At 43.1% G+C, this 60,862-nt stretch overlaps 4 protein-coding genes and 1 long non-coding RNA gene across 6 annotated transcripts in view; 2 read left to right on the top strand and 3 right to left on the bottom strand.

Annotated features, from left to right (window-relative positions):
• Positions 1-14,052: 14,052 nt before the first annotated feature.
• Positions 14,053-36,215, bottom strand: LOC115162973 (cleft lip and palate transmembrane protein 1 homolog). Its single transcript, XM_029714523.1, has 15 exons — positions 36,114-36,215; positions 27,955-28,082; positions 25,776-25,896; positions 25,303-25,461; positions 25,105-25,222; positions 24,926-25,011; positions 24,697-24,817; positions 24,269-24,513; positions 24,002-24,095; positions 23,732-23,859; positions 23,501-23,563; positions 23,322-23,417; positions 23,081-23,216; positions 22,508-22,675; positions 14,053-15,023 (listed from the first exon to the last, which is right to left on the bottom strand). Exons 1-15 carry the CDS (start codon positions 36,156-36,158, stop codon positions 14,824-14,826), a joined length of 1,908 nt encoding a protein of 635 aa, XP_029570383.1. The 5' UTR covers positions 36,159-36,215; the 3' UTR covers positions 14,053-14,823.
• A 1,682-nt stretch (positions 36,216-37,897) lies between these two features.
• Positions 37,898-39,134, bottom strand: LOC115162972 (uncharacterized). 2 transcript variants are annotated; one of them, XR_003869671.1, is made up of 3 exons: positions 39,059-39,134; positions 38,700-38,893; positions 37,898-38,035 (listed from the first exon to the last, which is right to left on the bottom strand). It is a non-coding gene; the product is annotated as an uncharacterized LOC115162972 (long non-coding RNA). The 2 variants fall into 2 exon arrangements; XR_003869670.1 differs by having other exon boundaries at positions 37,949-37,989.
• Positions 39,135-46,347: 7,213 nt separating this feature from the next.
• On the top strand, positions 46,348-56,239 carry LOC115162970 (homeobox protein SIX5). The gene is made up of 3 exons (XM_029714522.1): positions 46,348-47,328; positions 48,563-50,040; positions 53,666-56,239. The coding sequence occupies exons 1-3, from the start codon at positions 46,637-46,639 to the stop codon at positions 54,355-54,357; spliced, it is 2,862 nt and encodes a 953-aa protein (XP_029570382.1). The 5' UTR covers positions 46,348-46,636; the 3' UTR covers positions 54,358-56,239.
• Positions 56,240-58,762: 2,523 nt separating this feature from the next.
• LOC115162969 (homeobox protein six1a-like) lies at positions 58,763-59,843 on the top strand. Its single transcript, XM_029714521.1, has 2 exons — positions 58,763-59,167; positions 59,639-59,843. The coding sequence occupies exons 1-2, from the start codon at positions 58,763-58,765 to the stop codon at positions 59,804-59,806; spliced, it is 573 nt and encodes a 190-aa protein (XP_029570381.1). The 3' UTR covers positions 59,807-59,843.
• Positions 59,844-60,379: 536 nt separating this feature from the next.
• qpctla (glutaminyl-peptide cyclotransferase-like a) overlaps positions 60,380-60,862 on the bottom strand; it is a 6,361-nt gene continuing 5,878 nt past the window's right edge. Inside the window, exon 7 of the mRNA XM_029714520.1 lies at positions 60,380-60,862. This exon is cut by the window's right edge and continues 775 nt beyond it. The gene's annotated coding sequence lies outside the window, so the exon portion shown is untranslated.

The following is a 60,862-nucleotide window of genomic DNA, read 5'->3' as shown; positions in this document are numbered from 1 at the left end:
TTAACCCGGGTAGCAAAGATTATAGCAAACACCACTGAAACTGAATTGGTGCTCGCTAGCTTTGCAAATTCAGCTATTGTTGGAAGCCAGCCAATATGAAACAAACTATTAAAATTACAAAAGGTTGCAGCATATGTTGTGTAAATGGTGAACTCATACAGCTGTCAACTCTTGTCATTTTAATCAGTTTCACATTTGCTAGTTACCTTTTAGATCGAAGCCCAAATAGAATGATTGAAGATGATAGAAGCCCATCTCCTACTGTAAATAACCTACACACTGTGTGTGTAGCCAGCCAGCCAGCCAGGTAGAAAAATGGCAGAAAAATAAAAGACGGACATCAGAGTATTTTTCTGTACACCAAAACGCATAGTAAGAACCCTAGTAGCCTAATATCTCAAAGACTAGTTGATAAAATGTTCATAAGAAAGAAATTAAATTATAATGGAAATGTTTCACAATGATGTCATTAGGCAGAGCAGGCAACAGATGGCACACAGACAGCAGAGTTGGGGACAGATATGCAGGGACAGACTGGCAGAGACAGGGAGTCTCAGGTAAGTTTGTTGAGTCTTTGTTTGGCAACATTATGAAAGGTTTTCAATTTTTTTGACTTGTAAAATAGGAACATAATTGGAAAATGCCATGGATACCCCCACTCTCAACTTAAACTGGTGACTGAACTAAGATTTGTTAAAGGCAATGGTATTGCTGTTGTGTAGTTTTGGGTACCGGTAGTTAGGAGTACGGCAAACACGTTATTTCTTTGGTTCCTCAATATACATTTACCATATTACAATGTAGGCTATGTGTTACAGCACTACTTTTGGTGTCCCCCTCAGGAATTGCTCTTGAGAAAATTTCATGTAATTGTCCCCTCCAAAGTTGATAGCAGATTTTCGCCCCTGGGTGATTCTACAACTTCGGGCACTTTCAGAAGTTAAAATGTATTGATACACAATTTTACCAGTATTATAATTGTCTTTGATTTGTCTAGAAACTATATCTGATAGTGGCTGTGATCGTACTATTCAGGAATGTATATATTCTTGTATTTTTTCCCCGGACAGCCATAGACAAATGTCATTTCCATCACGTCATTAAACATCCATTTTAGTAGAATTTTTATTTATCACATTTCTTATACATTTGTACATGAACTTTTTTTTAAACATTCTTTTAAGTGATTAAGGTTTTCCTAATATTAATAATTCAACACCACACCTGAATGTATAAAGTTGCATTGGTGACAGCTGAAACCAACATATATTTATCATGATAAATATGTTACTTCCACCCAAACTTGTGAGATGATAACAACCATATGATTTCCCTATCTAAAACAAATCAATGTAATTTATACATAATATACTCATTTACCTATGGGTTGTGGTGGAAATGTTAAACATTTCATTAATATAAGACAAAGATTTCAAAATACTGGGACTAGTATCTTTTCAACATAAGAACAATGTTTTGTCATTGACTGCACTTAGATGCAACAACTAGAACTTCTAGCACCTATTGTCATGGTTTCACCTGTCACCAGAGGGCGTCAGAGACTGTCCTAGAGACGATGGCGCAAAGTTGTTTTCTATGACTAATTATGATTCCCTTGTAAGAGGTGTGTTTCTGTTACCCTTTGCAGAAGCTTGATTCATTTGCGCTTGTCTCCTAATTTAAGTCCTGGTGTTAATTTTTTTTCCCCCAGTGTTACTTTGTACCTTCTGTTTAACCGTTTCCTAGTAAAGTATTTACGTTTATCCTATACTACTGATTCATCGTCTGGTTCTCTTCTGCTGCTGGGTCCGACCTCATGTCACACCTATATATTGAGGGAAGAGTTCAATGAGAGATGCCTATGTTCTATTTAATGTTTGATTTTATGTCCTGCTTTGTATGTATTGTATAGTGAGTTTCCAAGGGTATTTAAGGCTTAGAAAGAGAGCAAAGTTCCTCCTAGAACAAGGCATCCAGCCCCATGTGCCTTTTGGTCACTGGATGGGCCTCAGGGAAAAGTCTAACCACATGCTGTGGACTGTATCATATGATGTAGTCCTCCCCCCCCCCAAAAAAAACCGGTTGGGGCCAACACAACTCATGGCTTTCACGAGCACCACTGCACGTACGCCTTGACGATTCCAGGGTAAACGTCCTGTTTATACTATACCACTTTGCAATCAATCCATCTTGATCTGCCTGTTGTTTCAACCAGTCAGTCTGTGGGTTGAAACCGCTGCAGTGAGGTGGAAAGTAACATAAGCAACCAAGTATTCTCCTCCTCTGAGACATATACAGTGGGGAGAACAAGTATTTGATAACCTGCAAAATTGGCAGTGTTTCCTACTTACAAAGCATGTAAAGGTCTGTAATTATTATCATAGGTACACTTCAACTGTGAGAGACGGAATCTAAAACAAAAATCCAGAAAATCACATTGTATGATTTTTAAGTAATTAATTTGCATTTTATTGCATTACATAAGTATTTGATACATCAGAGAAGCAGAACTTAATATTTGGTACAGAAACCTTTGTTTGCAATTACAGAGATCATACGTTTCCTGTAGTTCTTGACCAGGTTTGCACACACTGTAGCAGGGATTTTGGCCCACTCCTCCATACAGACCTTCTCCAGATCCTTCAGGTTTCGGGGCTGTCGCTGGGCAATACGGACTTTCAGCTCCCTCCAAAGATTTTCTATTGGGTTCAGGTCTGGAGACTGGCTAGGCCAATCCAGGACCTTGAGATGCCCTGGCTGTGTGTTTTGGGTCGTTGTCATGCTGGAAGACCCAGCCACGACCCATCTTCAATGCTCTTACTGAGGGAAGGAGGTTGTTGGCCAAGATCTTGCGATACATGGCCCCATCCATCCTCCCCTCAATACAGTGCAGTCATCCTGTCCCCTTTGCAGAAAAGCATCCCCAAAGAATGATGTTTCCATCTCCATGCTTCACGGTTGGGATGGTGTTCTTGGGGTTGTACTCATCCTTCTTCTTCCTCCAAACGCGGCGAGTGGAGTTTAGACCAAAAAGCTATTTTTGTCTCATCAGACCACATGACCTTCTCCCATTCCTCCTCTGGATCATCCAGATGGTCATTGGCAAACTTCAGACGGGCCTGGAAATGCGCTGGCTTGAGCAGGGGGACCTTGCGTGCGCTGCAGGATTTTAATCCATGACGGCGTAGTGTGTTACTAATGGTTTTCTTTGAGACTGTGGTCCCAGCTCTCTTCAGGTCATTGACCAGGTCCTGCCGTGTAGTTCTGGGCTGATCCCTCACCTTCCTCATGATCATTGATGCCCCATGAGGTGAGATCTTGCATGGAGCCCCAGACCAAGGGTGATTGACCGTCATCTTGATCTTCTTCCATGTTCTAATAATTGCGCCAACAGTTGTTGCCTTCTCACCAAGCTGCTTGCCTATTGTCCTGTAGCCCATCCCAGCCTTGTGCAGGTCTCCAATTTTATCCCTGATGTCCTTACACAGCTCTCTGGTCTTGGCCATTGTGGAGAGGTTGGAGTCTGTTTGATTGAGTGTGTGGACAGGTGTCTTTTATTCAGGTAACGAGTTCAAACAGGTGCAGTTAATACAGGTAATGAGTGGAGCGTGTGGGCGCTTGTACTATAACTAACTGGAAAGTATTTTCAGAACATAATTGAAAATAATAATATTATTGATATTTGTATTATTTTATAAATCCTTAGCCTTTCTCTGAAAGTGTAGAAGGCCCTCATTGTTCCCCATTATGTTTGGGTTAGTACAAATTTGTAGAGTGGCTCTATTTGCCCACAGCAAGCATCTTTCACCATTCTGAATGATGAAAAAATTAATATGTTCTTCTGGAATATGAACACAGAAATTCTGGACATTTTGAACTCTTATTATGGTGACGGAAAAATTACAGTCATGGTCTTGAATTGGAATCTCATTTTTCTGGTCTCGTCTTAACTCGGTCTCTGACTTCTCGTACCCCTCCTAGTCTCGGTCTTGACTCAGTCTTGTCCCCCCTCCGGTCTTGGTCTTGACTCGGACTGGATTCTCTCCGGACTTGGTCTTGAATCGGTCTCGCTTTAGGTGGAAAGTCCTTTACTCAAGGCCAATTTTGTAGAGTGCTGCTTGATCTAAAAGTCTATCCGGGACAAAATCAATGGCTATTTATAGTGGTATTTGCTTTACTTCAGCTATTTATTATGTCATTTTCAGCTGCACAGTTAGAACTGTACGCCCCACCCTGCAACCAGTTAACAGTGGAGTAGCTCCTCTTTTGTGTGAGTGTGGGTCAGACGACGGACAACTAGAGCTCTCTTTCGGTGTCTTTTCTATCGCTTGGCACTCTGTTGGTAGAGGATGTGTGCACAGGTCCCCTGGTAAGACTCTCTTTTCTAGCATGTGAACTTTCTTGTGTAATTGTGTATACATTTTGTGTATGTGCATGCTAAGGTTTGTGAGTGCATAAAAGTTGTCGATATGTCTGTTATTCATGCTGTGTGTGTGTTGACACCCTGCTGACTGGTGTGTGTCTCTCTCCGTATGGCAGGGATCATCAACTAGATTCAACCGCGGGCTGATTTTGTTCTTGAGTGGATGGTCGGGGGGCCAGAACATAATTGCAAATCGTTTGTAGACTGAAAATTGGCTGCAAGAAGCCCAAACAGATATAATATTTGATTAAAACATAAAAATGTCAAACCTTGCTTTTGTATATGATCACGTGTCTCTCTATTATGCGTGGAAATACTTGGGAACAGATATCCCAAATGAAAATCACTTGTGGCTGATATACTGGTGTTCCTCAATGTCCAACAATGAAAACAAAAAAAACATGGGGGCCAAATAAAACCACCCGGAGGCCAAATTCAGCCCGCAGGCCACCAGTTAGGGAACCCTGCCGTATGGTGTAGAGGACCGAGGGGTGCTGTGCTGTAACCAGACCTTGCACCGTGTGGTGGAGGATGGGTACCAGTGCTCCCCAGGTGGCCACTTGTATCTGCCATCCCGTGACATGGTGTGTGGCTCACACGTTCATCTCAACAATCCAGTCAATTACTGCTATTTTTATTTTTTTTTACCTTTATTTAACTAGGCAAGTCAGTTCAGAACAAATTCTTATTTTCAATGATGGCCTAGAAACAGTGGGTTAACTGCCTTGTTCAGGGGCAGAATGACAGATTTTTACCTTGTCAGCTCAGGGATTCGATCTAGCGACCTTTCGGTTACTAGTCCAATGCTCTAACCACTAGGCTACCTGCCGCTGTGGAGAGGAGACATATGGCCCTTAGGATGAAATCTGCCGCAACGGACACAAGTGAGTTGCTCTGTAGGGTGGAAACTATAGGTAGTTTATCCCGAAGACGTGAGGTTATCACTGTCTGGAAGCACAGTTCAGAGTGCCTAAGGGCTAATGATTAGATCACTTCATCTTCAGCAGAATGTATCCACTCTCCTTGTCTGTTGAAGAGTTGATGAAATGTCTTGGTGTGTGTGTGTGTGTGTGTGTGGGTGTGTGTGGGTGTGTGGGTGGGTGGGTGGGGGGGGGGGGGTGGGGGGGGTGGGCGCTTGTACTATTACTAACTGGAAAGTATTTTCCCACACACTGTCTGAGACTGGGTGGACATATTTGTTTGCTTATGCATGAGAGACATAGATGGCTTTAATTGTGATTCAAAAGAACATGCCCACGTCCCCAATACCTCAGGATGTGGGAGAATTCTGTGGGCGATCACAAAATAAATATGGAGTAGCTCCTCTTTTGTGTGAGTGTGGGTCAGACGACGGACAACTAGAGCTCTCTTTCGGTGTCTTTTCCCACACACTGTCTGAGACTGGTTGGCCAAAGGTCTAAGAGTCTCCTACTGTTCTGTACTTAATGACCCTTTTTCCAGTCAGAGGCATTCAGCCAGGTATGTCTGCTTTTGGGTCTCCAGGAAATGGGTCAGACAGCAGGTAGTTGTTTTTGTGTACTTTCTCCTGTTGTATGACTTGTGCTTGACCTCGGTGTCTGACTCTAGGAGGAGGCTGGTTGATTCTTGTTTGGGATTTGAGGAATGTTACTAATGTACAATTTTCTAGAGTGCTGCTTGATCTAAAAGTCTATCCGGGACAAAATCTGCCCTGTGATTTACCAGTAACAATGGCTATTTATAGTGGTATTTGCTTTACTTCAGCTATATACTGTATTGTGTCATTTTCAGCTGCACAGTTAGAACTGTAAGCCCCACCCTGCAACCAGTTAGAGTAGAGCAGCTCCTCTTTTGTGTGAGAGTGTGTCAGACGACGGACAACTAGAGCTCTCTTTCGGTGTCTTTTCCCACACATTGTCTGAGACTTGGTGGACATATTTGTTTTCTTATGCATGAGAGACATAGATGGCTTTAATTGTGATTCAAAAGAACATTCCCAATACCTCAGGATGTGGGAGAATTCTGTTGGCGACCACAGACTAAATATTTAAAAATGGCATCTTCCACTGCAGCCAAAGGTCTAAGAGTCTCCTACTGTTCTGTACTTAATGACCCTTTTTCAAGTCAGAGGCATTCAGCCAGGTATGTCTGCTTTTGGGTCTCCAGGAAATGGGTCAGACAGCGGGTAGTTGTTTTTGTATACTTTGTCCTGTTGTATGACTTGTGCTTGGCCTCGGTGTCTGACTCTAGGAGGAAACTGGTTGATTCTTGTTTGGGATTTGAGGAATGTTACTAATGTACAGTTGAAGTCAGAAGTTTACATAAACCTTAGCCAAATACATTTAAACTCAGTTTTTCACAATTCCTGACATTTAATCGTAGTAAAAATTTCCTGTCTTAGGTCAGTTAGGATCACCACTTTATTTTAAGAATGTGAAATGTCAGAATAATAGTAGAGAGGATGATTTATTTCAGCTTTTATTTCTTTCATCACATTCCCAGTGGGTCAGAAGTTTACATACACTCAATTAGTAGTTGGTAGCATTGCCTTTAAATTGTTTAACTTGGGTCAAACGTTTCGGGTAGCCTTCCAGAAGCTTCCCACAATAAGTTGGGTGAATTTTGGCCCATTCCTCCTGACAGAGCTGGTGTAACTGAGTCAGGTTTGTAGGCCTCTTTGCTCACACACGTTTTTTCAGTTCTGCTCACAAATTTTCTATGGGATTGAGGTCAGGTCTTTGTGATGGCCACTCCAATACCTTGACTTTGTTGTCCTTAAGCCATTTTGCCACAACTTTGGAAGTATGCATGGGGTCATTGTCCATTTGGAAGACCCATTTGCGACCAAGCTTTAACTTCCTGACTGATGTCTTGAGATGTTGCTTCAAAAAAAACACATAGTTTTCCTTCCTCTTGATGCCATCTATTTTGTGAAGTGCACCAGTCCCTCCTGCAGCAAAGCACCCCCACAACATGATGCTGCCACCCCCGTGCTTCACGGTTGGGATGGTGTTCTTCGGCTTGCAAGCCTCCCCCTTTTTCCTCCAAATGTAACGATGGTCATTATGGCCAAACAGTTCTATTTTTGTTTCTTCAGACCAGAGGACATTTCTCCAAAAAGTACGATCTTTGTCCCCACTTGCAGTTGCAAACCGCAGTCTGGCTTTTTTATGGGGGTTTTGGAGCAGTGGCTTCTTCCTTGCTGAGTGGCCTTTCAGGTTACGTCGATATAGGACTCGTTTTACTGTGGATATAGATACTTTTGTACCTGTTTCCTCCAGCATCTTCGCAAGGTCCTTTGCTGTTGTTCTGGGATGGATTTGCACTTTTCGCACCAAAGTACGTTCTTCTCTAGGAGACAGAACGGGTCTCCTTCCTGAGCAGTATGACGGCTCCGTGGTCCCATGGTGTTTATACTATTATACTATTGTTTGTACAGATGAACGTGGTACCTTCAGGCGTTTGGAAATTGCTCCCAAGGATGAACCAGACTTGTGCAAGTCTTGGCTGATTTTTTTTGATTTTCCCATGATGTCAAGCAAAGAGGCACTGAGTTTGAAGGTAGGCCTTGAAATACATCTACATGTACACCTCCAATTGACTCAAATTATGTCAATTAGCCTATCAGAAGCTTCTAAAGCCATGACGTAATTTTCTGGAATTTTCCAAGCTGTTTAAAGGCACAGTCAACTTAGTGCATGTAAACTTCTGACCCACTTGAATTGTGATACAGTGAATTATAAGTGAAATAATCTGTCTGTAAACAATTGTTGGAAATATTACTTGTGTCATGCACAAAGTAGATGTCCTAACCGACTTGCCAAACCTATAGTTTAACAAGAAATTTGTGGAGTGGTTGAAAAACGAGTTTTAATGACTCCAACCTAAGTGTTTTTAAACTTCCGACTTCAACTGTGTGTTCCCAGTAAATGTTGTTCATTATTGACTGAAATAAGCGGGAAGTCTGTGAGAACAGTGCTGTTGAGACCGACACACTTGAATGTACTTTAGTTTTGACTCTGTGGCTGAATCCAAAATCATTCCCTTGTCCTCACACCTCCATTTGCGCGTTCACACACACCTCAGCCATATGCAGAGGGGGTGAACATTATCGAGGGTGTAGGGGCTAATTAGACTCTCATATAGCCACTTTGACCGAGCCAGCAAGGCTGCCAGCTCCAGAGCCAAGTGACATCCCAACATGCGCTGCGTTATGTTTGGAGTTTTCGTACAAAATAATGAAGAGGTGTGTCTAATTATGAGCCCTGTTTATTATGTTTGTGTCTGATTGAGGCATGACACATGAAACAAAATACATTCCAAATGAAATGTTTAACTGTTACTGAAGTGTAAATAGTGTAAAAACGACAGGGGGAATTCGTTCATTTGAATTTCGAGCTTGTTCTATTATTTAAATGTGGAAAATGAATTGCATCATTCAAGTCACGGGTGTGGCCTGAAGTTGAGGGGTTTATTGATCCTCTCGCCACTCTTGAAGTCACCCTCGTCAGCAACACGTGACAACGGAGGGCACCTCCGAGCGAGTTGGTAAGAGCGAGGGGCTGATTTGGGATCAGTGGTTGAAAAAGTACCCAATTGTCATAAATATAAATAGTAAAGTACAGATACCCCCCAAAAACTACTTAAGTAGTACTTTCAAGTATTTTTACATAAGTACTTTACACCACTGTTTGGGATTCACTGAATGATGTACAGTGGCTTCAAGACACTGACCTAAAGTAAACATTTGAATAAACTGCCCTAACCAAAAAAAAGGATATAAAATTAATTGATTAGCTAAATGGATGGCCTCCCCTCTTGAGTACTGCAGTGCCTGTTGGTTTTGGTAATCTCTCTTCAGCCCTCAATCTGTTGATTCAAGCAGTCAATGGGCTAAAACTAATCATTCTTATAGCTAGACTCTCCAGATTACATTTCCTTGAGTGCTATATCCATCAAAGTATAATGGGTAAAATCCATTAAATTATAAATAATCTGTACAATATGGCTCTGAGTTCACCCAACATGACAGCTCTCTTTCTATTGGGAGGTCAAATGTTTTTTTCTCTGCACAGACACCACCATGCTGAGGAGTATTTCTGCCTGTAAAAAAAAACCTCATTCTGATTGATTGGGACTAGCTCCCCAGTGGGTGGGCCTATGTCCTCCCAGGCCCACCCATGGCTGCACCCTTGCCCAGTCTTGTGAAATCCATAGATTAGGGCCTAATGAATTCATTTCAATTGACTTATTTATATTTCCTTGTATGAACTGTAACTCAGTAAAATATTTAATTGTTGCATTTCTATTTTTGTTCAGTATACTTTCGTTTTGACACTGATGCACAGTGGCTTCACAACACTGATCAGAAGCATGTGTGTGTGTGTCCAGTTCTGCTAGGGACAGTGGAGTGTCTATGTTAACTGACGATAAGCTTAAAACTAGCATCTTTATGATCTCTCATGAGCCATATCTTAGGATAAGTCATATTTTGTCTGTCTCGGTAGTGGTTTTCTGTAATATCACAAAAGACTGACTACATGTTTTGTTGCAATCTGTAATTGGTGCATCTTTTTTGGACTTTTAACTTAATTATAAATAAACTCAGCAAAAAACTCAGAAACATCCTCTCACTGTCAAAAGCATTTATTTTCAGCAAACTTAACATATGTAAATATTTGTATGAACATAAGATTCAACAACTGAGACATAAACTGTTCCACAGACATGTGACTAACAGAAATGGAATAATGTGTCCCTGAAAAAAGGGGAGGTCAAAATCAAAATAACAGTCAGTATCTGGTGTGGCCACCAGCTGCATTAAGTACTGCAGTGCATCTCCTCCTCATGGACTACACCAGATTTGCCAGTTCTTGCTGTGAGATGTTACCCCACTCTTCCACCAAGGCACCTGCAAGTTCCCGGACATTTCTGGGGGGGAATGGCCCTAATCCTCACCCTCCGATCCAACAGGTTCCAGACGTGCTCAATGGGATTGAGATCTGGGCTCTTCGCTGGCCATGGCAGAACACTGACAATCCTGTCTTGCAGGAAATCACGCACAGAACGAGCAGTATGGCTGGTGGCATTGTCATGCTGGAGGGTCATGTCAGGATGAGCCTGCAGGAAGGGTACCACATGACGGAGGAGGATGTCTTCCCTGTAACACACAGTCCTGTCTGGTCCAGCGACGGTGGGTTTGTGCCCGTAGGCGACGTTGTTGCCAGTGATGTCTGGTGAGGACCTGCCTTACAACAGGCCTACAGTCCAACCTCTCTCAGCCTAATACGGACAGTCTGAGCACTGATGGAGGGATTGTGCGTTCCTGGTGTAACTCGGGCAGTTGTTGTTGCCATCCTGTACCTGTTCCGCAGGTGTGATGTTCGGATGTACCAATCCTGTGCAGGTGTTGTTACACGTGGTCTGCCACTGCGAGGACGATCAGCTGTCCGTCCTGTCTCCCTGTCTTAGGCGTCTCACAGTACGGACATTGCAATTTATTGCCCTGGCCACATCTGCAGTCCTCATGCCTCCTTGCAGCATGCCTACGGCACGTTCACTTAGATGAGCAGGGACACTGGGCATCTTTCTTTCTGTGTTTTTCAGTCAGTAGAAAGGCCTCTTTAGTGTCCTAAGTTTTCATAACTGTGACCTTAATTGCCTACCGTCTGTAAGCTGTTAGTGTCTTTAACAACCGTTCCACAGGTGGATGTTCATTAATTGTTTATGGTTCATTGAACAAGCATGGGAAACAGTGTTTAAACCCTTTACAATGAAGAGCTGTGAAGTTATTTAGGATTTTTACAAATTATCTTGGAAAGACAGGGTCCTGAAAAAGGGACGTTTCTTTTTTTGCTAAGTTTATATACCCATTGATTCTTGAAGAATATAATTAGTCTCATGGGTTTAGTTTAACTGTCATGCACCATCAGAACCCAAAATAAGCGTGTTTTACGATGTAAACAATGTACTTGTAAACAAACTCTGTATAGCCTCAAAACATGGTTAAAACCATCATTTTAAGCTCATGGAGTCTGCATCCATAGCCCTGTCTATGAATTTGAGTGGTTACATTTCTCCAGCCCCATCCCTCAGCTGTTTACCAAAGACAGTGGCCCTGCATATTTGTTGCCTGGAGATTGCCCCTTTAATGGTGCTAGGTTAATGAAAAAAATTCTTAAATAGAGTATCACAGTTTGAGCCATAATACCCATAAAACCTGGCGGGTAAACAGGGAAATGGTTCCAATTGTTTTTCCACCATTCATTTTTCCCATAGGGGATTTTAGAAACACTTAAAATAAGGGTTGTGTGGCCTCCCGAGTGGCGCAGCGGTCTAAGGCACTGCATAGCGGTGCTTGAGGCATCACTACAGACCCGGGTTAGATCCCAGGCTGTCACAACTGTCCGTGACCATGAGTCCCACAGGGCGGCGCACAATTAGCCCAGCGCTGTCCGGGTTAGGCCTAGAGGTCGACCGATTATGATTTTTCACCGCCGATACCGATTATTGGAGGACCAGAAAAAGCAGATTCCGATTAATAGTCCGATTTTTATGTAATTATGACAATTACAACAATATTGAATGAACAATTAACACTTATTTTAACACAAATAAAATCAATTTAGTCTCAAATAAATAATGAAACATGTTCAATTTGGTTTAAATAATGCAAAAACAGTGTTGGAGAAGAAAGTAAGTGAAATATGTGCCATGTAAAAAAAAGTTAACGTTTAAGTTCCTTTCTCTGAACGAGACCATATGAAAGCTGGTGGTTCCTTTTAACATGAGTCTTCAATATTCCCAGTTAAGACGTTTTAGGTTGTAGTTATTATAGGAATTATGCCGCGTCGACTATTTCTCTCTATACCATTTGAATTTCATATACCTTTGACTATTGGATGTTCTTATAGGCACTTTAGTATTGCCAGCCAAATCTCGGGAGTTAATAGGCTTGAAGTCATAAATAGCACTGTGCTTCAAGCATTGCTAAGAGCTGCTGGCAAATGCAGTAAAGTGCTGTTTGAATTGATGCTTACGAGCCTGCTGCTGCCTACCACTGCTCAGTCAGACTGCTCTATCAAATCATAGACTTAATTGTAATATAATAAACACACAGAAATACGAGCCTTTGGTCATTAATATGGTCAAATCCGGAAACTATCATTTCGAAAACAAAACGTTTATTATTTCAGTGAAATACGGAACCGTCAGTATTTTATCGAACGGGTGGCAATCCTAAGTCTAAATATTGCTGTTACATTGCACAACCTTCAATGTTACGTCAAAATTATGTAAAATTCAGGCAAATTATTTACGGTCTTTGTTAGGAAGAGATGGTCTTCACACAGTTCGCAACGAGCCAGGCGGCCCAAACTGCTGCATATACCCCGACTCTGCTTGCACTGAACGCGAGAAGTGACAATTTCTCTAGTTAATATCGCCTGCTAACATGCATTTCTTTTAACTAAATATGCAGGTTTAAAAAATGCATACTTCTGTGTATTGATTTTAAGAAAGGCATTGATGTCTATGGTTAGGTACATTTGTGCAACGATTGTGTCATCACCTGTTTGGCGAAGTTGAAGTAGGCTGTGATTCGATAAATTAACAGGCACCGCATTGATTATATGCAACGCAGGACAAGCTAGTTAACCTAGTAATATCATCAACCATGTGTAGTTAACTAGTGATTATGTTAAGATTGATTGTTTTTCATAATATAAGTTTAATGCTAGCTAGCAACTTACCTTGGCTCCTTGCAGCCACAGGTCCTTTTGACGCTGCACTCGCATAACAGGTGGTCAGCCTGCCACGCATTCTCCTCATGAATGGCAATGTATTCGGCCATAATCGGTGTCCAAAAAGGCCGATTACCGATTGTTATGAAAACTTGAAATCGGCCCCTAATTAATCCACCATGCCTCTAATTATCGGTCAACCTCTAGTTTGGCGGGGGCTTTACTTGGCTCATTGTGCTCTAGCGACTCCTTGTGGTGGGCCGGGCGCCTGCAGGCTGACACTGGTCGTCAGTTGAACAGTGTTTCCTCCAACACATCGGTGCGGGTGTTAAGTGCGGTTTGGCGGGTCTTATTCCGGAGGACGCATGACTCGACCTTCGCCTCTACCGAGTTGCAACGATGAGACAAGATCGAAATTGGGGCGAAAAGGGGCTGATGTATAGCGTAGGCTTACCCTGGCATGACGTTTTGATAACCGTTAAAGGATTTTTAAGCCTTGCCATGGATTGCGTATGTGTGCCATTCAGAAGGTAAAGGGGCAAGACAAAAAGTTAAGTGCCTTTGAACGGGTTATGGTAGCATGTGCCAGCCGCATCAGTTTGTGTCAAGAACTGCAACGCTGCTGGGTTTTTCACGCTCAACAGTTTTCCGTGTGTATCAAGAATGGTCCACAACCCAAAGGACATCCAGCCAACTTGACAACTGTGGGATGCATTGGAGTCAGCATTGGCCAGCACCCCTGGTGAATGCTTTCGATACCTTGTAGTATCCATGCCCAGACGAATTGAGGCTATTCTGAGGGCGTTAATGTCTTAGGTGTTCTTAATGTTTTGTAGACTCAAGTGTATGTCAAGGTAGTCCTGCTTGGAGTGTGAATGTAATAGAACAATTAAAAAGTCCAGGCAAAAATACTTAAATCAGCTATTACTAGACATTTTGACATCAGTATTATTAACATTACAACCCGAGATTGTAGTTTCAGAACATACAAAATAAATTCAAGTGACTGAAAAACAGAAATCAAGCCATCATTAATAATATTAATATATTTCTATTAATACCTACAAGGCTGTTTTTTGTTGCTGTTCAAGTTTGGAACATCGACCATTTGTTTAAAATGGAGGGTAGACTGTCTTTCGTGGGTAGTGTTGGACAGGTTGTGCATCTTGGTTCCCTTCACGTCACACTTGGCTCTGGACCCTTCCAGTTTCCTCCAGCACTACTCACCAATTTCCAATTACCCCACCATGAGACATTGCGTTCACACATGGAATGATTAAAAAAAAAAAAGAAATCACAAGAAATCCACAGTCGGAGCAAAGATATGAAAATACGGAGATGTGTACTGCAACCTTCCACCGTCAACTGGACCTCCCACATTCACAACCTGGCCTCCAAATCATTACTGTTACCCAAAATATAAAGAATACAGTACATCACATTTGTTTTACTTCACTTGAACTAAAAAAGAAAAAAAAATACGAAGTCCACATTAATTACGATTCGCTGCAGATCCCCCACACAAAGAAGAGGGAGAGTTAGACAGAAATTTGTAGCGGTGTCCATGACAGAATACAATGACTCCTTTTCTCTGGCAAATTACATTTCACTCTGCCTGGTTTCCACAGGTCCTCTTCGCCCCAGGAGCGAGGGCGAGAAAGGCGGATAAGTTGGTCACGGTTAATCGTTCTTCTTCTCATCCTTTGCTTTTTCTGTTATGGCTGCGACCTCCCCTGCGGCTGCGACCTCCCCTGCGGCTGTGCTGTCCTTGTTAGGGTCCACTCCAGTGGGTTCCGCTCCGCTGGTGCCAAATTCGTTCATCCGGTTGGGATCCACCCTGTAGATCCAGCGCTGGTACAGGTATACAAAGAATACTACGTCTGTGGGAGGGAAACAGAGTTATTACAGTTAACTAACGTTCACCAAGACCCACGGTTTGGTACATATCGCTGTTTCGGGGGTCACGGTTCCGTTTCGGTACAGCGGAAAATGAAATGCTAACAATTACTGTAGTATTGTATGATCATGAATCATATAATACCTGAAGAGAGCACCATCATGAGTACCAACATGTTGCATTTTCATAAATTAAAACAACTACTCAACAACACTAAAATTAAGTGCAATATGCATGTGATATCAATATGTAAACATGGCTCAGACATTGTGCGCTGAGTGTACAAAACATTAAGGACACCTTCCTAATATTGAGTTGCACCCCACCTTTTGCCCTCAGAACAGCCTTAATTCGTCAGGGCATGAACTCTACAAGGTGTCGAAAGCTTTCCACAGAGATGCTGGCCCATGTTGACGCCAATGCTTCCCACAGTTGTGTCAAGTTGGCTGGATGTCCTTTGGGTGGTGGACATTTCTTGATACACACAGGAAACTGTTGAGCATGACAAACCCAGCGGCGCTGCAGTTCTTGATACCGCTACCATAACCTGTTCAAAGGCACTTCAATCTTTATCTTGCCCTCTGAATGGCACAGCTACACAATCCATGTCTCAAGGCTTGAAAATCCTTCTTTAACCTGTCTTCTCCCCTTCATGTAAACCAGGGATGGCCTGCAGACCATTTTGTAGACCCGTGGACCAACTCAGTCTGGGTCTCAACTTACTGTTGAGAGGTAGAATAATAGAATACACAAGGTGCAATTTCCAAATGTGGTTGTGCAACTTAAGTTAGTCTAGCGGCCGGCTAACTAAACTTGTAGTAAGCATGGTCGAATTACTGACCGGGGTGAGGCCCATTGATCATCAGTTAGCATATTAAAACCTCCAAACATTTGCCTCAACCCTATGGCAAAATGTGTAGAACGGCAGGAAATTAGCTGTAAAACTGCCATTTTCTCTCCGCCGCATGGCAAAATTACTAGAATAGCATGAAATGAGTTATAAAAATGGCTAAATCTTCTTTCCACCCCATGGCAAAATGTGTAGAATTGCAGGAAATTAACTTTAAAACGTAATTTCTCTCTTCGCTGTCACGAGGGAGGCAAACGCATCATACCGGCTGTATTTTGAAAGTTGTATCTTAAACGTGATTGCTAACATGCAAAAAAATGTGGGACTATATCAACAATAGACTAACGAAACAAATACCAATAGATGTTTTTGGGGTGAAATGTTTCTTTAAGTAGCTCTCTGTAGGTTTGGAGGTCCATCTGTAGCAGTGATGGGTAACTCCAGTCCTCTGGGCCTGATTGGCGTCACACTTTTACCCCAGCTAACACACCCGACTCCAATAATCAACTAATCATGATCTTCAGTTTAGAATGCAATTAGTTTAATCAGCTGTGTTTGATAGAGATGGAGGAAAGTGTGACACCGGTCCTCGAGGAATGGGGTTGCCCATCCCTGATCTGTAGTAAGCGCAATACATGGTGCATATCCGCGGCTATAAACATACCGCGGCTATAAACATACCGCTCGTTCTTGGAATTTCTTCGGCCCGATCAGAATCCGGTGTAAAGGGCTGCATGAATGCAGAGGGGAGACCAAGTTGTGTTGACGTTTTTTGTGTTTGAGGTGTTGGCAGCTGCATAGGTTATTCTCATCGAGTAGTGGCGATACACTCCTTCTGTCCATTGCTGTTATAATCTACTAGGAAGCCAAAATGTTCCCAAATTGGAGATTAGAATTTTGTTTACAACGTGTGCATAGGCTCTACAGTGGTTGCTCAATTAAAAGTTGAGCGACACTTTGTGGTAGATCATAGATGGTGGCAGATTGTGGTAAATTGCGTCATTCCGTCACACAGTCACAAGGGGGAGTTAGAACGCAATTATGCTTTTGGTTTCTCTCCCGTGAAAAACCTACCAGAAGAATTCTCCGATTACAAACGGGCTTTATTTACCACAGTGTGGAAAGACTGCCAGCCCCGCTATATAAAAGTGAGTTTCTCAAACATGGAGTCCTTCTTTGCTGATGTGAACAACAAACTGAATGAGTCCAGCAATGATATGGACAAAAAAAGGTTTAAGACCTGAGCAATTAAAAAATATATTTTTATGTAATGTTTTTTTTATTTAGGCAATTTTTTATAACCATTTTTTTTTTTTAAACCTTTATTTTAGGCAAGTCAGTTAAGAACAAATTCTTATTTACAATGACGGTGGTGTTGGGGCTGTGCTTTGGCAAAGTGGGTGGGGTTATATCCTGCCTGTTTGGCCCTGTCCTGGGGTATTGTTAGATGGGGCCACAGTGTCTCCTGACCCCTCCTGTCTCAGCCTCCAGTATTTATGCTGCAGTAGTTTATGTCGGGGGGCTAGGGTCAGTCTGTTATATCTGGAGTATTTCTTCTGTCTTATCCGGTGTCCTGTGTGAATTTAAGTATGCTCTCTCTAATTCTCTCTTTCTTTCTCTCTCTCGGAGGACCTGAGCCCTAGGACCATGCCTCAGGACTACCTGGCATGACGACTCCTTGTTGTCCCCAGTTCACCTGGCCGTGCTGCTGCTCCTCCAGTTTCAACTGTTCTGCCTACGGCTATGGAACCCTGACCTGTTCACTGTGATTACTATTATTTGACCATACTGGTCATCTATGAACATTTGAACATCTTGGCCATGTTCTGTTATAATCTCCACCCGGTACAGCCAGAAGAGGACTGGCCACCCCTCATAGCCTGGTTCCTCTCTAGGTTTCGGCCTTTCTAGGGAGTTTTTCCTAGCCACCACGCTACTACACCTGCATTGCTTGCCGTTTGGGGTTTTAGGCTGGGTTTCTGTACAGCACTTTGATATATCAGCTGATGTAAGAAGGGCTATATAAATACATTTGATTTGATATCAATTTCACCTACTGTAGTTGAAAAAAGCTTGCCAAGTTTTCCAATTGTTTTTACTGGTTCCACTTCTGTATTTCATCACTAGGTGGAGACATTGACCATAGTACACCACACCCTGAGTACCAACCTGTATGGTCTACCACACATCTCTCATTAGCACCACCAGCTATCCCTAACTGTCTTCCCCATGACACATTTTTCCATTGTTCCCCTCCAATCAGGGACTGATTTTGAACCTGGAACACCAGGTGTGTGCAATTAATTAATTATCAGGTAGAACAGAAAACCAGCAGGCTCCGAACCTCGTAAGGTAAGAGTTGAGCACCCCTGCCTGTTCACTTTGTGATTATCCACTGGAGGCAGAAACGTCAACATTTTAAACTTTCTTAATAAAACTAATCATTTTTCATCGTCAGTGAGCGTTGCGCCTTTTCCTTTCCAATGATGTTCACACATGTTTAGGTTACACCTCGACTCACGTTGGTTAAGCAATCTCTACTTCTTTCCATAGAATTATCTACCCATAAATAATCTACACCTACATGCATAATTCTCTCTTGACAATGATTTTACATCAGGCCTAATTGACATGGTATGCCTAAAATACCACTAGGCTAATGATCACGTTTTGCTTTTGATTATGTATATCAACCTATGTTATTTCAAGTTATCCATTTGGGGCGCATACAAAAGCGATTTAGAAAGTTGTTGAACGGGAGTTAGGAGTGTGTTGATATAACGGTAATATGATCAAAATTCCTCTTTCAACCGGCATAATACTGTACGATTCATTGAAATGCCTATCAACATATCAGAATAGGTTAAATAAGGTTATGCATGCCAACATATAAAAGTCAAGAATTAAGAGTAGGCAAAGTGATCGTGTCAGGCGAAAATTGTAGTTATCAAATGTTTCACCATTGCAACATTTGATGTACATTCACCTGGGTTGTCTGAAGCATGCTGTAGAGTTCACAGCTGGCAATGCCTCATCTGCGGACCAGGTGTAAATCGTTCGGCAGCCTAACCTATTATTGGGATAGAAAAGAAGCCATCCAAACCTGATGGGCCATCAGCAGGACAATAGGCTTGCTGAGTTGAGTTCTATTTTTAGGGACTTCAAACGTTTGTATAGCCAGGCCTGGAATTTCATGATTTTAGGGTCATGGCCATTCGGCCTTCAATAGCTGCCCAATCTGCCAGGGCACCAACGCCATTAACCAAAATCACCAATTAAATTGATTTGAAAACCAAAGGGGAAAAAAACAGCTATTCTTATGAAAAACACAAGTGTTTGTAAATGTACATAAATAATGAGCGTACATATTAAAGTGTAGATGATAGCCTATGCTTATTGGCTACAACCTGTCCAGACCGATGCTGACATAAGGCGCCTGAGAATGTAGCCAAACTTTAATGAGACTTTTAATTACATATATATAGTGTGGCGTACAGCAGGTCAGCCACCACGGGGACAGAGTCCACACCACGAGGCGATGGCTCCCTCTGCTGGACGTGCCAGTTCTCGACGGGCTCTCCAGCCAGGACTAATTGGGGCTGAATGTGTTTGGTGAGTAATCAAGGACTGATTGCTCACCAGCTGTACGAGTCCCATAAAGCTGCCAGAAGGGCACAAAGAGAGGGACTGGGGGATGAAAGGTGACTTCCGTATAGTTGGAGACGGTGACTGAGGTAAAAGGAGGGAGTTCAGTTTTTGTGCCCGACAGGATACAGCAAGACCCCCGAGCCCAGAAGACGGTATCCCGGAGGGGGAGACCTATCCTTTTCTTTTGATTTATTATTTAAATAAACACCCCTGAAACCGAGCTAATCCTACTCTGTCCGTGTCTGATCTGTGTAAACGTCTTGACCAAACCCCCTGGTCTGCCACAATAGGCTAAACGCCAGTCATGTTTGACAAATATAATGTAGGAACATTATTATCTAATGGCTTGATTCTGTCGACATACTTGAGTCACTGTTCATTCTGATAGAGAAAGGGCCAGTGCCTGTCGCACACTGCAAAACCCACCTTGCCATCGGAGAGGAGGCAGTCAACATGTTAGCCGTCTTCGAATAATCATACCACCGCACTATTTGTGACGTGAATTGAGTATATAGTATGCTTATTGGTCATAGTATGGATATAGTTAGTATGCCCAGATGTCGAGACAAAACCGCGACTCGTCAGTGAAGAGCACTTTTTGCCAGTCCTGTCTGGTCCAGCGACGGTGGGTTTGTGCCCATAGGCGACGTTGTTGCCGGTGATGTCTGGTGAGGACCTGCCTTACAACAGGCCTACAGGCCCTCAGTCCAGCCTCTCTCAGCCTATTGTGGACAATCTGAGCACTGATGGAGGGATTGTGCGTTCCTGGTGTAACTCGGGCAGTTGTTGTTGCCATCCTGTACCTGTACCGCAGGTGTGATGTTCAGATGTACCGATCTTTGCAGCATGCCTAAGGCACGTTCACGCAGATGAGCAGGGACCCTGGGCATCTTTCTTTTGGTGTTTTTCAGAGTCAGTAGAAAGGCCTCTTTAGTGTCCTAAGTTCATAACTGTGACCTTAATTGCCTACCGTCTGTAAGCTGTTAGTGTCTTAACGACCGTCCCACAGGTGCATGTTCATTAATTGTTTATGGTTCATTGAACAAGCATGGGAAACAGTGTTTAAACCCTTTACAATTGAAGATCTGTGAAGTTATTTGGATTTTTACAAATTATCTTTGAAAGACACGGTCCTGAAAAGGGACGTTTATTTTTTTGCTGAGTTTAGTACGTAGTATATTAGTATGGGTATTCGAACACAGCTTTAGACTATTTATGAGGCATGTCTAGCCACGTTCTGACCATAGGAATGTTAAGGGGATTCTTTTATAAACACTTCCTCATATGCAATTGAAACCAGTATTTATTTCTCTCATGTTCTGAACTTTCTTTTGTTGTCCAGCAGCCAAAGACAATTGTTCTAATATTAAACAACCCATGCTTGTTGATGAGTCTGTCTTCCCTATTTCTGAAGGATATTTTCATCCCTGTCATATTTGCGGTGCACTTTTGAGAAGGGTGTTTTCCCGCCAATTGCATTTTGGGACATTTGCGATTATAGCCTACTGCAGTGTGCGCATTGCTGGACTTAAGTGAAGAAATAGTTGATCAAAACTTTAAGCAAACATTGTGATCTGTTGCATCAGCCTAATTGCTTTTAAAACGTTAAAAAAAATAATGTATGTACAGTGGTTGTGTTCATTTGGGATCTATTGCGTCCCACAACTGTCTCAGAGTATGTTTGGAATATTTCTCTCGCACAGAAGGACAAGCTGATCAATAGAGGTCAACTTGTCTACTATAGATTGAGATACGCTAGTGTTTTTTTTGCTGTTCGTTAGGCCTACTCATCTTGTTGGCTGACGAAAAGTAAATGTGGACAGCGTTAACATTTTCAATATGAGCCTCCAAATTAAATAAGGATGCGCTCCGATGCATCCGTCTGTCTTGTGGCCTCACTCAAAGCTTCGATGCCTGTGAGAAGGACCCCAATCACGTGATGGGCATTGGCTAATAAGAATTAAGATATCTGGCGATTGGTAGCAGGGAATTCATGAACTTAAATTCAGACCATTTGGAACACAACAAATACAATAGTAGTACAGCCCAGATTACAAACAGTCCCATTCCACCGTGATTGCAATTGCTTTAGCCAACATGTTGCAGTTCATTTATTGTTTAATTATTCAAGGCTCCTTTTTAAACTTATTTTTATAAATAAAATGCTTGAACGAAATTATCAGACCAAAAGATAACAGTTCACCTGACAAAACTAAAGTTTGAAATGTCTAACTCAATATCACAGACCTGATTTTCCCTAATAAAAATGCATCAACCCCCATACAAAATGTAAATGTATTATAATCCACATCATAATCAAAGCCACCTTATAATAGGGCATGATGTACAGTATATACTGTATATCCAATGGAAAGTAGTATACAGTATTTGTTCATCAGCGTCTCTGTTTTCGTTAATGAAATAATGACAAAGACTAGACGGCGTAGATATGCTCAGACGCCCTCTGGTGGTTCAAATGAGCATTAACGGCCAACACTGCGACTCACTGACACGTTTCCCAGCATACCGTTTACTGTAATGCAACTTTTTAAATGATGAACCACTGTAGTCGTTATAACGGAACAGCCTGAAATTAGTTTGTTTTTTTCCAGCGCCGGTGTACTCAAGAGGCATACAACGCCGCGTATGCATAGCCTACAGCCGATGACGTGGATGTCGATGAAGGCAGCCCCCCCCTGCACCTCTCTGATTCAGAGGGGTTGGGTAAAATGCGGTAGACACATTTCAGTTGAATGCATTCAGTTGTACAACTGACTAGGTATCCCCCTTTCCCTACAAGCCTAGTGTTTTTATTTTGTAATTAATTTTTTTTATACATTCTTTTGGGCCCACAGTGCGGCCCGTGTACCGTTAAAACACCTAAGGGAACTAGGGTTTTTTAATATCAACGAGATAGTCATTGCAGTGAGTGAGTGAGTGGTGAGTGATAACAGTGAGTGATAACGTACCGTCTCTGAGACATCCTATCCTGTACATCATGGGCATCTTGATGACAAAGGCGAACAGGTCGTCGATGAAGGTGTTCAGTGCCTTGTAGGTGAGCATCCTCCATGGGAGGTGGGCCACAGACTTCATCTTATAGTTGATGAACAGCTGTGGCGTCATCGTGATGAAACCTGAGCCAACCACAAAGCAGACGCATCAGATCATAGAAACAATAATGAGCAGCGTCACTTAGTCCGTCTCCGACATCGTCATTTAGGGTCGAATATCGCTTAGAATGTCAATGAATTTTAAAAAGTCATTTTAGGAGAGAATGACAAGGACAGACTATCAATAAAGCTAGACTGGCTGCTAGGACAGACTGTCAAAAAGGATTAGACTATGTAAATGAGGATTAAGACGGAATAGACTGCCACTTGTCCTGGACTGCCCAACAGATATTTAGCGATGTGATCATCACAGCATAAAAAACCAGGGAGGAAAGGATGATTTTCCAAGACCAGAAAACTAGGAATTCCTGATAAAAATCAGACAATAAAATATATCACACTTCTGAACAATGACCACCAGTGACTCACCAAAGGTTAACAAGAAGCCATAGAGCATGCCCAGTACGAACGAGTACCAGCCTTTGTGCTCTTGGTACAACACACTGTAGACGGCGTAGCACCCGAACAGAGGGTACAGCAGCCATGACAGGTACTTGAAGGCCATCTGCGCAGAGGGAAGAGGACAGGACAAAAAAACATCAGTACGAGATTTTCCATGCGAGCGGTAAATGAAGATAGTATGTGGTGCCGCGTTGACACGTTTCCTTACGTCGTCGAAGACTTTGGTGGAGGACTGCACGTACGTTGACTTGTCTTTTATTGATAAGCGTGGGAGGATCCCAAACAATTTGTTCTCTCTGTCCAACTGGGGAGAGACCCATCTGGATTAGTTAACGGGGATTCATTTTTGCAACCAAAACGCATTGAAATACCCGTCCTCCATCTCACCTTGACGTCCATGACCTTGGTGATCTTCCAGAAGTCGATGAGCAGGCCGATGAACACGCTGACCTGGATGTTATGGAACACAAGATAGGGATTAGTAAAGGGACCACTCTGCTATAGTACAATGGTCATGAATGACATGCATACAGAACCTGCCGTGATGAGTGACATTACAAAGGGTCCGGTGACAAGTCTTTATTTAATCCTTTTTGAAATAAATGAAATCCCACTGACCTGCACCACGAAGTTGGTCTCATTGTCCAGGATGTAGAGCAGCACCACCAGGGACTGGAACACCCCAAAGATGATGGAGCGCACAGAGAGACCCTCCATAGACTGCCTGCTGTTCCAGAACTGGATGTCTGACACACACACACACACAGACAGACCGAGAGAGCGACGAGTATAGAAACAACATTCTTCCACACCGTAGAATACATACAATCCAAAAGTGGTCTGCTAATAGGCAGTTAAGCTGTGGAAACAGAAGCACGGTGAGCTCACCATTCTTAAATGCCAGGAACTCGAAGATGCTGTGTACAATGGAGACTACGATAGTCACGCCCAGGAGGTACGGATTGGTTTCCAGCAGGGCCACCTACAGAGACAACACAGTTCCTTAGCAATTGTTACCAGGGAAACAACATGGAGTCTAGACTCCGGGACCAGTCTGATTCTAAGATGTGCTACATTGGAGGAGCAAAAGCAAAACCGAGATCTATATCTCCTCTATTTACACCCTGCCCCGGCCTATGACCTCTAACCCCTGACCTTGACAGAGTCCTGGTCCTCATCAGACTGCTCGTAGGTGTCCTCTGGCAGGAAGTTCCATGGTGAGCGGGCGTTCTGGGCAGCGTAGAGCTGCCAGCGCCACAGGGACAGCGGGCAGTAGGACAGGCGCAGAGGCAGCGACTGCAGGGTCTCATTGATGGGGTAGTAGTCTTTCTGTAGGTTCCAGTAGTCGTTGAAGTAGACAATAGGATAGTAATCGCCGCTCACCGCGTCAAACTTCACATCTGTAGGGTTGGGAAGGGTAAAAATAATGGGTTGAGAAAATGAGATAGCCAGAATAGAGCAGTAACTAAAAGGTATTTCACCTTTAGTTTGATTTTTGTAAAGAAGCAGTAGATCTCAACCCTCCTAGTACATGCTCTGGTATAACCCGCTGAGAAGTGTGAGAATAGGTGGGTAGAGCTTACGTTGGTCCAGTGGAGGGGGGACCGAGCCCTTGACCCAGGCTGTATGGTCGTCCACCATGTTGATGGTGAGGTTGGGGTGCCAGTGGGAGATGATCTCCACTGGGCCGTGACTCTCCGCTCGCTGGGGGGGAATGGGAGAAGAGGAACGGCAGTCAATCAATACTGTGTGGACTGGGTCTACTGACTGAAAAAGGAATGGGGTCTATGAATCATGGTAAACACAGCTGACCTTGATCATCTCCGGGTCGGTCTCGGTCTCCCCCGTCAGCAGGTTCTTAGTCTTCACGAACTTCCTGCGCTTGAACTTGTTCAGCACTGAAAGAGTCAAAGAGGAAAACATGAGTCAAACCACTTAAATACTAGTTTGAAAAGGTGCACCAGAGTAGGGGGTGTGTGTCAGTTACTTACTTCGCGTGGCATGGACTGTCGCTAGCCGACGATACTGGCCCTTGCGTTTGGGGTCTGGGTGGAATCCGGTCTTCGTGAAATACACGTGGATGTAGAGAGAACCATTCATTTGAACCTTCTGTAGCACATAGAATCAGAGAGAGATTAGAAAATGGAAATCCACCTCTTACATCCCCCTCCCCAGTCTCCCCCCCTCACCTCTTGGATGTCCAGATCCAGTGAGTGCTCATAGCAGCCGTCCCCCTCTTCTCCAGTGTTCCAGTCTCCGTAGACCAGGTCTCTATGGAACCAGAACAGGGACTGTGTGTCGTTGAAGTCAGAGAACACCTCGTCCTGGGAGATGTACACATACAGGTCCTGAGGACAGAAGGAAAAACAGGTTAACATTTATTTCCATTTTCCTTCATGTTCTCCTATTGATTTTCCCATATGGTACTACTTTGGGTGGTTGTTTGCTGTGGCACTGCTCCTTTGTCCGGCAGTGTGCACTAAATTACTGAGCGCAAGTCAACAAGCGAGCCAGGACCAAGCTTGTCAACGGACACCAGTTGTTCACCCAGAGAACCTACACTGAGCAGCAGGCACAGACCAAAGGTCAACCAGGAAGTCAATACAGTCACATGACCTGGGGTTAATTGCTTATGCAGAACGGTGCGAAAAGGCTGGCGTACCATGAGGCTTTCCTTGGGGAAAAGGTTTCTGCTGGGTAAAAGCGGTGCCCCTGCTGGGGTACTGGGGTCTGGCGTAGAGGACCTGCGGAACCAGCTGCTGATGGCCCAGATGACAAAGATCCTGCAGAGGATGAGGACAAGGGAAGAGAAAGTCAGCATTGTCTAATAGAAACCAATTCAACATTTAGAAAAATCCCTGTACACTACACATTTTACTAAGTGGGATGCTTGGGATAGAAAGATAATTATACTTCTATGATTGAGACCACCCAACTGACATTACCCCATCGATGTTTAAATTTAAACCAGTTAAGGAAAGGGTTAATGTTAGGTAAAAGTTAGAGTAGTACCGACGATCACAGTTAGCATCTACCGTAAAGTATGTATGTATGTATGTATGTATGTATGTATGTATGTATGTATGTATGTATGTATGGTCTTGTATCCCATCGAGCTACCACTGTCAGGCTCACAACAACGGGGACTTCTTCCAAGTTTGACATCTTGTTTTGAGCTTCAAGTATCAGTTGACTGAAATACTCTAGGGGAATGTGTTGCAACAATACGAAACTCTCACACCGTACTGCTTCTATGATAGGACCCAACTCTCCTGATACTCATTAATGCGCCTTAATGTCGTTCTAATCCCTCGCTGGCCCAAGCACTCTGTTTCTGTCTCCACTCACGAGAATACCAGCAGAGTGTAGAGGGATTCCAATAAGTTGAGAACATTTATTATCATCTAGTAAATACTGAAAGTTAAACAAAATCACACCTTTAAGACAAGACTCCTCCGAGATTAATTTACTTAAATGCTGCTGGTGTGCATGACTTGAATGAAGGTCTTTAGTCATTGTATCAACAACCAAGGTTGCCTCCCTATCCCTTTAAACCCTGTGTCTTGAAGTGTGAACTGGTTTCCCTCTAATGAGTGCAATTTGTCTCTGGCAACAATCCCCTGATATGACACCACAATACAAAGCCTGCATTTGAATCTATTAGGCACTGTAAATTAATTGACTGCGGGTCAGTAGAGCTGTAATGGGACTGAGCTCCACCCTGATTCTAACAGACCTAAAGTAGCAGACCACTCTAGGTGAATGTGGCAGTTTGGAGTGGGAGAAGGCCATTATCCCAGTCAAATTAGGGCATACTACTTAACCTCACTTGGGTAGGGGGCAGCATTCGGAATTTTTGATGAAAAGTGTGCCCAAAGTAAACTGCCTGCTACTCAGGCCCAGAAGCTAGGATATGCATATAATTGGTAGATTTGGATAGAAAACACTAAAGTTTCCAAAACTGTTAAAATAATGTCTGTGAGTATAACAGAACTGATATGGCAGGCGAAAACCTGAGGAAAATACATCCAGGAAGTGCTATTATTTTGAAACAGCTGTTTTTCCATTGAAAGCCTATCCACCATACAAAGACTTATGACGCAGTTCACGATCCCTATGGCTTCCACAACATGTGGCCAGTCTTTAGGCATTGTTTCAGGCTTTTACTCTGAAAAATGAGGGAGAAACACCACTTTCAATGAGAGGACAGTGGAAATTTCCAGACATGAGTCCTGCGCGTGACCGGGAGCGTGCCTTTCTTGTTTTTCCTTTTCTATTGATGAAGCTATTGTCCGGTTGAAATATGATCGATTATTTATGACAAAAACAACCCGAGGATTGATTATAAACATTGTTTGACATGTTTCTATGAACTTTTATAGTACTTTTTTGATTTTTCGTCTGTCTGCTGTGACCGCGCTTTGTTCCAATGGATAACTGAACAAAACATAATACATTATACATTTTATCGCTATTTCTGACTTTTGTTACTCCTCTACTTGGCTGGTTACTGTTTGTAATGATTTGTCAGCTGGGCGCTGTTCTCAGATAATCGCATGGTTTGCTTTCGCCATAAAGCCTTTTTGAAATCTGACACCGTGGTTGGATTAACAAGAAGTTAATCTTTAAACCGATGTATAACACTTGTATGTTTCATGAATTTCTATAATGGGTATTTCTGTTTTTGAATTTGGCGCTCTGCAATTTCACTGGATGTTGGCCAGGTGGGACGGTAAGCGTCCCACACCCCGTAGAGAGGTTAAAAACACATCCCACATTCAAGTAAACAGGGGCTGTCTATTGTTTTCATATCAGTGTGCGTGTGTACATCTCTCACCCACCTGAAGAGGACTCCTTTTATGACCGACCATGCATTGGGTGGTGGAGCCGGCTGTTGCTGTGCAGGGTCCCCAGCAGCAGTCTGTACAGCCTGGCCATCCACGGCTGCAACAGCTCCATTGCTGCTCACCTACACACACACAAATAGATCAATCAGGGAATCCTAAAATAGGTTGCCTTCCACTAGCTAATTATAGACTAAAAAGATACAGGTTTTTCCATCAAACTGGCTTGTTACGGAGGAAAAGCTGTGCCTGATGACATAGCATAGTGCAAATAAATAGCACATTTTCCGCATAAGTTTCCATGTACTGAATAAAAAAACTGAAGTTCAATGGGATTCCATTGCATTTCCATTGGTTGTCACAAAAACTGTTGCTATTAATAGCAAACTTGCCCAATCTTGTCTTGGTGGATGCCCTCTAGACAACAGTTCACTGATAAAGGAGAGTGTAGGTTGCAAAAAATTAATAAAAAAAATAAAAAACACAATCCATTTCACTAGCTAGGTGACAGATTTTCATGCGAATATTCTAAACTCTGCCTCAACAAAATATGTGCATTTCCCCACCAGCGACATTTCCATCAAACTGACTAGTTTTGGACAAAAGTCTGTGCGTGATGACATAGTACACATGACTTTTGCTGTTCAATTCCCATGTACTGTCTAAAAAAATACAAGTTAAATGAGTTTCCATCACGTTTTCAACTAAATGTTGTTATATAGTGAATGTGCCCAATCTGGTATTGGCAGGTGTGCTCTAGCCAACCGCTCACAGATACAGTGTGTGTATAGCCTACATAGCGAGATTTCAAAAATATCAAAACGGCAGCCAAGCATCAACCATCATGTCACCAGAATAAGACCCTCGATATTTATCGAAAAGGAGCATCAAGCTTATCACCTTGCACTTTCACCACCCTGTGAAGTTCATCAATTGATTTAATCTGTAGCTGAATAAAATGCATGGTTTTCCGAGTCGTAGTGGAACGACCACATCATTGCGTGACTCCAAGTTTACTTTGATATCCACCTCCATTTATTGCATAAAACATTTTACCGACACAAAAAGATCCCACAATGTTGAACGAACAAATTGCCTGTTGTAGGGATGCAAAATGTCGGTCAATTTTGCTGCCGACTAACTGATCCTCATTAACCGGTCAACATTTTTTCCAAACAGTAAAATGACGTGACCGACATAAAATAATAACAGAGATCTTCATATAATGACAAGACGCTTAGTCTCAGCCCTAACAAAGGAAGTCGTCCCAAGGTGGGAAGCCAGGCGACAAGCAAAATAAGCACATAGATACGTATTGGGAAACCTATTGCGTAGCCTCTTCCTCTCAGATACCATGCATGCATACAAGGACTGGACATTTTTCATCAACAATAGCATGCCTGTCGTCTTAGTCAAAAGGCTATAGCCTATTCCTGAACATGCAACTCCTGTAACGAAGCCAGCTAATAAAACGTCATTTTAAAAACATTTGCCAAAAAACAAGTCGCGGGAATTGGGAAAACACTGTTCTAAACAGCACACCTAAAGCCAGTAGTTCCATGTGACATAGATGACATTTAAGTGTGTTAACCCTCACAAGGTAGCCAGCCCAGACATCCCTAGCCGTGTCCTCAGAGCATGCGCAGACCAGCTGGCTGGAGTGTTTACAGACATATTCAATCTCTCCCTATCCCAGTCTGCTGTCCCCACATACTTCAAAATGTCCACCATTGCCTTCTTGGGTACAGGAACAAAGGTAACTGAACTAAATGACAATCGGCCCGTAGTACTCACTTTTGTCATCATGAAGTGCTTTGAGAGACTAGTCAAGGATCATATCACCTCTAGCTTACCTGACACCCTAGATCCACTTCAATTTGCTTACCGCCCCAATAGATCTACAGATGATCCAATCGCCATCGCACTGCCCTATCCCATCTGGACAAGAGGAATACCTACGTAAGAATATTGTTCATTGACTATAGCTCAGCTTTCAACACCATAGTACCCTCCAAGCTCATCACTAAGCTTGGGGCCTTGGGTCTGAACCAAACACTGTGAAACAGGGTCCTGAACTTCCACTTCGCTGATCCTCAACACAGGGGCCCCACAAGGGTGTGTTCAGCCCCCTCCTTTACTCCCTGTTCACTTATGACTGCGTGGCCACGCACGCCTCCATCTCAATCATCAAGTTTGCTGACGACACAACAGTGGTAGGCCTGATTACCAACAATGACGAGACAGCCTTCCATGGAGGAGGTGAGGGTCCTGGGAGGGTGGTGCCAGTAAAATAACATCTCATCCAACTTCAACAAAACAAAGAAGCTGATCATGGACTTAATGAAACAGCAGAGGAAGGACACCCCTATCCACATCGACGGGACCACAGTGGAGAAGGTGGAAAGCTTCCAGGTCCTTGGCACACACATCACTGACAAACTGAAATGGTCCACCCAGACAGAGAGTGTTGTGAAGGTGCAACAGCGCCAAAAGTTGGCTTAACAACTAAAACCCTCAAACTTTTACAGATGCACAATTGAGAGCATCCTGTCATGTTGTATCACTGCCTGGTATGGCAACTGCACCGCCCTCAACCGCAGGGCTCTCCAGAAGGTGGTGCGGTCTGCCCAATGCATCACCGGGGCCAAACTACCTGCCCCCCAGGACACCTACAGCACCCGATGTCAAAGGAAGGCCAAAAATATCATCAAGGACAACAACCACCCGAGCCACTGCCTGTTCACCCCAGAAGGCGAGGTCAGTACAGGTGCATCAAAGCTGGGAACCAGAGACTGAAAAACAACTTCTATCTTCAGGCCATCAGGCTTAAATAGCCATCACTAGCCGGCTACCATCTGGTTACTCAACCCTGCACCTTAGAGGCTGCTGCCCTATATACATAGACTTGAAATCACTGGCCACTTAAATAACTGGAACAAGTCACTTTAATAAACGTTTACAAATGTTGCATTACTCATCTCATATGTATATACTGTATTCTATTCTACTTTATTTTAGTCTATGCCGCTCCGACATTGCTTGTCCAAATATTGCTATATTCTTAACTCCATTCCTTTAAATGTGTGTGTATTGTTGTGAAATTGTTAAATATTACTGCACTGTTGGAGCTAGAAACACAAGCATTTCACTACACCCGCAATACCATCTGCTAAACATGTGCATGTGACCAATAAAATTAGATTTGATGAAAATCTCCATTAGAAACTTAGAGGGGGAATCTAATAGCAACAGCTAGGATGAGTTTCTAACAGGACTAGGATTGTGACTTTGGCTTCTGGACAACAAAAGAAAGTTGATATGAAAACCAATAGAACAGGAGACATTTTCATTAATGGCATGAGGAAGTCTATACAAAATAATTGCCCCCACGTTTCTATGAATGGATTTTCGCAAGGCTACTTTGAAGTAAGGTAAGACATGACTCAATAAAGTAAAACATTGAGGTTTCAAACAACTATACGACCGGACGCTCATTTAGAGTTGTTATTTGTTAAGCAATTACTGTGCTTACAAAAGCACATTTCACTTCAGTACAGGCTTTTTGAGGAGCTATTCTCCTGCACTGTGTGTGACAGGTGATAGGATATTCCGCTTCGCAAACTAGCCCCCGTATGCTGTGCATGTGTGATAAAAAAAATATATGTATTTTCGATTTTGTCATGCACACGCACCAATTTAATTCCAATCAATTATGCAAATGCACCTATAGACCGACAAGCATTACCGGACACATGTATTTTAGGCGGCTAACCTTTTTATGGTTAACATCCGTAGTCTGTCGGCATTTATAAAATTGTAACAAAACTTCCCGTTTCCATTACAGCTGTCATGATTTTACTCACATAAAAACTGTAGATGGAAATGTGGTTAGACAAAAATGTTTTACCTGTATCTGGCGTATTTTGTTCTGTCGACAGTAGAACGAGAGCAAGACAAATGAGAAGACCCAACACCGGTGACTGGAAGTGTCACTTTGGGGTTATCCAGTCTGGGACTCATTTCAAGAATCTCCAATGAATTAGGTGAGTCACTTACCTAATCTTGGTTCACCGAAAGTCATCAGTTCTTTCGAAATGTTTAAATGTGTAATTTCCATATACAGACACACCCTATGCGTTTTAATAAAATCAACTATATGCATTGAGCTTACGGTTTGATGAAATAAGACTAATGACTCAAGAGAGCGCCAGAGATCTAGATAACCAGAAGAAGAAAAACCTGACCCAACTATTCTCCTCCTGCTGGCTTTTGCAGATTTTGACTTTACTCTCCTGAAGTTGCCGGTAACAGGCTACACAAAGACTCGGCAACCTTATGTGGAATGCCAATTTATTTGACCATTTATACCGATCTGTGCGCCAGTTATGGTTTTCATAAGCACATTTGTGAAACAGTTAAATTTTATTTATAATAACGTCTTCTCAAAATCATTGTCATTTGGTTAATCAAAATTCTATCCACTTGTTTTTCACAAGTGTAGGATAGGTTGTGCACTCTGCAAACAATGTGTCCACTCCGACAATGATAACGGGAAGACTGGAATAATGAATACATTAACAGATATTTATGTAACCAAATAAACAAACATTGTAGATTTGAAATGATAGGAATTAACAGTAAATGTACTACTGGTGATATATGTAATGGGGAAAAGATATTCACTAACAAACAATTCACTGAAGTTATGAAACAATGAATGTGCACAAACTGGCGGGAGAGCGGCCATTCTGGAGAGAAGTATTGTGCATCTGGACGCAAGGTCAATACAACATTTTCATTGGCCATGCAGCATTTATTGTGAAACGGCCTCAGCACAGGTCAGGGCATTCATACCTCTTGCGCTTCGTGGAGCAGTGGACAGCTGTTGACAAGGAAGTGAGTGAGTTTTCTACAGGATGTACCGTTCCCACCTACCGTCAACCAATCATGTCAACGCCGAGTTATACAGAACCCTCCTCATTGTTACAAAATTTGAGAGGCGCATGGCAATGCGGTACGGAGATCGATTTGGCCTCTGGAGGCTCCACAATTGCTTCACACCCTCCATATGGAACATCCGACCACATTTTCAGATCAAGCAAAAGTTGGCTTTTAGTCTAGGCCTCCGCAATGGATTAGTTCACTGAGATGGGAGCAAATATATACACTACCGGTCAAAAGTTTAAGAACACCTACTCATTCAAGGGTTTTTATTTTTACTATTTTCTACATTGTAGAATAATAGTGACTCAATCAATCAAATGTATTTATAAAGCCCTTCTTACATCAGCTGATGTCACAAAGTGCTGTACAGAAACCCAGCCTAAAACCCCAAACAGCAAGCAATGCAGGTGTAGAAGCACGGTAGCTAGGAAAAACTCCCTAGAAAGGCCAGAACCTAGGAAGAAACCTAGAGAGGAACCAGGCTATGAGGGGTGGCCAGTCCTCTTCTGGCTGTGCCGGGTGGAGATAATAACAGAACATGGCCAAGATGTTCAAATGTTCATAAATGACCAGCAGGGTCAAATAATAATAATCACAGTGGTTGTCGAGGGTGCAACAGGTCAGGAGTAAATGTCAGTTGGCTTTTCATAGCATCTCTATCTCCACTGAAGACAACAAAACTATGAAAAAACACATATGGAATCATGTAGTAACCTATGAAGTGTAAAAGAAATCAAAATATATTTTAGATTTGAAATTCTTCAAATAGCCACCATTTGCACACTCTTGGCATTCTCTCAACCACCTGGAAAGGTTTTCCAACAGTCTTGGAGTTCCCACATATGCTGAGAACTTGTTGGCTGGTTTTCCTTCACTCTGCGGTCTGACTCAACCCTAACCACCTCAATTTGGTTGAGGTCGGGGATTGAGGAGGCCAGGTCATCTGAAGCAGCAAATCATTACAACTCACATTTTCAACTGGGGTTACATTTAACGTACTCATTAAATTCTGCCAATTGGACGCAGACTACAAGCGTTCAAAACCACCAACAAGACAGCCCTTATATGTCAATCTTTCATGGGGGAATCAGAAGAGAGCTGCTGCCATGGCTCCTATAGCATTCCTCATTGGTGAGATGAGTGACAGTATCTGAGATAGGACCAAACTGGTTCCTATGAGAGAGGCAGACACTCCCAGTTATAATCCATTTCATTAGGGCTGTCCCCGACAAAAATAAAATCTTGGTTGACCGAAAGTCGTCTGTTCTTTCGACCAATCGATTGGTCTACATTTAGACACACCCCATGTGTTTTAATAAAATCAACTATAGCTTTGCCTGTTGCTTGAAGCAAACTGTTTGATGAAATAAGACACAAATGACTCAGGGAGCCAGAGACCAAGATTACCAGAAAAAAAAAACATTAATTGGGAGGAGGATGTCAGGTCAGGTTAACATCCCTAGTCTGTTAGCATTCAAAAAATGGAACGCTGTCGTGATTTTACTCACATTTAAAATGTGGATGGAAATGCGGCTAGACAAATTTGCCAATGTCTGGCGTATTTTGTTCTGTCGACAGTAGAACATTTTAACCAAAAATGTGCAGTTTCCATGATCACTATAAGAAAAGATCATTGATTTACCAGCAAAACATGTTTTTCTACCTAAGCATAACCATGTCAGGTGTAAATTAGTACACATTTTTCCTCTGCCTAAACCAAAATTGTCACACAGGTAAATGTTCCTCAAATTTGCAAAAGGAACTCATGGAGCTTGGACATTAAGTGGCTAGCTAGTTAGCTAATAACTAACCAGCAGATCCGACCCACTTGCTTACAGTTGAACTTGGGTCAGACAGGCTTCCTGTGTAGTTTAGCTGGCGTCTCAGGGATAGCCACAGCAGCCATTATGGAAAGGCAATTCCGTTGAACAAGAGCTGATTGTCTGAATCTGCAATTCCAAAATGGCTAATGTGGCTTCTGCTACCTACCATGAGGATGAAATGGGCAGTTTTCCAAAAAAACGAAATCTGGGACACTCAAATGAATATGATATGTTAAGGCAAAAATGAAAAGGGTGGTTGGTCGGGGTGGATGGATGGGCACATAATAAGAATGTCTAGCAAGTTCTCATCATGGACAACTTCAGCATTTTAGCGAATTGCAACTTAAACAACTTCGCAAGTACTTAGTATGTTACCTTAACCCTTCTAGATAACGCCGACGTTAGCCGCCTAGCTAGAATTCATAACAAATTCTTAACATATCATGCGAAATGGGTGACAGACATCCACAAATTAATACATACCATACATGGTCACATATCATACTAAATGGAGTGTCTCGGATTTACATACAGAATAATACGAAACGCTTTGAGACCAGTTTAGGAAAAACTATTTGTCATTCAATCTTCTCGGTGTATAATGCGATAATTCAACACATTTCTCATCCCTGGATTGAGGTACAGTAGGTTTCCAACCCATATTTTGCGCCAACTCCGCTGTGTCTTAATCTACACAGGAAGCCTGTCTGACCCAAATGCAGTTGTAAACAAGCACGTCGGATCTGCTTGTTAGCTAATAACAAGATGTAACATCCATAACTAGCTAACTACCCCAAATCTAGAAAGCACATCGAGCTGTGATCGGGCTGTGATTCGTTTCGCACCCAGTCAATAATGATAGGCAGCAGACTAGTCTAGTCAGGCAAGGAAAAACGTTAGTCCATTGAAGAAAGCCGTGAGATTAAGGTTGTTTGACAAATTAATCTGCTAACGTGAGATAGCTACATACGCCGACCAAATAGCATTGTCAGTCTAGTTAGCCACTTGTAGCTAACTAGTTAGCCAGCTAATAATAACTCGCTAACGTTAACTAGTTTAAAGCCGGCTAACCCAATAATATACCGTCATGACGTGTATCTGTTTCCCCAAGTACAGACCTCATTATTTTGTTTAGAAATATGTTTGTCAACCGTTCTGTTGGTGTATCAGAAAATAACAGCTACCTTGCAAGATGCTGTAATAAACGCATCGTGAAAGGCAGGGGGTCGTTTTTAAACCGACCGGCATTGACAACGTCAGAGGCTCGTGTGAAGTGATCACACTTCAATAACAGTATCTACAGTGCCACTCACTCCTCTCGAGTTAACCACGTGTCGCTATTAGTACAGTCACAAATTGAAGACAGTCATACAATTTCATTCATTTTACCTCGCCGTTGGTTTGCGGAGAAGCTTCGGTCTCCTGCGACGCCATCTTCGCCGTCTCTGTCGCACACTGGCAATGAAATCGCAGTCCTCGCGTGAGCTCAGATTGGTACGTCAACGTGACGTTTTTTGTAAAGCAGCAAGTCATCCCATGTTGGTCTATTTTCAGCAATCCCTATTTTAAACAATAGAGACCACGTCGTGTTATATCTGCCACATTCTCTTTACTGTATTTGTGCCCGTTGTAAATCAGTGGTCTTACACTTCTGTAAAAATACTTAAGTACTACTTACGAAGTTTTTGGAGTATCCTTACCATTTATTTTTTTTGCCAACGTTTACATTTACTTCACGACCTTCCTAAAAAAAAGTTTTACACCATACGTTTTCCTGACACCCAAAAGTACAGGAAAATGGTCCAATTCACGCACTTGTCAAAAGAACATCCCTGGTCATCCCGACTGACTCACTAAACACAAATGTAAATTATGTATGTGTGTCCCTGGCTTCAATAAATAAATAAAAACAAGAACATTGTGCCATCTGTTTTTGAAATGATTTATACTTTTACCTACATTTCAAACCAAATACTTTTACTCAAGTATTTTACTGGGTGACTTTCAGCCATTTTCTATTAATCTTTACTTTCACTAAAGTATGACAATTGAGTATTTTTTCCACCACTGACCATATTCCTTCCCTGTCAGGAGTTCACTGTCCCACTGCAACCTGACAGTTTCGGGATAAGTGTGATGACCATTATCTTTAACCCCTGCCTAGACATCTCTTTTCACCATGCATGATGCACTTCATTTCTGTCCTGCTAATGGTGAATTAGAGTAAGAATCGGTCAAATACACCTTGATCATCACATCTGCTGGTAATACTACTTTTTATTGTGCACAAGATACCATTACACTTCGTCACATCAACACCTTTGAGATTTCATAAAAACAGATTGCACATCTTGAACTCCTCAGGCCCTGTTAGTTGCTGACAAAGTCCGGGGAAAAACACAATTCAATAAAAAAGGAACGAATGAATCAATTGCTTTTGTGTTCACATTTCCTCTTCCAAAACTCACTCAACCAGGAGTGACACAACAAATGACAGATCACATGAGTAAAACTGTTAGAAGTGGCGATGAGGATTAGTACAATGAAGCTCAGTAGAAGCGCAGATAAGACGTGATATCCACATGGAAAGTCCACTGTCGCCAGCTGGGCAGTCGGTCTGAACTGTATGCTGCCAATGTGCACAACTGATGTTCTGACATTCAAATCTTATTGGTCACATACACATGGTTAGCAAATGTTAATGCGAGTGTAGCGAAATGCCTGTGCTTCTAGTTACGACTGTGCAGTAATATCTAACAAATCCACAATAACTACCTAATACACACAAATCTAAAGGGATGGAATAAGAATATGTACGTATAGTATATGGATGAGCAATGACCACGCGGTATAGGCAAGATGCAATACATTGTATAAAATACAGTATATACATATGAGATGAGTATGTAAGATGTAAACATTATTAAAGTGGCATCATTAAAGTGACTAGTGATCCATTTATTAAAGTGGCCAATGATTTCGAGTCTGTATGTAGGCAGCTGCCTCTCTGTGTTAGTGAGGGCTGTTTAACAGTCTGATGGCCTTGAGATAGAAGCTGTTTTTCAATCTCTCGGTCCCAGCTGACGCACCTGTACTGACCTCGCCTTCTGGATGGTAGCAAGGTGAACAGGCAGTGGCTCGGGTGGTTGTTGTCCTTGATGATCGTTTTGGCCTTCCTGTGACATTGGGTGCTGTAGGTGTCCTGGAGGACAGGTAGTTTGCCCCCAGTGATGCGTTGTACAGACCGCACCACCCTCTGGAGAGCCTTGCGGTTGTGTTGGAGTGTTAGAAACAATGTAAGTTTCCAGAATCTAGAACAGGCACACAAAAACAAATGGCTTCTATGGTACAATAACCAATGAACTAACAGATATTCAAATAAACTGTATATTTTGCCACTAGTCAGTAGTACAAATAGATATTGTTGTTGCTTGAATTCTTGCATTGCAAAGCATGGGATTTATTTTTAAAAGTTTGATAGAGCCCTGGCTTGGGATGATAATTGACATTTGATGAACATTGTTGTGATTTTTATGACTGCCTATTATTCATATAGAATCTAGGATGTGATGGGCAATTCAGGTTCAACTCAATTCTGAGGACATCAATTTAGGAACGCTTGCTTTCTACATCCACTGGATCAAAGGAAATAGTTGGACCACATCGTTATCATTTAAATGAAATACATCGACAATGTATTTGTAACAAGGCAAAAACGTTGTACTTTTCTCATCTCTCCTCATTCAATATACAGTAAATTCCAATTATTCATTTTTTTGCTAGAGGCGTCTGTCGCCTCTAGCACGTAGATGCAGTGCCTTAGATCGCTGCGCCACAAGAGATGTCATACGCTAGATTCGGTCCTAGGTGATACTGCCTCCTTCCCCAGTTGCAGCTCTCTATAGTCCAACCCATACCTCCCCGACCAGCACAAAACAAAATAAAGTTATTAATCACAATGACACTGTCCCTCACCCTGGGTTCGTAATCAGACTGGAGGTCAATGTTGAAGCCATCTGCCCACGCCCTTTGACAGGGTGACAGCATCACAGTCCTACATCTCGTCCAGATGAAAGTCTTCCTCTGGGAAGTGCCCCACGGTCATTGTGAGGGGCCTGACAAACACACCGTACTTGTTCTCACAATCAAAGTATCACTTCTCCTTCACACTGTAAGGAAAGAGAGAGGAGACAAGTACATTTATGACAGAGAAACTCTGCACCTCTCCACATGTTTATTAACAGAAATACAAGTCAAGATGTAAGGCATCTCTAAACAGTGAACATTTCAGACACCATGTGATGACGTCACAAAATTATGTCCGTTGCCCTCACCTGCCGTCATGTTTCCCAAGAGGCTCGTTACACTTCACTCCCACCAAATGACCTGGCTTGAAATCTACTATACCTGCAAGACAGAAAATAAGTGATGTTGGAAGGAGTGCCTTAAGTATTCATGCCCCTTGACTTATTACACATGCTGTTGTGTTACAGCCCGAAAACATTGATTAAAAAAAATTCAACCATATACCCCATAATGGAAAAAGTGAAAACCTGTTTAGACATTTTTTCAAATTTATTTAAAATGAAATACAGAAATCTCTCAAGAACATACACTACCGTTCAAAAGTTTGGGGTCACTTAGAAATTCTTGTTTTTGAAAGAAAAGTAATTTTTTTGGTTCATTAATTTAAAAAAAAATCAGAAATACAGTGTTAGACATTGTTAATGTTGTAAATGACTATTGTAGTTGGAAACGGCCTATTTGTTATGGAATATCTACAAAGGCGTACAGAGGCCCATTATCAGCAACTTTCACTCATGTGTTCCAATGGCACGTTGTGTTAGCTAATCCAAGTTTATCATTTTAGAAGGCTAATTGATCAATTGTGCACCGGGGCCTCCATTCTATTCTGGTTAGAGCCATTTTGCGCTGTTCTGTGAAGAGAGTAGTACACAGCGTTGTACGAGATCTTCAGTTTACCAATTTATCGCATGGAATAGCCTTCATTTCTCAGAACAAGAATAGACTGACGAGTTTCAGAAGAAAGTCTTTGTTTCTGGCCATTTTAAGCCTGTAATCGAACCCAGAAATGCTGATGCTCCAGATACTCAACTAGTCTAAAGAAGGCCAGTTTTATTACTTCTTTAATCAGAACAACAGTTTTCAGCTGTGCTAACATAATTGCAAAATGGTTTTCTAAAGATCAATTAGCCTTTTAAAATGATCAACTTGGATTAGCTAACACAACGTGCCAATGGAACACAGTGATGGTTGCTGATAATGGGCCTCTAAACGCCTATGTAGATATTCCATCAATTATTATTATAATACTTTTTTTAAATCTGCTGTTTCCAGCTACAATAGTCATTTACAACATTAACAATGTCTACACTGTATTTCTGATCAATTTGATGTTATTTTAATGTACAAAAAAATATTACTTTTCTTTCAAAAACAAGGGCATTTCTACGTGACCCCAAACTTTTGAACGGTAGTGTACGTGGTGAGTTGATGCCTATTTCGGCTACTTTGTATGCATTGTTTGTTGGCCACCTTGCACTTTACAAAGTTTATGGAACAGATTCTGGAACGTTCCACAAATTATACCCAACCATGCTGTGGTCAGCAATCATGTGAGTGTTGAAATCGCTTGTGGGGGGGGCGTAAGGGGTCAGCAGGGGGAGGAGGGATCAGCAGGGGAGGCACAGGGGTCTCAGTCTGGCTTTAAACGTACTCTTGAAAGTTGTAATAGTAGAATGCACAAGGTTACATTTCAAAATTGGGTAGTGCATCATCAGTTGTTCTTGTCATGTTAATCATTGCATGCATTAGAGAGCTATTTATAACTTGTCAGAAATGTACAGATCAACTAGCCCATTTCAAATAATGTTTTTGTAAATTTTATTTAGTTTTTTTTTTAGGCTATAGATAGTCATTTTTTTGTCACTCAAATACAGACATGGCAAAATGTATAGAACTGCCAAAAAAACTGCTTATTATTTGCACCTTATGACAAAATGTGTAAAATAGCAGGAAATAAGCTTTAAACCTGCAAAATTCTCTCCACCAATAAGAGGGGTGTGAACAGTGTGCCGTGAACAGCGCTTGTGCCCATTGAAATAGACGTGGGGTGTGCAGGATGTTTCCCAATGCTGGAAGGGGGGCCCAGAGTGTAAAGGTTTGGGAACCCCTGGGTTGAGAAACCCTATTGTGAACAATACTAAACAGGGGACATACCCAGTGGGTGTCGTGTGAGCAGTGTTTCAGAGCACAGAAGTACATACATGAATTTTGCAGTCATCATGCACAGGGTAGGAACCTAGCAGGGCCTCGTTGTCGTCCAGTTTCTGCATGAACTTGTCGGTGGTGCTGAAAAGCTGCAGTTCCATACTGGAGGCCGGGGTACCCACAACCATCTCTAATTTACCCTGGAGGAAAATGTAGACAGTGAGAAACTGTATCACATGGCCACAGGCTGTGCTGCAATGGCAGCAGGAAGAGCACGAAGACCAATTAGACATGACCAACAAAATTTAACTACCTTGAATTTGGCGATTGTGATTCCCCTGTTGTATCGTTTATTCCCCTCGAACGAACTGATGGTACTGGCCAAACGCACCGACACCGTGGGATTGGTGATCAGTCACGCCATTGTCAAGCTTTCGTTTCGCCGGTGTTTAATTTGCTCAGGCAACATTGACCACTTCATAAAACACAACAGTTAGCCAGCTAGCTAGCATTGTTACCCGATTAAATAGTACACAACTAGTTAAAGTTTTGAACTAGCAACGTTAGTAGCACGCACTCAGCAAGTTATACACACTAAGCTAACGTGAGTCCTTCCAGTTCCAGCTTGTTCCCTCACAAATATTTACATGTTCTTTTGCGCTTTTCTCTGTAAACAAGTTTCTACTATCAGTTCACTGGGTGTTTTTAGACTAAATCAATGCGGGTACTCTGTGCTGTATAATCTCAGTGAACGATGTCACAGATCCTGCTACGCCCAGTTCTGGACGTTTATACCCGCCCACAAACACAGTGAACCAGTCATGTCGTTAAAATGTCGGGTGGGTATTTAGGTTGACCAATTGGGTAGCACATTTCTAAGACGTCGTAACAGAAAGAAAGGCTTTGGGATGCCAATCATGTTAACGGAGGGGGACTTTCGTGATTAGTAACCAATCATCAATGTTGGGATTAAGGCTGGGTTTTGGTGAAAGTGCCACGCCAAAATTACGGAAGTACCAACTGTCTCCACGTAGTCGCGCCATAAACCATGGTATAAAAGCCCATATTGTTACCTTTGTAACAAAGTCACGCAACGTTAGCTATATACCTTGTTACAAACAATGTTCAATTGTGATAAGAACATTTTTTTTATTAGCGCATTGAATGATTTTGAAGTTAGTCTGTTGATAGATTTTTTTTTTTAAATCATATATTTTCATTTTGTCAAGTGTAGAATAGATAAAACTGTCCTTCCGTGCTAAGGTGCTCACTGCTCTGTGACATATTAATCACAGGGAGAAAGAGACACATGGTTACCTTTGAAAAGTTATTACCAGGCCTTGCCTTTGACATATAATGGTTGTCTACACCAATATCTACTCATTGATTTATGAATGGGAGATAAATGGATCAGACAGAAACATAAAATAACATCTGTGCATCAAATTTGAATTTAGGACTGAGAGATGAAAAGAGAAGATCAAAGAAATGACTATGGGGTGCAGCCAGAAGACAGACAGCTTCCCCACTACCCTCACCCCCAGATGAAAAGTTTACATTCCTGTTTCAAGCTGAGATGGGGGTGTTTGGCCTTACCTCATTACACTCTGTCTTTCTGCACATCCAGGTGTACGTGCTGCTGTTCACAGTAGGTCACAGCTCTCTCGCTCTCTCAATCATAAAATAAAACTCTCTCCGTCACACACATACCATCTCTCTGACCTGGTCACACTCTTCATTCTCCGGGGAACTCGTAAAAAAGACAGGCAAAATAAAGTCACAAATGCGCACATTGTCTGACATTCTTCTATTTAGACAAACCAATCAAACTAGCTCTTGTGCCAACCCCACTGTCAGAAACATGGGCACTTTTCAATGAACATAACAATTATGCATATTTTAACTCTAAAACATTCACATCGTGGTGTGTGTTGCACTGGGAGTATTTGCATAAAGAAACAACACCAGGTGCCCATTCAGATGCCAGCTGAGGAACTGGAGAGACAACTATCAACCATCTAAAGTCTAAACACACAGCAAAGAAAGAACAAACAGTACACGAACAGAGGCGGTGCAGGGCCGAGTTCACCAGTAGAACTATCTTACAGATGGCAAGAGCTGATCCTGCTCAATCAACTGTTCATGTGAAATCAGACTGAGATCAGTAAACAAATGGACACATCTACAGTGCATTCGGAAAGTATTCAGACTCCTTCACTTTCTCCACATTTTGGTACGTTACAGCCTTATTCTAAAATTGATTAAATTGTTTTTTTTTTACTCATCAACCTGCACACAATACCCCATAATGACATAGCCAAAAAAATAATCTGAAATGTCAGATTTACATAAGTATTCAGACCCTTTACTCAGTACTTTGTTGAAGCACCTTTGGCAGCGATTACAGCCTCGAGTCTCCTTGGGTATGACACTACAAGCTTGGCACACCTGTATTTGGGGAGTTTCTGCCATTCTTCTCTGCAGATCCTCTCAAGCTCTGTCAGGTTGGATGGGGAGCGTCGCTGCACAGCTATTTTCAGGTCTCTCCAGAGATGTTCGATTGGGTTCAAGTCCGGGCTCTGGCTGGGCCACTCAAGGACATTCAGAGACTTGTCCCGAAGCCACTACTGCGTTGTCTTGGCTGCCTACATAAAGCTGTCCCAACACAGCAGAGTCCCAATAGCAGTCTCTACACCTTACCACTGCTACATCTGGGAATCAGTGAAGCCTTGTCTGATATGACTGACTCGCTTAAACAAATGTGGTTTCTACTGACAACTGAGATGTACAAACTATGGCATAAAGGGACGACAAGCGGATAAGAGGCAATCCGTAATTTCGATTAAGACATTAATGAGCGAGCTAGAATGGACGTAGTCAATATAATTATTTGTTCACCACTTTTGATATGTACAGCGACAGAATTCAGAACATGGGCCGTTCTTACAGTGTTCTCCCTGTACACCAAGTCAGAACCGTAGGATAAATAAATGGGGCATATAAGCAGACAATGAAAGCTCTTACAATATTCTGTGATTACATTTCTCTAAAACAGGTTATAGGCTGCATGTGCACCTCCAAGTCAGAACAGTAGGTGAAATTCAGAGGTGAAAATAGACCCCACATTTAGGAGCTGCCTTACTCAAGAAAGCATGTTTGTATGGAGGCTTTATTAACTCAATTATATACAGTTGAAATCAGAAGTTTACATAAAATGAGTTTAAATGTATTTGGCTAAGGTGTTTCACAATTCCTGACATTTAATCCAAGTAAAAAATCCCTGTTTTAGGTCAGTTAGGATCACCACTTTACTTTAAGAGTGTGAAATGTCAGAATAATAGTAGAGAGAATGATTTATTTCAGCTTTTATTTCTTTCATCACATTCCCAGTGGGTCAGAAGTTTACATACACTCAATTAGTATTTGGTAGCATTGCCTTTAAATTGTTTAAAATGGGTCAAACTTTTCAGGTAGCCTTCCACAAGCTTCCCACAATAAGTTGGGCGAATTTTGGCCCATTCCTCCTGACAGAGCTGGTGTAACTGAGTCAGGTTTGTAGGCCTCCTTGCTCGCACATGCTTTTTCAGTTCTGCCCACAAATTTTCTATAGGACTGAGGTCAGGGCTTTGTGATGGACACTCCAATACCTTGACTTTGTTGTGCTTAAGCCATTTTGCCACAACTTTGTAAGTATGCTTGGGGTTATTGTCCATTTGGAAGACCCATTTGCGACCAAGCTTTAACTTCCTGACTGATGTCTTGAGATGTTGCTTCAATATATCCACATAATTTTCCTTCCTTATGACGCCATCTATTTTGTGAAGTGCACCAGTCCCTCCTGCAGCAGAGCACCCCCACAACATGATGCTGCCACCCCAGAGGTTCACGGTTGGGATGGTGTTCTTTGGCTTGCAAGCCTCCCCCTTTTTCCTCCAAACATAATGATCGTCATTATGGCCGAACAGTTCTATTTTTGATTCATCAGACCAGAGGACATTTCTCCAAAAAGTGCAGTTGCATACCGTAGTCTGGCTTTTTTATGGTGGTTTTAGAGCAGTGGCTTATTCCTTGCTGAGCGGCCTATCAGGTTATGTCGATATAGGAACCGTTTTACTGTGGATATAGATACTTTTGTACCAGTTTCCTCCAGCATCTTCACACGGCCATTTGATGTTGTTCTGTGATTGATTTGCACTTTTCGCACCAAATTACATTCATCTCTATGAGACACCTTCCTGAGCGGTATGACGGCTGCGTGGTCCCATGGTGTTTATACTTGCGTACTATTGTTTGTACAGATGAACGTGGTACCTTCAGGCATTTGGAAATTGCTCCCAAGGATGAACCAAACTTGTTGAGGTCTACAATTGTTTTTCTGAGGCCTTGGCTGATTTATTTTGATTTTCCCATGATGTCAAGCAAAGAGGCACTGAGTTTGAAGGTAGGCCTTGAAATACATCCACAGGTACACCTTCAATTGCCTCAAATTATGTCAATTAGCCTATCAGAAGCTTCTAAAGCAATGACATCATTTTCTGGAATTTTCCAAGCTGTTTAAAGGCACAGTCAACTTAGTGTATGTAAACTTTTGACCCACTGGAATTGTGATACAGTGAATTATATGTGAAATAATCTGTCTATAAACAAATGTTGGAAAAATTGCACAAAGTAGATGTCCCAACTGACTTGCCAAAACTATAGTTTGTTAACAAGAAATTTGTGGAGTGGTTGAAAAACGAGTCTTAACAACTCCAACCTAAGTGTATGTAAACTTCTGACTTCAACTGTATATATTTTTCATTACATTGCTTGCAAACTGATATGTGACACGTATTAATGCCAAATGCCAGGCAACCCCAATTTTCTTTTTACAATAAATTATTTCATTTATATTATTTTTTGTGGTAAAAACAGAGCTCACCTGCCCTGAATGATGGGTAGCCACTGCACCTGAGCTTAATTTCGAGTGTCATAGCAAATTTGTTTTATACATTTGCTAACATTTCAAAAAACCTTTTTTCATTTTGTCATTATGGGGTATTGTGTGTAGATTGATGAGGAAAAAAATATATTAACATTTTAGAATAAGGCTGTAATGTAACAAAATGTGGGAAAAGTGGAGGGGTCTGAATACTTTCCGAATGCACTGTAGATGTGAAGCAACAATTCTTGCCTGAACACAGCCCTTAGCAGTGGTATATTTGCCATATACCCCCCCCCCCCCCTTGCCTATATGCTTAAATTTACCACGACTGTCAGCCAATCAGCATTCAACGCTCGAACCACCCAGTTGATAATGTTCATCATCTCATCTGGAATACTTACCCACCACATCGCCTGGCCCTAGCAAATCCTGATCCTCAGTAGACAGGCTGAAAAGTGTTTGCTGAAATAAAATTAAAAAGCCAGTATTTAGTACAATCCTATAATGACATCAAATTGTCAACAAAACAATGTGGATATTCAATCTTGAATTAAACAATAACATTTATCTACCAGTAGCCTAATAAAAGGGTATTGAACAGACAGTGCTATCATGAATCTTCGAATGGGAGATTGACGAGGTTCGGGGCGTGTGTGACGCGTGTAGCTGTGGCAGACACTCGTCGACGGAGAATAGAAGAGAGAGAGAGCGTGCATGGGAGGGAGGAGGAACTAAAAGAAAAAAGTTACAACTAAAAATGGCTTCCTTGTCTTTGGAGTCTGCAGAACAATCTGAGAATAGCACGGAGGAGTCTACCCAAGAGGCCGCTCCGGTAAAAGAGGAGACGGATCCGGATGAAGTTTCAGAACAATTGCTAAAAACTTTCCAGAACTCGGCGCTCAGCTTTTCGACAGATCAAGTAGCATGTCTGTGCGAAGCCCTTCTACAGGCGGGCAATGTGGATCGCCTGTGGAGATTCCTATCAACCATCCCTCCTTCGGCCGAGCTGCTACGTGGCAACGAGACTCTCCTCAAGGCCCAGGCACTGGTCGCTTTCCACCGGGAAGAATTCAAGGAGCTCTACGCAATATTGGAAAGCCACGACTTCCACCCCAGCAACCATGGGTTCCTGCAGGACCTCTACTTGCAGGCGCGCTACAAGGAGGCGGAGAGGTCCCGAGGTCGTAGCCTGGGCGCCGTGGACAAGTATCGGCTTCGGAAGAAATTTCCCCTGCCGAAAACAATCTGGGATGGAGAGGAGACTGTGTATTGTTTCAAAGAGAAGTCTCGCAATGCACTGAAAGAGTGTTACAAAGGCAACAGGTACCCCACTCCGGACGAGAAGAAAAACTTGGCCAAAGTGACTGGACTCTCCCTCACGCAAGTCAGCAATTGGTTCAAGAACCGACGGCAGAGAGACCGAACCCCGTCCGGTACCAACAGCAAAAGGTAGGCTATGCATTCCTTTTTTTATACATTTTGTAATCACGTACCCCATTAAAACCTTTCTTTTTAACAACGTTTCGTACACGATTGCATGTCAAAGATCAATGTCAAAATGGTTCCTCTTAAAATACAAAACCGTTTATGTAGCGTTAGAGGCAGGCAGACTATGGGAGTTAATATAGCCTATATAAACAATGTTCACCGAGACTCTCCTGCTCATGAGTAGAAGTGAGCGCTAGAAAGTAGCCTAACATGGTAACCAATTGTTACATAAATGGATCTCTCAGCTGCAATATTATTTTAGTGTTCCAAACATGTTCTATGTAATGCAGACTTTTCTAAATAATGGGCTCGGCTGTGCGGTTAATCTCAGCTATGATTCATGTTCAGCATATTTCAATCAAATTCCATCAATCTGCGCATGAACTCTTTGACAGTGCTAACGCCACACATGTATTAGATTGGGAGCAAGAGCATGTTGCTTTGTTGTGAAATGTGAGATCCGGGCGCCCATTGTGGCTCAAGTTTCCTGAAATCCTGCACCGCAAAGTCTCCCGACGGACGTCGGCGCGCTGCCGATGCTCTGCACCGCTGGGAGAGCGGGAGCGAACAGAGAGGAAATGGGGTTGATGTTGGGAAAACAAAAGGAGGAAATATTAGATTTAAAACCTTTTTAAAATGTCTTAAGCTCTCCTGTGCACATTTTAAACCCCCAAAACGTTTTTTATTTCACTGTAGGACTACAGTACACTCGCTTTGGCCAGGGAAGTTAGCAGCTTAAATGCAACACAGCTACACAGGAAATTGGTTTTTCAATGTGTCAGTTGTTGATGTACTTTATTCCCACGTGTAGAGAGGAAGGTGTGTGTGGAGAGATAAAAAGAGAGAATGCCGATCATCCCCCATGCAGTCCCGTCTTTACTTCTGTAGGGTCAGTGGTGGCTGGGGACTGTGTTAACCACACTGCTTTAGAGCACCAGGATAGTTGAGGACATACACATCACATACTGTGTAAACCATAGGCTCAAAGGAGATTCACTGACTGTTATTGACCTACCACATGTTGTGTGTGTGTGTTGTAACATTCAAATCCCTTTCCTCTTTTTCCATTCCATCTATCATGCCATCCTCGCCTACTGCCCCTGCTTCCATAAGCTGTCTCTGTTCATTGTCTCATTCACCCCACGGTTCACTCACCCTATCTTTTCTCCTCTGCTCCTCCCCTGTGTTTTCTCAGTGAGTCCGATGGTAACCACAGCACAGACGATGAGGGTGATGACATCTCAGACAAACCAGAGGACATTGTGGGCTCCACAGCCTCCATCTCCCTCTCTGGCACCCCCTGCAGCACTGGAGGCCAGCTCTTCCTCAACGGGGCAGGTGGGTTCCTCACCGCCTCCCACCCCTTACTCATCAACGGGGGCTCCCTGATCTCCGGGGCAGGGGGTGGGGTCATCATCAACGGGCTGACCCTGAGCGATGGTCACACGGTTACCCTCAGCCCCATATCGGCTAACTCACCTCTGCTCTTCAATGGAGCGCAGGTCATATCCAAGAGCAGTGAGGTTGTGCAGGATATGGGTCTTGAGGGCCAGGGGGTTATGGCCATGGAGGCCCAGCCCAGCTCTGCCATCTCCCTCCCTCTGACACAGGATCTTAAGACGGACAATGTAAGCCTGACGAACCCCTCAACCATCCCCACCCTGGACTTCATCAATGTCCCAGAGGGGATCGTTCTCAAAGCAGGGGACATCCAGACAGTCTCTCCTTCCCCCTCCTCTTCCTCCTTGTCTTCCCCCTCAACATTCTCCCCCACCTCCCTTCCCTCCCTGGTTCTGACTCAAAATGGCTGCCTCTCTGACACCCTCACCCTTCCGGTCTCTATGTCCTCTCCGGGCGTGGTCATCTCCAGCCCTGTAGTGGGCCTCCCCAGCCAGCAGGGGGAGTATGTGGTGTTTGCCACGGCTGGTTCTCAGCTCACCCCCTCCAGCTCCATCTGCCAGGTGGTGTCCTCCTACAGCTACTCCACCCCACAGGTATTCTCCCTGCCTCAGGTGGTGCCCTCCATCCAGGGTGTCCCCGTATCCCAACTGGTCCAACACACACCTGGAGGTCAGGTGTCCCAGTGTCCCCAGTTAATCCCTGTGTCCCCCCTCACCTCCTCTCTCCCCCAGGGCACCCTCTCCCAGTTCCAGGCCCACCAGACTCTGAACATCGCCCCCCGCCTCGCCCAACCCCTCCCCCAGCATCATACTAGTTCCTCTACGTTGGGAGAGGGAACCACCATCCTCTCCCTTTCCCAGCTCCCCAACGGACAGCTCCCCCAGGGACTCACACTCCAGCTGGGTGACCAGACCTCAGCTACCATCCCCACTCTGACCCAGATCCAGTCCCCACTAGGCCATCACCAGATCATCTCTCAGTCCAAAGAGACAACCCCAGGCCATTTGGTTCCCCTCTCTCTGCCCCAGCTGGTGCCTGTCTCCTCCACGGGACAACTCTCCTTCCCTCAGGTGGGCACGTCCACCCCTTCTCTATCTGGATCTGGTGGAGCCTTCCAGATCCTAACCTCGGCCCCTGGAGGTGGGATGACTCAGGGGCCCTTCAGGATAAACCAGCTGGGACCCCTCCAGACTGTAGGCCCCCCGACCAGCATGGCTCCTGGTGTCCAGCTCCTCAACTCTGGGGTCATTCAGCTCCCCTCCGCCTCGCCAGGTAACTTAAGACTCGGACACACTGAGAAGACTGACTGCCGATTGGTACTTGGGTACTGTCGGCATTCAACTTTTTGTTGTTCACATCATACAGATCAACCGCTGATCAGATCGTTAAAATACTCCAGACCACAAGGTGGCAGTAGCTTTTTTAAAGCTTTGTTTGGCTTTTGCCTGATAGCTAATGTTGGCTAACTATCAAGGTGTGCTAATGTTATTGCTAGCTAGCTAGAATTTGTAGTAAGCCCATGTTGTTACTAGCCAGATGGCCACAACTAGATAACTTGAGTAGCTAGCAACATTATAGGTAATTAAATCAACATGGATTTGTTTTTGAATGAAGCAGCTGACTGTTAGCCGCCAACAATCAGTGGAGTAGCTAGCTAGCTTTGTTGTGCTAACTGGCAAATGGTTATCCTAACTGTTTAGCTAACGTTAGCTAGCAACGGAACTGGCACTGGCAGTATGGGATAGTGGAGAGTGAATTAAATTGTTTATTCATCATCTTGCTAGATGGCTAGCTCACAAACTCTAGGCGGAATTCTGGCTTCTCCTTAGTTTTCAGCCATTTGCTTCGCCTACGAATATTTTGAACTACAATCCCGGGCACTGTGTTTTAAGGTTTAGAAATGTCAATAATCATCGCTTGCGATACGGCTTTTTGAAACATATGACCCTTATATTTCATCAGCGAGAAAGAATCCTTCAAATCAAAAAGATACAGTACATTTAGTATAGCAGTTTTGTACAGATCCATACAGCTGTGTAATGGAACTGAGAGTCATGATAAAGTGCTAGCTAGATAGCTAGCTTGGTAAAGCAGCTAGTGTTATGTGCATTGTGCTGCACTTACCACCCAATGTGTTTCATATGAAGTGTTGTGTGACTGCCTGGCTCAGTTAGCAAGCTAACGTGGGATAGATGTCACTAGGAAAAGTGCCTTTTTTCCTTGTCTTCTGTTGATGCTAGAGGTCGACCGATTATGATTTTTCAACGCCGATACTGATTATTGGAGGACCAAAAAAAAAGCTGATACCGATTAATCGGCCAAGTTTTTATATATTTTTTTAAATTTCTTTGTAATAATGACAATTACAACAATACTGAACGAACAGTTATTTTAACTTAATATAATACATCAATAAAATCAATTTAGCCTCATAAATAATGAAACATGTTCAATTTGGTTTAAATAATGCAAAACAAAGTGTTGGAGAAGAAAGTAAAAGTGCAATATGTGCCATGTAAGAAAGCTAACGTTTAAGTTCCTTGCTCAGAACATGAGAAAGCTGATGGTTCCTTTTAACATGAGTCTTCAATATTCCCAGGTAAGAAGTTTTAGGTTGTAGTTATTATAGGAATTAAAGGACTATTTCTCTCTATACGATTTGTATACCATCGCTCAGTCAGACTGCTATATCAAATCATAGACTTAATTATAACATAATAACACAGAAATACGAGCCTTTGGTCAGTAATATGCTCGAATCCGGAAACTATCATTTTGAAAATGAAACGTTTATTATTTCAGTGAAATACTGAACCTTTCCGTATTTTATCTAACAGGTGGCATCCCTAAGTCTAAATATTCCTGTTACATTGCACAACCTTCAATGTTATGTCATAATTCTGTACAATTCTGGCAAATTAATTACGGCCTTCGTTAGGAATAAATGGACTTCACACAGTCCGCAAGCTAGGCAGCCCTAACTGCTGTATATACCCTGACTGTTTGCACGGAACGCTAGAGAAGTGACACAAATTCATGTTAGCAGGCAATATTAACTAAATATGCAGGTTTAAAAATATATACTTGTGTATTGATTTTAAAGAAAGGCATTGATATTTATGGTTAGGTACATTGGTGCAACGACAGTGCTTTTTTCGCAAATGCGCTTGTTAAATCATCACCCGTTTGTCGAAGTAGGCTGTGATTCGATGAGAAATTAACAGGCACCGCATCGATTATATGCATCGCAGGACATGTTAGATAAACTAGTAATATCATCAACCATGTGTAGTTAACTAGTGATTATGTTAAGATTGATTGTTTTTTTATAAGATAAGTTTAATGCTAGCAAGCAACTTACCTTGGCTTCTTGCTGCCCTCGAATCCCCGAATCCCCCCTGAACAAGGCAGTTAACCCCCGTTCCTAGGCCGTCATTGAAAATTAGAATGTGTTCTTAATCTGACTTGCCTAGTTAAATAAAGGTATAAAAAAAAATATAAAAAGAATTCGGCAAATCGTGGCCAAAAATACCGATTGTTATGAAAACTTGAAATCGGCCCTAATTAATCGGCCATTCCGATTAATCGGTCGACCTCTAGTTGATACTCCTTTTCGGAGAAGGCGGTGGCTGCATCCCAATATGGCGACTGGAGTATGGGTGTGTGTGGAAAGGAGTGGATGTGTCAAGTGCTCTGCTATAGGTTAGACGATTTTGATTGAGTGGTGTTAAAAAAAATAAAATAAAAAAAAACGTTTTTACTTAAGTTCCTTACCACACAACTCCCGTAGATTGAGCTACGCTATCGTGAGAGTTTGAACTTCTGTTTTGAAGCCAGAGGATGAATCTGAGTAGTATTTCACTGGCAGTTTTACATTTAATTGTACATTTTCAATTCTACCTGACCATTGTTTATTTGTTTTTAAAGTACTGATGATGGGTGTACTGTTGCTTCATGAGTTGTATGCGTGTGCTTACTGTGACTGTTACCCTGATACTCGGTAGCTACCTCCCACGCCGTTGCTGGACAGTAATGCTTGTCAAGCGGGAGCAAAGGGCACTGTGTCCCGGTGTTGCTGCCGTTTATGCCCTCCCCATTACCTAGGTCCCTGGACCTCGAAGCCTGTTCCACTGCATGTTTTCATTGCTCCCCTCTAATCAGGGACTGATTTTAGACCTGGGACATCAGGTGCGTGCAATTCATTATCAGGTAGAACAGAAAACCAGCAGGCTCCAGATCTCATAGGGTAAGAGTTGAATACCTCTGATCTGGACTGTATGTGCATGTAGATGGTTATCAATATTAGTTATTTCTTGTGTAGGTTACTATCCTAATTCAAATAAAATCATGGGAGGGGTGACACGACCGTGGTATCATGAGCAGGTCTCAGGTCGGCGGGCATGTCCATACAACACCGGTCCATACAACACCGGTCCATACAACACCGGTCGCTGGCTTATCGACTTGTCGTGCAGCCCAATCAGCCACGCGAAATGGTCTTTAGTGGCAACAAATCTGCCCAATTATCTGATTCTCTTACCATACACCCACGCCTTTTCGACACATCCACTCGCCCATACTCCGGACTGCAGCTACCCATAGTTGTCTTTTTGGCTTCCCTACAGGGGGTCCGTGCTCTCTGATCGTCTCAGATTCATGTCATGAAGAACGTCGAGTTCGTCGGTACGCAACAGGAGGTGTCTTTTTTGTTCTAGCAAGAGAATGGCCTCCTACTGTGCTATCGACAGTCAGTCTTCTCCGGTGTCTGACATTACTGAGTCATTTGCTTTTTAGGGAAAATATAGCTATGTCATTGTTGGTTGATGAAATGCTAACATATTTCCCACTACTACTTCCCTACTAATTCGTCCACTTCCACCTCTCCTCTGTCCTGTAGGGAATCTCCTCTATGGTGGAAGCCCCATCCTGAGTTACCAGAACGGCAAGCTGATCCTAACTATCCCAGCTGGCATCCAGTTCGGCAGCTTGCCCATGAAACCCGTCCCTGAGGCTTCTAACCAGCACACCAACGGAGTAGGCCCTGGACTCACCCTCAACCCTGTCATCCACCCTACACCTACCCTGTTCCCAGTCTCCACCTCCGTCCCAACGTCCAACACCCTAGAGACGTCCCCCCTCTGCTTCATCAACTCCTCTCCGCTCTACTGCACTCCTGAGATGGGTGTCCCCACCAACCAGCCCCTCTCCACCACCTCCCCACACACCCTGGACCTCTCTGCCACACACACTCCTCCCAATGCCCTCACCCCAGAGAGCATGCTCTCCCTCAGCCCCATGTGCAGCGGCGTGACCCCCACCACTCAGCTCTCCCACACCACCTGGAGCCCTGTCCCCCTCTCCACCTCTGCCAGCCTGACTATGTTTGACGTCCGTGGGAAGGGAGATCTGCCCGAGGACCCGCCTCTGCTGGACCTACCCGGAGGCGAGGCCCTGCTACTAGGCAGCCCCTCTCCAGAACAGGATGTGGACAGGGGGTCGCCGTTGGGGGACCCAGTGGAAATGGATGGAGACCCCAAGATCCTCACCCAGCTACAATCAGTCCCTGTGGATGATGGGTTGGGGCTGTAATCCAGTCCCCCAGCCCACACCACCACAAACTGTTACAGAACAATCTGGAAGGTTTTGTTTGTCCGACCTCAGTGCTCCCCTGGCTAGGTTTGCATTGAGGAGTGGACAGGCTTTGACTCATATGAGAAAGGTGCTTTGACTAAATATATCCTCTGCCGACGATCCTTTGGATAAACCGTCATGGGATAGGCTAATTGTATGCAACACGGAATGACCTGGAGGGTGGCCTTTCATACAGGCTAGCCTATCCCCTGATTTCTGTTACTCAACTGTCCACTACTTAGTCTCCACAATTTAAGCACTCATCTGCCTCCCATAAGCCTAGAGCCCTTCCTGTGTCCAGTCAGAGCACAGCGTTTATTTGTAAGGACATTCTGCTACTTTTATGCACAGACGTCCGTTTCAGCCAAGACTATTTGTACTACAAGGGAATGAATGCCTTGGGTTTTATTTGGTGTTGGTTGAGCAGTATGCCACGGCCAGGCTCTGTCTTAAGTCTCTAAACACAGTCAAATGCAGACACAGACAAGCGTTCAGTCCTGTTGAGTTGGTGGTGCTGAATGGCTGCTCACTCTAGTGCCGGTGTAGTTTGAGTGCTGCTGAGTATTGCACAGTTTGGCCGCGGTGAAGGCGACAGAGCGTGGACTGACGGTGGCACCAGAGACCCCGGACCTCTAGCATTGAGATGGACTGTGTACTCCTCTCTGTCAAAACTGGTCAGCAGTGTCACCGCATCGAGGGGCGCAGGCTCGTCATTTAACTACAGGTTGGTATAAATGCTAAGCTCTATCACATCTGAGGTATGTAGGAGGAAATGGGAGTCCCCTGAGATTTCTTCTTTTTTTTTACTCTATGCAATCGATGCATGTTCCTTGTGTAAATATGACCATGTGACACAGATATGACCATGTGACACAGATATGACACGTATTACGAACAGTATGTAAGCAGGTCTAATTGGGATAGACCAAGCTTTATTAAAGACAGCCTTTTTATACACTATGAAATCGAATGCGCGCGCACTACAAACGCCTGATCACATTGTTGGATATTTCCGGTTGAATGCGCCACAATCGCACACTACATTGTATATTGCGTCTATGAATGACCAAAAAAATAATAAATGTGTCGTTATATTACTTGTATGGGTTTGATCTAGACCTAGTAAGTGCCTTATTATCCGGTTGGTGGGCGAGTGTTTTTGCTTGCCTTTTTGAATCTTCGAAGTGAAGAATGTGTTCTACTCTTCACAAAATGTAAGCACCATTGATGCAAGCTACTTCCCACATTGATGTTGAATGTGAGTTCTGTGATAACCCTTACCCCTCTTGAACTCCAGAGAAACGTAATCTAATACTCTGTTGAGCGGCAGTAGCTCGTTTAGCGTGACCAACGCCTACCATGACATAATCGCCGTTGCGAACTCCCTCCTCGTTGTACGTTTTGCACATTTTTCGTCCTTGTCATGTTTACGTCTTTGGTGGTGGCCAGATTCTATTCTGACAAACCCGCTGCCTTTGCTCTGTTCTTGACGACTTGCGCTCACTGTTCTGAAGGGGACGGGATGGGTCGAATCAGCTGGTTAAGTTTCAGACAGCCTCTGACTATCCCGATGAACAGTGAGTCATGAAGCCCTGAGAGCAGGCGACAGGTCTCCTAGAATGGAATGCTATCCAGCGAGACGTGGTGCAGATGTTCTCTCCATAAACTTTTAAAAATACTCGCCATCTCTCCATAACCACAGCACAGATGGCAATTAGTTCTCTGGCCAACGGTACAACAACACTACTCTTCAGTGTCACTCCCAACTGTATGTTTTTGTTTCTTGTGTATTTAAAGCATGTATCAATCATTTTGTAGTAGTAACTTTGAATGGAAAAAATTAGCAGTCCATGAGGAAATTGGACAAAGGAAAAAGCATCAATGGACCTTCCCAGAGGCTGGCTGGTTGTACAGTCTCAGAATAATGTGTACAGTGGTGGCCAAAAGTTTTGAGAATGACACAAATATTAATTTTCACCAAGTTTGCTGCTTCAGTGTCTTTAGATATTTTTGTCAGATTTTACTATGAGATACTGAAGTATAGTTACAAGCATTTCATAAGGGTCAAAGGCTTTTATTGACTTACATGAAGTTGATGCAAAGAGTCAATATTTGCAGTGTTGACCCTTCTTTTTCAAGACCTCTGCAATCCGCCCTGGCATGCTGTCAATTAACTTCTGGGCCACATCCTGACTGATGGCAGCCCATTCTTGCATAATCAATGCTTGGAGTTTGTCAGAATTTGTGGGTTTTTGTTTGTCCACCCGCCTCTTGAGGATTGACCACAAGTTCTCAATTGGATTAAGGTCTGGGGAGTTTCCTGGCCATGGACCCAAAATATCAATGTTTTGTTCCCCGAGCCTTATGGCAAGTTGCTCCATCATGCTGGAAAAGACATTGTTCATCACCAAACTGTTCCTGGATGGTTGGGAGAAGTTGCTCTCGGAGGATGTGTTGGTACCATTCTTTATTCATGGCTGTGTTAGGCAAAATTGTGAGTGAGCCCACTCCCTTGGCTGAGAAGCAAACCCACACATGAATGGTCTCAGGATGCTTTACTGTTGGCATGACACAGGACTGATGGTAGCACTCGCCTTGTCTTCTCCGGATAAGCTTTTTTCCAGATGCCCCAAACAATCGGAAAGGGGATTCATCAGAGAAATGACTTTTTGCAGAATATCAGTCTGTCCCTGATGTTTTTCCTGGAGAGAAGTGGCTTCTTTGCTGCCCTTCTTGACACCAGGCCATCCTCCAAAAGTCCTCGCCTCACTGTGCGTGCAGATGCACTCACACCTGCCTGCTGCCATGCCTGGCGCTTGCTGGAATTTCTTGGACGCCCTGAAGCCTTCTTCACAACAATTGAACCGCTCTCCTTGAAGTTCTTGATGATCTGATAAATGGTTGATTTAGGTGCAGTCTTACTGGCAGCAATATCCTTGCCTGTGAAGCCCTTTTTGTGCAAAGCAATGATGACGGCACGTGTTTCCTTGCAGGTAACCATGATTGACAGAGGAAGAACAATGATTCCAAGCACCACCGTCCTTTTGAAGCTTCCAGTCTGTTATTTAAACACAATCAGCATGACAGAGTGATCTCCAGCCTTGTGCTCGTCAACACTCACACCTGTATTAATGAGAGACTCACTGACATGTCAGCTCGTCCTTTTGTGGCAGGGCTGAAATGCAGTGGAAATGTTTTTGGGGGATTCAGTTCATTTGCATTGCAAAGAAGGACTTTGCAATTAATTGCAATTCATCTGATCACTCTTCATAACATTCTGGAGTATATGCAAATTGGCATCATACAAACTGAGGCAGCAGACTGAAAATTAATATTGGTGTCATTCTCAAAACTTTTGTCCACGACTGAAGATAATGATGACATCACCACTTCTCAAATGATATTATACACGTACAATCTGAATAGGATGTTAATACCTGTAGCATTCACTTGCCAAAGGAATGTTGCTTTTATTGGTGTTTGGACATTTTTTGTTGTTGGTTCGGAGCGGTTTTTCCATACGATACTGTGCATGAGTTGGACACTAAAGGAATGTGTTTGTTTGTTTGTTTATCCATGAGCCCAACCCTTGTCTACATGTAGTGGTTTTTCTCTTTTAGTGTGTGGTGCTCCAAAGGCTGTTTGTGCAGAAACTCCTGCACTGGACACTCTCATACACACATGCATGCACACACACACACAACCTTCAGCTGAGTTATCCAAAGATATTATTTTTTTTTAATGTACTTTTTAATAGCGAATAAAGGGACTATTTGATTTTCTTTTTTTTAAACGTCTGTCTTGTCCTCTTTTGAGAGGTTGGTTTTGTACTTAAAGTTATTTTATTTTTTATATACAGTTTTATTGTGATATTCTAATAAACTACATTTAGAATACATTTGTTTTGGGTGAATTTTGTGAATGTGAACGCTTCTCTATTTAAATCTCCATGTGAGATTTGTAGGGGTCAAGGGATCAAACTATTGAGGAGTGCTTACACTACCAAATCACATTTAGAAGCGCTTTTGCAATTTGGTTAGTAAATTAGATTTAAATACTCTTGTTTGAACAACACAATCCTGCTTTCTCTCTGGATGAATGGGTACACAGCTGAGTACAATCCGGTGTGTGTGTGACTTTTTGTAACCCCCATGCTCTCAGGTTACCTGTGAGTTCAACATCGCCAGGGCGGGGACCGGAGAGAGATATATATATATATATATATCTCTGAGAGATATTACACAAACACACGTTCACACAGACTTATTCACTCAACAGCAGCTCTCTAAAACATTTCCCTTCACTGAGAGAGTTGTGAAAGGCCACAGAGGTAGGCCAACTAACCTTTGACCTCATGGTGTGCATGGGCTCCATCTCCATGGCGATGGTCTTCTCGGTAGAACAGGTGGCATGTATGTGCGAGGTCCTTCTGCAGAGCGGACGCATGGAGCGCTTGACTGACTTCCTCCGCACTCTCCCCCCCTCTTCCTCCTCTTGCCCGGGGGGTCTGGAGAGCATCCTGAAGGCGCGGGCTGCCGTGGCCTTCCACCTGGGGCGCTTCTCGGACCTCTATGCCCTCCTGGAGAGCTTCCATTTCTCCAATCGCAGCCACCCCCTGCTGCAGCAGCTCTGGCTGAGGGCTCACTACCTGGAGGCCGAGTGCCAGAGAGGGCGCCCCCTTGGGGTTGTGGGGAAGTACCGCGTACGCCGTAAGTTTCCCCTACCAAGAACCATCTGGGATGGAGAGGAGACCAGCTACTGCTTCAAGGTGAAGTGAATTAAATCTGCTAGGTTTGATTGAGCAGATATTAATACTATATTTCATTATTATACTGCCTCAGCATTTTTGCTTCTTGTAAAACTAAATGTCCCCAGGGCCCTAGGACCTGGTCCTTAATTAAGCTGTCTATAATGCATTAGGTGTTGCATCTGAGTTTAGAATAGACAAAAATGATGAGGGGAGGAAGGCCCTTGTGGAGTCGAGATGGAGTATGTCAAGACAAAAGGGACTTTCTACCTGGATATTAAGCCTAAAGTGTCTTACACTCAGTCTGCTTCAAATGCACTGAACACCTGTCTTCACAGGACCGGTCAAAGCAATGTGATGGATGTAACTTCCCTCATATCAGTGCAGATGAAGGGAAGGAGATGAGGAGCAGAGGCCTCTTACTGCTACCATGAACTTTAAATCATGAATCTACTTGTTTCATAAATCTGAGGTTAATGTTCCTCTTTACAGGAGAAATCCCGGAGTGTGCTGTGGAAGTGGTATTACTGTAAACCCTACCCTTCACCACGTGAGAAACGAGCGCTTGCGGCCGCCACCGGTCTCACCGCCACCCAGGTGAGCAACTGGTTCAAGAACAGACGGCAACGAGACCGAGCAGCTCACGGTACTACCGGTTGAGTCTTCACTTTCTCCTTCTAATACATTTCACGAGAAATAGTTCTGAAGGAGTTTCTAAATGTTCATCCCTCCTTTAATTTCTATTGTCTGGCAGTCGATCTTTTTTTTTTTTTTTTGGACTGGACTACTTCTCATTTAGCTTACAGCTTTGCAGTGGACTACCACTGCCCTCTTCTGGCACAACCAGGGAACTGATGTGCTCGCTCTCCTCTTAGGGAACAGAAAGGTTGTGGACCACCTCTTGGCTCCAATAGAACCCCAGGAGCAGTATACCCAAAGGCCCACCCTTTCTCTGACAATGGACGTTTACCTCCAGCCAGCCCCAGTCCCCTCTTCTCCTGCCCCCAGCCCCCACTTCTGAGCCACATGGGTGGGGGGACAACTGAATCTCTTCACTACCTGAGCCATCATGTATAGTATGCTCACTTCATAGGCACTATTCACTTGTCTTGCCAGAAATGTATGTAAGACCATTCAATATTTTGAGTAACTTAGCTTTGTAGTTTCATGATGGATTCGTGACATCCTGTACCGAACATTGTAGGTTGTGTTAAATCAAGTCAAAAGAAAAAATGTTTTTAAGTAGTTTAATTGAAAACAGAAATGTGTCATCAGACCTAATCATTGACGAGCACTTGAAGCATTTGCGAATAAACAATATGTTCAAAAAAAATGTGCTCCCAGATCATGCTTCCTGAACACAACCCAGGTTGCAGCTGAGAGAAACCACAGCCAAATGTAAGTACAGCCAGGACAAGCACACAGCCTCTCTCACTGTAGTCTTCTGTCTGTATGTCCCATAGGGACGGGTGTGAGATGATTCCTATTCACTGAGCTTAAACAACATCATCCAGTGTGTGTACGTAAGCTGCCTGCCTGCCGCAGAGGCAATCTAGCCTCTTACATTCTGACGTTTCTGATTCAGCTGTGTTCTTATACAAATTATGTTCGCCCAGCCCCAGAATTACACCATAAGGTGTTTGAACATTCCCCGTTTTCCTGATTTAAGCCGTTTTTTGAAATCAGCGCTCTGGTAAGATGTGCTGAATGAGACAT

The sequence above is a fragment of the Salmo trutta genome, chromosome 26, assembly GCF_901001165.1.
Source record: "Salmo trutta chromosome 26, fSalTru1.1, whole genome shotgun sequence".
In the NCBI taxonomy this organism is placed as follows: domain Eukaryota; kingdom Metazoa; phylum Chordata; class Actinopteri; order Salmoniformes; family Salmonidae; genus Salmo; species Salmo trutta.
Note: the sequence above shows the minus strand (reverse complement) of the source record. Positions and strands in the feature narration are given on the sequence as shown.

What these genes read in the sequence shown, in the direction of transcription:
- LOC115162969 (XM_029714521.1), top strand. Translation starts at nt 58,763, where the DNA reads ATGGGCTCCATCTCCATGGCGATGGTCTTCTCGGTAGAACAGGTGGCA. An exon ending in AGACCAGCTACTGCTTCAAG is followed by an intron (nt 59,168 to 59,638) that starts GTGAAGTGAATT and finishes TCCTCTTTACAG; the next exon opens with GAGAAATCCCGGAGTGTGCT.
- LOC115162970 (XM_029714522.1), top strand. Translation starts at nt 46,637, where the DNA reads ATGGCTTCCTTGTCTTTGGAGTCTGCAGAACAATCTGAGAATAGCACG. An exon ending in TCCGGTACCAACAGCAAAAG is followed by an intron (nt 47,329 to 48,562) that starts GTAGGCTATGCA and finishes GTGTTTTCTCAG; the next exon opens with TGAGTCCGATGGTAACCACA. An exon ending in GCTCCCCTCCGCCTCGCCAG is followed by an intron (nt 50,041 to 53,665) that starts GTAACTTAAGAC and finishes TCTGTCCTGTAG; the next exon opens with GGAATCTCCTCTATGGTGGA.
- LOC115162973 (XM_029714523.1), bottom strand. Translation starts at nt 36,158, where the DNA reads ATGGCGTCGCAGGAGACCGAAGCTTCTCCGCAAACCAACGGCGAG. An exon ending in TCCCCAAGGAAAGCCTCATG is followed by an intron (nt 25,462 to 25,775) that starts GTACGCCAGCCT and finishes TTCTGTCCTCAG; the next exon opens with GACCTGTATGTGTACATCTC. An exon ending in GATAGGATGTCTCAGAGACG is followed by an intron (nt 15,024 to 22,507) that starts GTACGTTATCAC and finishes TCCCTCCCACAG; the next exon opens with ACGTAGTATTCTTTGTATAC.